General features: G+C 35.4%; 3 protein-coding genes and 1 long non-coding RNA gene across 4 annotated transcripts; 1 reads left to right on the forward strand and 3 right to left on the reverse strand.

Moving 5' to 3' along the window:
• Nucleotides 1-7,908: 7,908 nt before the first annotated feature.
• On the reverse strand, nucleotides 7,909-19,994 carry LOC104901411 (vacuolar cation/proton exchanger 2). The gene is made up of 12 exons (XM_010688984.4): nucleotides 19,594-19,994; nucleotides 17,816-18,082; nucleotides 17,304-17,371; nucleotides 17,184-17,212; nucleotides 16,768-16,964; nucleotides 16,439-16,651; nucleotides 15,438-15,575; nucleotides 11,328-11,444; nucleotides 11,105-11,158; nucleotides 10,222-10,338; nucleotides 8,892-8,985; nucleotides 7,909-8,268 (listed from the first exon to the last, which is right to left on the reverse strand). Exons 2-12 carry the CDS (start codon nucleotides 18,080-18,082, stop codon nucleotides 8,264-8,266), a joined length of 1,299 nt encoding a protein of 432 aa, XP_010687286.1. The 5' UTR covers nucleotides 19,594-19,994; the 3' UTR covers nucleotides 7,909-8,263.
• Nucleotides 14,110-15,430, reverse strand: LOC125492234 (uncharacterized). Its single transcript, XR_007268683.1, has 2 exons — nucleotides 14,900-15,430; nucleotides 14,110-14,821 (listed from the first exon to the last, which is right to left on the reverse strand). It is a non-coding gene; the product is annotated as an uncharacterized LOC125492234 (long non-coding RNA).
• Nucleotides 19,995-35,060: 15,066 nt separating the features above from the next.
• Nucleotides 35,061-36,209, forward strand: LOC104901503 (uncharacterized). The gene has a single exon (XM_010689091.1). The coding sequence runs from the start codon at nucleotides 35,061-35,063 to the stop codon at nucleotides 36,207-36,209; it is 1,149 nt and encodes a 382-aa protein (XP_010687393.1).
• Nucleotides 36,210-40,254: 4,045 nt separating this feature from the next.
• LOC104901412 (ribulose bisphosphate carboxylase/oxygenase activase, chloroplastic) lies at nucleotides 40,255-69,172 on the reverse strand. The gene is made up of 12 exons (XM_010688985.4): nucleotides 68,599-69,172; nucleotides 67,617-67,702; nucleotides 63,458-63,467; nucleotides 61,888-61,950; nucleotides 58,801-58,914; nucleotides 56,806-56,867; nucleotides 54,861-54,915; nucleotides 54,556-54,757; nucleotides 49,208-49,314; nucleotides 44,748-44,803; nucleotides 42,295-42,387; nucleotides 40,255-40,593 (listed from the first exon to the last, which is right to left on the reverse strand). The coding sequence occupies exons 1-12, from the start codon at nucleotides 68,999-69,001 to the stop codon at nucleotides 40,486-40,488; spliced, it is 1,359 nt and encodes a 452-aa protein (XP_010687287.1). The 5' UTR covers nucleotides 69,002-69,172; the 3' UTR covers nucleotides 40,255-40,485.
• Nucleotides 69,173-72,089: the final 2,917 nt, after the last annotated feature.

Raw genomic sequence — 72,089 nt, forward strand, 5'->3', positions numbered from 1 at the left:
CAAGTAATGAAGCTAGCATGTCCTAGACGCTTTTGCCAAAGAGTGAATCATCTTCAATTACACTAAGACACATTAGATTGATTTTAGGAACAAGATAAGATCCACAATAATGTGTTCCCTTTCCTTGTTCCTTCCAAGATAACTTTCTTATTTTAATGTTAATGATCAAGCATTTTTCTTATAAATTGACAAATTTCCCTTTTCACAGAATTGAGAAATACTCAATAGATTATGTTTTAGACCTTCAACTAAAAATACATTTTCAATGGAGTGTGATGGTGACTTACCAACCTTGCCCATGGCAACTATGTTACCTTTCTTATTGTCACCAAATGTCACACTTCCACCTTCGTAGGTTGAGTGAGAGAAACTTAGTTTTGTCTCCTGTCATTGCTTGGAACAACCACTATCAAGATACCATGTGTTGTTCCCCCTCACTCCAACCTGAAAAATCAACTAATTGTTAGTTGTAGGAACCCCTTCTTTCGTGGGTTCCTGTTCTTGACTAGGACTTGTTTTGACAACCCATTTCTTGTTACTTATCTTCACATTTTGCCAATCATTTCAGTTTTTGTTGACATTGATTATGTAATGACCTACCTTTCCACAATACATACAAAATTTATCACTAGGTAGTCAACATATTTCTTGTTCTTGTTCCTTTTCTTGTAGTTTTCAAAGCCAAGACCTTCTTTTGTTTTAGTCTGTGGTCTCTCAATCCACTTAGGAACAACCATCGTTTTGCCTCTGTTCCTTGCAAAAACTAGTTCCTTCTTAAGATTACAAATTTGTTCCTTCAAAACATTTTTTTCTTTATTCAAATTTTCGATCTCAGATCTGAGATCGAAAAAATGAAAATTATCTAATAAATTTAGAAATTTCACACTTAAAGGAATTTGTCCCTGTTCTAAGTGACCCTGCCAGCTGTTCTAAGTTGAACTTAGTGAAGTCTTTTGTTTCTTGTAGAGCAGTGACTTTAGCCATCCATCTGTCCTTAGGAAGACTCCTAAGAACCTTTCGAACCTGTTCCTCTGATGAAATAAACTTTCCAAGAGAAGCTAACTCATTAATAATGTTAGTAAAACGAGTAAACATCTCTTGAATGCTTTCCTTAGTCTTCATGGAGAACAGTTCATATTGATTCATCAGTAAATCAATTTTAGATCTTTTGACTTCATTAGTTCCTTCGTGAGTTACTTCTAGTAAATCTCATATTTGCTTTGCGGATTTGCATCTCATGATCCTATTATGTTCTTGGGGTCCAAGTCCACAATACAACAATTTAACAGCCATCACATTTACTTCCATTTTATCAAAATCAGCTTTGTCATATTCAGAGAAGGGTTTCAGAATTACCTCATTTTTGTCATTAGTAGTTGTGACCTCGAAATCACCAACTTCAATGACTCTCCATACCTGGTAGTTTTCAGCCTTGATGAATATCTCCATTCGGTTCTTCCAGTAGGAGTAAAACTTCCCATTGAACATGGGAGGCCTTTGCGTGGAGTAACCTTCCTCAAGTTTCTTGGTGGTATTCATTGTTCCTTGGATCTTTTTCTTAATAGGGTTTCCTATCTTTCGTGAGTTCTAGCTCTGATACCAATTGTTATTTCACTATGAACACTACAAGAGGGGGGTGAATTGTATGTGTAGAAATAAACGTACCTTTTGCGGAAATTCAAACTTAAACAAATAAACAAGCTAAAGGAACACAAGGGATTTTTATGAGGAAAAACTTCTTGGGCCCGACAAGAAGAAACAACCTCGACCACTAGGGATTTAAACTCAACTCTTTCACTAATTAGGCCAAACAACTTTGTTACAACCTAATTCTACTCACGAACCACACCTTGAGTTCCTAAACTCAAGTTCTTGAACCACTGTTCCCTTAACAGCAGTTCCTCTCAACTTGACTCGAAGTTTTCTCACTTTTACTTGCTTCACTCAAAGCTTCTCTCTTACAGAACTTCACACAAAGTCCCTTTACCCCAAAAACCAAAATACAAATGATCGAATAAGCTTAGTGTAATTAGAGTAAGAAAGCAAAGAACAAATGGCTTTTATGAGAGAATGAAGGCACGGACACTTTAATTAAATAAACTCACTAAATCACTTAGTCAGACACACTTTGGAACTTAATTAGACATTAATATTTATAGTGGTAGTAATTTAGAACGTGGGATTAAAACATGTATTTGTGAAAAACCATTATCCCATGATGTTCCTGACTTTGAGGAACACGTTCCTCAAACATCCCATAATCCCATGATCACTGTTAACCGTGGGAGTGTTTTTAGTTACTGCTCCTTAATTTTAGCAACCACTATAAGCATTACTCGAAAATCTGGCGGTTTAATTAAAAACATATTAATTATTAAATCTGAAATTAAATCATTTTGATAAAAATATTATCTTTATATTACTTCCATAAAAACCGAAAAATATTTTTATTATCTTTGGAAAAATAAAATCTTTTCCTTAAAAAGATTTTCCATAAAATCATATTTTTCCTTAAATAAAACGGTTACCTACATTCTAGGCATAATTTTCTCAACTGCCATCAATGTATCGTTGTAATGCTTCAACCTAAGTCTAGTTACTTTTAATTGTTAGTTCCTTTAACTTATAAGTTTAGCGCCAATTCGTCTGTTCCTTACAAAGGAACAAACTATCATTCTCAAACAAAACTGCCATAGTTCCTTACCATCTTTACTCGTTCCTTTACAATGGAACTAGAAATAAAAAGCCTCGCTTTAGTCTTCTTGCTCCAATGCTGCTCCAGTATCAAATAGAGAAACATCTTCACTTAGTCTTCAAAATCCAAACTTGATTTCTTCCTCGACTTAGTATTCTCTTTGTTCCTTTTAGTGATACCTTGAAACACTTAAACAACTTGTTAGTCCAGTACTTAGTTTGCATCTTTGTTCCTTTGTCATCATCAAAACTAGGGTTCAACATATTCTATCGGATGATAGGGAACGATTGTGATGGCTGAGATTGTTTGGTAACATGATTGTGATTGGAAATCGATATGTAGCATTGGTATTCGTAATTCTATCATATCATAAGCATGAAAGTATTGGATTTGTATTCTTTGCTTTATGGTGTAACAAGGATGTTACAAAAAGTAAAGATTTGAGTATTGTATCTAAGAAAGAACATTAAATGATTATATGTTTAATGTGGTCTGAGTGGACAATACTAAGAAAGGATTTTGGCAATAAACTTGTAGTTGGACTCCCTACAAGTGATGAACAATAGGGGGAGTATGGGACTTGTTCTACACTCCTACGCAGGCCTACTGTGACGACAGTAGTGTCCTTATAATTTTGATAACTCAAGTAGGCGGAAGGTTCTGTACAACCTTGGGGGTATGCATACTAAGGTGATGGATGTGGGATGGAATGAAACCGTATTTGCATTTCATCTAATAGACCAAGTTGTCTATTACGGATTAAGTAACTTGTATGATTCTAGTAAGATGATGGTTCCCATTCACTGCCAACTAAATAAAAAGTAAAGAATGTAATGCTATTGTAGTATCATGTCTAGGAATGATCCTTATTGCTTTGTTTATGCTTTGTATGCACTCAATTCTTTATTGTGTACTCAACATAGTTGATTATGTGTTATTGTGTTATTTGTTGACCTGTGATGAACCGTTGATGCTACAATGGGAGCAGACTAGGTGCAGTGGCGGATCCAGGAATTTATGAATAGTTGGTCACTACCGACTAGGTAGCACAGAGACGGATATCGGTACAAGTGTGGGTACGGGTGCGGTTTCGGATACGCGTACCATATAGGATAATCCATGAATTTTTTAAAAAAACTACTTCAAGTAAAACCACTTCATGACTAATAATAGTTCATATTATAATAAAATAGTAATAGTACAGTTTGAAGAGCTTAGCAGTGCCATAAAGTGTTACACTCAACACCACAAATTCTCAGCCCTCCTAAAGAACCGGCATAATATTGGAGTATGCATCCGTAATATCACAAACTACACTGATTTGTTTGGAAACAAGTTCCAGTCAAGGCTTTAACAGTCTATTTGAAGAGCTTCCTGTTTTATGATGTGTCAATAGAAAAGGCTTCCTCCACCGCAATCAAGAACAACATTATTAAGATTCAATCAACTTAGAAGAATCATAAGAAAGCAAAATCTTCATTTTTAGCGAAGTGCATTTCTGCTCAAAGAAAAATCTAGGAAGGCCAAAGTGACTTCTTCCTCCAAACCTCCTAAACAGAAGTACAGAACACAACAGGAAAAACCAAAACCAATAAACAACCAACTATCGACAGCAATGTTTCGCGAAGACAATGCAATAGGTCCTATTCAGCCTCTGAAACTGAAAGGGTGGAAGTTCACCCCTACCTCCTTGGAAGATATAAAATCACAGAGGCCAAAGTGCACAAAAACAATGGTATTAATTGGTTTTACAATAAAATCTATCTTCACTTTTACAATAAAAAAATTACATCATTTCTTCAACATTTCAATATCTATGAGTATTAATACTTTGCACCATAATATACTACTGAATATTACATAGATAAATTTCAAACACAAAGTAAAGTCTCTAAATTACACAATAAATTAAAAATGATCTTCTTCCAAAACGATATCATTAGCATGAATAATCAAAGCACCGAAAATCCAAAAAAAAAAAAAAGAATAGTGTACATGTGCAGAAAAAGAAAAGGAAAAAAGGAGTAAGAGAAATGGACCTCGGCAGAAAACAGAGAGCGTCAAAAAGAGAAGGCGTGGCGAAGAAGCTTCGCCATGGGAGATTGTTTGAGTTGTGAGGTTGAACCCTTGGAGAAATTTTGGGGAAAAGGGTTCAAAAATTGGAGAGAGAAAATGGAGATGAATAGTAAAATGTTATAGCATTTTTGTACGAGTAATTAAAGAATTTGAGAGAGAAGAACAGAACAACTGAAATTGACGAAATTAAAGCAAGAATATCTCGAAATTATAGGAAGACATAAAAGAACGGAGGAAGATCTTCGAGTGAATTGTCAGAAAACGAGGACGATTGGACGAAGATCTTCATATCTCAACGAGTGAACGACTCAACCGTCGAGGCGAGAGGATGACGAAGGATTGAAGATGACTGGACCGGCGAGTCGCGACCGGTGAGTCGGCGGAAGTGAACGCTCCTTCAGTTCTTCTGCTGACTGCTGGAGTTGAGAAGGAGAAAGTGAGAGAAAGAGTTAGGGTTTCAGTGTGTGTGCGAGAGAATGAGCGCTCAAATGATTTTTTTTTTTTTCAAAAATATTAGTTGGTCACATGACCAACAAGGACCACGTGTAGCTCCGCCACTGACTAGGTGTGCCGGTGTTGCTGCATGAGGTTGAGCATTCGGGGGATAGTTATTGGTCTTTAAAACTTTTAAGAGTTTTGGTTAAGCATTATAAGACTATTATGATTTACTTAGTTTGTGGTTTGAATGAAAAGGGGTTGTTGATGATTCCCGAGTTGTAGTTACATCTTTATTTCCGTTGCAGTTCAGTTTTTGTGGCAATGATTTAAGTTAACATTTCTTCCCAATAAGCCTTGCATTTCACAGCGGCGGTAACACTCCCAAAGTCGATGCGACGTAGTCATAGACGTGTATGGATTTTGGGGGTGTTACACAAGGCATACTATAGATGACAAGTTAGAATAATTACTCATACCGTTCGGGCGTCCCCGATTAGCATTGTTTTTGTTGTTGTTGTTATTACCAGATCCACGAGAAATGTTGTTACCACCATTACCACAGTTATTTTGATTTTGGCCATTATTACCCCCCTCGATTCCTATTATTCTGCCCTCTATTACGACCGCCTGAATTATTCTTAGTAGAGGAACCAAAACTAGGAGACTGAACAGCAACTAAAAACACGATGAGAAGATGAATCTAAACCATCTTTCGAATTTTTGATACGTTGTTCATGAAGCAGAAGCTTAGGGCCCAAGTCATTGGAAGTAAGAGGAAACGGGTAATGCAGTAAAGTAGTGACAATATGACCATAGTCAGAATCACGATCCAAACCAAACAAGTGTGCTGAACCAAGTCTTGATTAGAGACAGGACAGTGAATAGCAGCTAAAGAATCTGCAATAACCTTAATCTCACACCCATATTATGAGAATCACTCTTCTTAATACGAGTAAGGCGACCTTTCAATTCCATAGAACGAGCCATACTAGCATGCATAAATCTAGTCTGTAAACGATTTCAAATTTTCGCAGAGGTGGATAAATCATGCACATCAACAAAGACATCACGAGACAACGTGGCAAAAATCCAAGATTTGATTTGTTGATCAACATGCAAATATTCATAGAATTGAGCATTAGGAATCGAAACACCACGATCATCAAGAACACTAGCAGGAGGAATAGAAATAGTGCCTTCAACCATACCAAGCAGTTGATGGGAAAGAAACAAACAAGTAATTTGAGTTTTCCACAACAAATAATCCTCGGGAGAAGAGAGAGTTATAGTTACCAAATTATTGAGATTAGGAGCAGATATTTGTGGTAAGGCAAAAAACGGCGTCGATGGAGCCGATGTAAGCGGTTGAACGACGGTAGGGGTCGTCTACACGGTGGTCACAGCGAGAAGACCCGGTGGAAACCAAAGCGAGGTGCGCGACGAGGAAGAGGGTGAGGAGTCGTTGTGCAGCGCCGAGGAGAAGCCGCGAAAACCTGGCGAACTGATTCTGGCAGCAGACCATGGCTGCGAAAATAGGGAAGCAGTATAGGCATGCAACACGCAAGCAATGACGTGAGGATCTCACGCGTCGGCAGGTGCGGTGGAGCAACGGGCACATGCGCCGGCAACGACTATGTAATAGCAGTGCTGGTGGCGGAAGTGGTGGCCGAAAATTCCATGGTGGAAAAAGAGAGAATTTTTTTTTAAAAAACCTAGGCTGTGATACCATGTACAAGTGTCGTGAATAATTGTGTTAACCTGATTAGGTTAACTCTGACATTTAATATATATAGTGTTTACAATACAGGCCTACGATTAGTAAAAGACCATACTATCCTTTTACATACAATATTACTCTAATAATATTTTTAGATGAATTGTTTGTGTTGTTTTTAATGTGAAACAGTAGGATTTTGAACTTGAGAACCAATTAGTTACATATTCTAAACATTAGTAAGCAGGGTAATATGTCTGGATAACAATTACTTGGTATTGTGATTATGTTGGCTATATAAAAAATATTTCCGAAAAAATATTTTGAGAAAATACTTTCCATTAGAAAAGATGTCAGCCTTTCAAATTTTTATTCAGTATTCTCTTATTTGAAAGCTTGTGAATATCTTGAATAATATCCTTCCTTCGAGAAAGAATAATTTCAATCACATTGTTTTTGTAATATTATATAGATAACGCCATGTACCAAGGATCTTGGTCTAATGGTTAAGATTGAGGTACTGTAAACGATAAGTCACAGGTTCGAATCCCCCCTCCCCTTCTTTGTACTTTGTACCGCCTTCGTGGCTCATATGGATCAAAAAAATATATATTTAGATAACTCCAAGTATCTAAAAATTACAAATCACCAACTTAAACTCCTTCCCAAAATTCACGGGCTTCTATTTATGCAAAATTGGCTTCTATTTCATACAGTGATCCTGCCAAACAAATGATAACTTCTTTTAAAAAAACGCACTTTACGAGAGAAAACACACTTACACAAATGGTGTTTATTAGTTGAGATATGCATTTATTCTGAAATCACAAAAAAGAGAATAATCTAGTTTCCGTCTACATCATTGCCATTTGTGGCTCTCTATAAGTAGAAGTATAACTAAATAGACATGAAAAAAAAATCAAATAAAAAAAAAAACAAAATCCAGCATCAATTTTAGTAATTTCCCTGATGGATTCATCCAACATCCAGAAAAAAATATGCTTGCATTTGGTTAGTTCAGGTTCAAACAACACCACAACTAGACGCCGTCCAATGTGGCAATAAAAGAAAAGCTACTTGACCGCGGACGACCAGTTATGGACAATCCCATAAGCGCAAAGAAAATGACATCTTACAACAAAATTGGCTTTTCCACCAGAAAACAGCAGTAGAAGCATTTTCCTTTTATAGGTGACTTGGGACACCCAGATCATTTGCATCCAAGAGAAAATCCCACCATAAAAGACATAATGTTACAGGCCTGAACTTAATGTGGCATCTTTTCCCTGGCAATGTGAGATGTTCAATAATGTCGATGATCGGTGGTTAGCAATGAAGTTTTAATCTGCAGCATGAACCAAGGAAATAGTGTGAAAGCTTGAAGCCCAAACTTAAACCATGCATCTCGAGGAAGACAAGACATTTTATCTAATTCTCAAGCCTTGGGATTAAAAGCTCTTAACCTGTAACTTCACCCCCACCCCCACCCCCATCCCCAGTTTTCCTTCTCCCCAAACCACAGGTGAAAGGAAGGTAAAGAAAGCAACTAAACGCGGAGATCTTAAATTGTATAGTGTAAACAATATATGCACTCTTCTCAAAAGAAATATCAGTGATGGCTACTTTGAGTTTAGATGTCATTCTTCCATTTTTTTTTTTAAAGAAAAAAGAGAACAGACTTTTATATCTTTTATCCATTAACGTCTTCAGTTGCAGAAGAGAAGACAATAAGGAAATTTTGCAATCCCTTTCACTTTAGAACTTTCACAATTATGGAGTGGATTTTTGTGTCCTGTCTTAGACTGAACCTCATAATGGAACACTCCCTTCTCTCCTCACATTATCAATGCATATGCTCAATTATAAAACTAATCTCATCCCTGGTTGTTTGAGAAATGAAGCCGACTATCAATCATAAATGGATATGATGGGGACAAAAACTACTAAACGAATTATTTAAGCACACACCTTCCTTAACATCATTATGTACAAAGAAGCTGGCCGCAACAATAAGATAACACAGCACAAGCATCAAGCCTTTAAAATAATTTGATGTTCCTTCCTGCAACAGTTGACAATATAAAGATCAGCATGCAGCGTCAACAGTGCATTATGATTTCAGAATCTAGTTTGAGATGTACTTCTCATCCCCCGAAAATTTCACATGGTGACAAAAATTGCTGGGTTATTCATCTCAAACTCTTTGTGTGTTTATGTCTTGATATTTTAGGCTCATGTCATGGTGTATGCTGAGGAGTCTGTGTTTCTGATTACTTGCAGTGCCATTTGGCAGTCATGTCATAGTGAAATTGTGTGGACTTTCTTGAGCTTGTTGGATTAATCAAGTCATTTGATATATGCCAATTCCACGTAGAAAAATCTTTAGTTGCCAGTTCTCTCAATATAGAATGAGATTGACTTGGGTCTCAAATCGGTTTTTGTTTCGGTTTTCTGGGACATTATTTGACTGGAGGAATTTTTTTAAAATTTGAGAAAATTAAATACCAACAACTAAGCCAACTTATGAAGTTTTTTTGATCTTGTTTTATGAACACACATGGGTAAAGCTACCTATATCTAGATCTTTAGCTATCTTTGATAGAATCACATACTTTGGGTCTATAATTTGGCAAGTAACACATATCAGGAAGAATGTCAACTGGACCAATTGTTTTGAGGTGTTTGTTTCTTTGAAACCTAAGCTAAGTTATGTTGGGTTTGTTTATATACCAATAAACATCCCATATGCCTTTAGCCTCCATTACGGAATGTTCTATGACGACAATGACATACACACATTATTCTTACAGCGAGGTTCGGAGTGTTGGCCCCTTAGTAGATTATTAGTCATTTCTCATTTGCTATAGAGTTAAACTATCTTTTGAGAGTTTCTCCGCACCTCATGCACAATTTTCATATATATTTTGGAGAATTCGTCCCTTTGTGAAATTATTGGCCATTAGTTAGAGAATTGTCCTTCCTTTTGAGTTTTGAAAGCTTCTGGATTTGGAGTATTGAGCTTTTGTACTATCCTCTCATATTAATGTCATTGAGAATTTTTACCATGTTATAATATGCAAAAAAATATTTATAAGAGGCACGCCACACCAACATTGGTGGTATAACGCATTTACACTAAGATAAAGTAACCTTACTGAGTAACCCTTCATAATTTAACAAGTCAACAGTGCATGACTCATGATATGATGATTAACCTCTTCGTGATGAAGTTTCAACCATCTTTCATGTTAATTAAACTTATTAGAAAGCAATAAACAGATGAAAGCAAATGGCAAACCTGAAGCATAAATGCAACCACCAGAACTGTCACAAATAGAGTAGCAGTCTCGAAAAGTTGAAAGTTCAGATCCATGGGCTGGCCCATAAGCCAACCAACTATCACACAAAAGGGAATCTGCAAAATCAAGGGCAGTCATAAGTGATCCTCAATCCAGGGGTATGTAGCTGAGTAAAAGATACTCTTTTTAATAGATACTGATAGTTCTGCAGAAAAATAATTATAAACTAGAAGAGCCAGGGACAAAACAAAGCCACCACAGTAACACTCGATCCCAGAATAATCATAGTAGTGGGCCTAGTGGCACACCACTCCTGCAAACGATAGCAACCGGAAACACCAAAGAAAAACTTCATATAATTCCAAAACCAACAGAGAGTGACTTCATGGTAAATCATCAATTCTTTCGTTTAATAGCGGCATTTGACTAGATTGAGCAATCTCTATGAAATGCTTACTAATGTCCTAAGGGGAAAATTCTTGCAAATCAAGTGCCCTCATAATATGGTTTGCATAAACAATACAGATGTCAAATCAGCTGCAAAATTACACGTGAACATTGTCAAACGAGTATTCTTGAACTTCCAATCCCATAATTTTGTTAACAGCAAAGAAAAAACAACTCTCCAGGTCTTACATAACAATTCTATCAATCAAATAAACGACATTACAAGCTCAGAAATTGTGTTCGAAAATCAACAGTGCATAAAACCAGAAGAAAGTGGTGTCTTGAGAACCTCACAAGGTTGAACATAGTTGGACATAAACAACACTCAAGTTACAATTTAACCTTAAAGCCTACAAATTAACCTGTACAGCAGCCCAGAAAAGTAATTACCCCAATAAATCATATCAAATTTGCGGCATTAGTGATATCACTTACCACAAACATTGAGATTTGTGTAGATGAGCCAATTGCTACCCCAAGTGTGATATCCTACATAATCAATGAAGAAAACCAATCAATCACATTACTAAGAAACATGAAGCCATATATTTGGCATCATTACTATAGCAAATTACAAAGATGGCCCCTATTTAAAGAGCAGCCAATACAGAGTCTCATTGCTACCAAAATAAGTGCACATATAAGATGGAGCACTAACAAGCTTATCCTTAACGGCAAACATAATTGCACTAGCATGCTCAGCAGCATTCCCCACAATTGGAAGTAGAATCACACTAATAAAAGCAACGGGCATATTCCATGAGTCGGAGGCACCCTGCAAAAGATCAACAAAATGTAATATGTCATCTGCCAGCACATCCACAATAATCATTTCGCACCAAATGTAACTAATGAATTTCCTAGAATTCTGTGACGATCCTGCCCAAAAAATCAACCACAACAACAAATACAAGCAAGAAGCAAGCAAGCCCAAATCGAGCTAGCAGGATAAGTTGCATTAAGATAGTCACCACTGAGCTTTCGAGAGGTTCAGACTCTCCCAAGAACAAAATAACTAAATGGCAATTGTACTTCTGTATACCCTCCTTCTATTTACCCCTTCCCCTTATATACAACTGCTGAATTTCGCCCACTACCCAAAATTCCCTTTTCTCTAACAGCTTATGACACACCTGTCAGTAATTATTACATGCACTGAATTTCTGTTAAGAAAGATTGATTTACTGATTTGCCCCTGTCATCCTTGGTTCTGGACTGATTTATCCTTCTTCTTGCAGCGTGTGTATGTGAGCATAGGTGGAGGAACTGGATTCATTACAAATTCTTTATTCAGTACTCAGATGCATACATAGCAATTGGTTAGACCATGACATAGGCAGGAGGGCTCAGAAGCATGGAATAACTTCTGCAGATTTTCCTATGGAGTGACTAGGATCACAGACAAGAAAATAAAAAATAGTAACAATTAGCATATGTAAATTAGGTTATCGGTGTAGCATATGTGGACCTTAGATGTATGTAACTTAAAGAAAAAAATTATGTTCTTAACTTCATTTAAATGCTCAACAAATTTTGACGCTTCATGGGGTGCGTTAGATGAAATGAATGTATCATAATGAAGAAACTGGATATTTTAACAACTTTCACTACCCTTTTTGTTGGGCTGACCTTACTAGTTATTTGCCATGATTTCCCACAAACTGTCAAGATCTTATATACAACCCACGGAACCAGTAAGATGAACTACCTCATCCCATGGAAGGCTCAAGCATAAAATAACTAAAATCTTTGCTTGAAGCCCCTAAAAGAGTTTGTGAAATGTAATGTCTTCCTCTTCATATAAGAGTCTAGGTACTTTGATTTACAATCAATTAATTGATTAGATAATTAATCTAATAATTTTTTTGGAAAATAGAACACATAATATTCCATCCCTATTTGAAGTTTACCTAAGATTGCACCTAAACTGTGACCACCATAATCATCTCAATGGTTTTTCAACAATTTTCTTTTAATTTCACAAATTCAATTAAATTTTTACTGCTGTGCTCACTTTAGTTTTCCAGTCAGAAATAAGAGAATCAATTTGCAATTTCACCAAACATCAGTATAAAGAACTAATGCTAAGAGTTGGTTAAACAAATCAATACATTAAATATTTAATACTAACAGTCAGTCACTCCTCTCCATTTCATGTCAAAAGATAATGTCTGGAAACTGGACACTCTGACATGGGTATGCTATCTTGAAACATGAGACCTTTATTAAAAGAAATCCAAGTCTAATACTTTGCCACATACACGTGTCCAATATAAGTACTTGGGTCGGACGAACATGGGGATAAACAAGTCAAGTAACCCAACCAACTATCAAAAATTGATAGTCAAACAACACATTTCTCATTTTGTCAATTATAAATAAGTAATATCTGATTCAGTGTCCATAAAACTATTAAACTTGATAAGCATCTTCGCTGATGCTTTCAGGTGAACTCTCTCAATAATCAATGCAGGCTCTGCTCTCCTTATCTAATTTTTGCTAAACGTAACATAGTTTTACTTAATTAGCTGAACTTGATCTTGCTGAAACTTTATTTTGTTGAACTGAACTTATTTCTGCTAAATTCTTTTACTGACCTTAACTCATTTTTTAACCACTGAACTAAATTTTGGTACTCTTACTTATTCTAGTCAAACTTATTTATATAAGTTGAGAAGGATATTGCCAAAGTTGGAAGACTAGAAAGAAAGAAAATAATGGATAAAAATCAAACAATTTCCACTTTTTAGTTGTTGCCCTTGGGAATACATGTCACTGTGGGAGTAAAGCTATGTATATCTGATCTCTCCTTATCTTGCCTTCGACAAAAACCTCTGTGGGGCTGTTAGGATTATTTTATGTGATTACAAGTGAAGTTGACATTTCGAGAAATAGGCCAAGTAAATTGAAAAGGCTTCACCTTGAATTTAGCTTTAAGCATCATATATATAGAGCTGGAGAAACAATAAGCATCTTCAAGCTTTAGAGTCAGCACATAGCTTCATATTCAATGAGAAGATGACTTAAGAACCAACAGTTGGCATAATTACAATGTGAGACCACAACAAGGCGGTGTTTCCAGCTATAAAAGGATGGTACGATCAAATCAAGCTGTCAAAAGGCATGTTCACTGTATTATAAGTGTGTTCTTTTCCTATATTGCCCCGAGTCATGAGTACTAGAACTTTGGTGTCAAAACAAGGCCGTATCGTATTATATCGCCCGTGTCGTAAAGGTTCTCAAACCTACATCGCATCGTAAATGTAAAAAAACTGCGTTTAAGCGGGTTCAAGGGATATCTCATGCTCTGAGCTGATATTTGGCAGTCAACAGTCGCGTCATCTCTGTTTCCGCATCACCATGACAGTTACCGCGATCGTGACCGAAACCGCATATTCGAACTATGACTAGAACACAACCCAACAAGCAGATAAACGGGCTAGTGCCACTAATCTATGATTCTTTATACATATCACATATTTAAGTTATGACGATGTCATTCCACGTCGATACAAATATACCTAAGAACCAGAAATGAGGTCACACAAATATATAGTGGAAATTACCAGAAACTCCATTGAAGATAAGTTGCAGGAATTGAGATCTAAAGAAGAAACTATCATATCCATAATTCCAGATGGAGGTGCAAGAAGATCAGTATAGATCACATGAAGAGAGGTTGGCAAGCCCAATAAGAACTTTGTGGCTGTATGATTAGACATAGCTGTACTCAGTTATTTCTAATCACCTAACCGTTAATAGAACTCTGTTGTGCCCAAGGATTCTCAAGAAAGCCTTTAGTTATAGAGTCTCTGTGTTGCTTGCTCTTTATTGATTATGCTCGTCAAATGGGCTTTCGCTTGTCATCTTCCCACAACTTTCCTCAATCTACAATGTTTGACAGCTTATATGAAATGTTTTCCCCAATGATGTCTTTGACACACTGTTTCATCAGCAATAAGGTAGTGCATTGCAAACCATGATATGCTTGAAAAGATGCACATAAGATGTGCTGTCCAAGTGCTTAGATAGGCCTCCTACCATTGCTATCTTTTTCTTTTACTTTCTTCATGCTGAAATATTTTTCCTTCTCTCCATAGTCTCCACCACACTATACACTCCCTCAACACCAGATATGCTAAAATCGTTTGGCTGCATCAATTTCACCAGAGTCTACTGTCAGTAACCTATTTATACCCAGAATCTTTAACATTAAGAAGTACAACTCACTTCAAAGGCGCACACCACATGCCTGTGATTTATGCCCAGGCTCTATGACTTCTATGGTCTGAGTGTGCCTAGAACCTAGATCCTATTTAAACACTGACCACGGCCTTGTCAACTAAATCTTCTGCACATTTTCACTGGATTGCAGTTGTTGTCACTATAATCTTCTATATTGCCCTTAGATCCTGTAGCAGAAGGTGGTTGATGATGGTTGGTTGCTACAATTTTTCTCGACAGCAAGATAGCCAGATATAGCTAGCAAAAGGTGCTAGATTGGTAGACAATGATTGCTTAATCCTTTACACACACGAACAACAAAAAGAAAGAAGAAACAAAGACATTGGTTAAGCTTAAGTATCCCTTTCCCCAAAAGTGAAAACAAAATCACACGTTGGTTAAGCTTAATTATCTCCTTTCACCATCAAAATCATCAGGCCATACACATCAAAGCGATTCATCACCGGAAAAATTTACATATTGAGTAATACATACAACAAGAAGATATTTTTGATGAAATGTACAATGAGATGTGACGAAATACCTGTAAAGCATCAACAAGATATCCGGATAGTACTGATACCCATAAGGTCAATATAGCAAGCCACGCAATTGCTTCCCAGTAAGTTATCTCAGGAGTTTCATCATCATCAGAATCTTCTACAATATTATTGCTCGTTTCCTGAACCATTAACAAGAATTAGTACAACAAAGTTATCATGATAATTGATAATCATACTACCTTGAGTAAAGTAACTACTAGTAGAACTTTTCCAGCAATTATAAAGTTTAAGTTGTGCATGTCTAAGCCTACCTACCCCACCCTAGACACAGAAGCCTCAATAGTGGTATGACATGGCTTCAACTCGAAAACATGTTCATGATGGTCATAAAGACATAAGCATAACATTCTTGAGCCATACTGACATGGAAAACTTTTGGGCATCAAAGAAAAGTCCCACTGTGCATTGTGAAAATTCATACTAGTCAATTTCAATAGATTTTGCCTTCAGACACCAACTTCGACCAAGTACTCTCAATACACAAACAATATTGAACAATTGATTCCTTAGACACCAACTTCAACCACGTATTTTGATACAGAGACAGCATGCACACAGAGAAGAACATAAAATTTGAGAAATAGTAGGCCAGTATGCAGTATGGAGTACAATAATATCTCCTAATTCCTAACAAATGGTTGTTATTCGTAGCAAAAAGATACACTTCCTCTATTTGTTTTTAAAAGCAATACTTTTGACTTTTGCCGCACTCACACACCTCAGTTTGACGGCTTGTTTTTACTAATTTATAAAAAAAACATACAAAATGTTGATGGAATTGTTACAATAAATATATTCATAATCTCAACTTTTCATAATTTTTACGAATATATAATTAGAGATATTAATTGGCAAGTTGTGCATTGGCAATCGTAAAAGTCAAACTGATGCACTTATTAAGAAACAGAGGAAGTATCAAATATGAAGCATCCTCATCAGCAACAAAAATAAATAGAAACATGTATTCCATGGGCAAACGCACCCCATCAAGAGGATCATAAAGATTATGTTGACTTCTTAGCTGAAAGAACAGGTAGCTTGCGTACGCCACCAGCATGATGCCGCTACTAAATCTTGAAAGAGAGAGCTCTGACTTGCCAAAATGCACCTCAGTGTGTGTAAAATGGAGCACAGCTGGAAAAGTTATACCCATCACAGCCATTAGCAACAAGCCAGAGTTCATCAAGGCTGCAGACTGTCAAAAATTACATAGGTAAATATCACATCATCATGAAAGATGAGTTAGAAATGCTAAACCTATACATCAGATTCTGCATAGTAATGGTTGATCAAACAAAGACAACTGTTTACCTTGTCGAAACTCTGGATTTTTGGATGATGAACAACACCACCAGTGAAAAAGGCACATCCAAGAACTAAGAGCATATTTGACAATATAGAGCCCAATAAAGATTGTTGAACCACTCTAATCATTCCCATCTTCAGCGCATAGATCGAAATTATCATCTCTGTAGCATTGCCAAATGTGGCATTTAACAAACCTCCCACTGGATGCCAACAAATTTTGTTAGTTCGCCAAGTCTAATGCAAGCAGAAATGTACTAATACTATATTGCATAACCAAGCTCATTATGGTCTATGTATGCCTAGGTCGCAAATGTAATATCAAAAGACATCATTATACAAGTATGCACCAAAAACAACAAGCCACAAAAAAGAAAATGATATTAGTACATCTGACGGTGGGAAAAGTCAGTAGTTATTACCTGTAGGGCCTGTATAGAATGCAAGCTGCCTGCATCGTAAAGCACGGAGTAGCATACATTAGTAATTATTATTTGCATAACTGAGATATTAGAGAGCTTCATGAAACAGAGCAAGCTTACTCTGTTGCATAACCCAAGCGCTCTGCCAAAGGGGTGATTCCCAATAAGCTTAGAAAGAAGATCCATCCCTGGAATCCATACCAATTTGATAAGATGACAGAGAAGGAACAGAATACTTCCCATCTTTATTCAATAACATAGTTAGCCATGAGTGGATGCAATAAATTTAAGTTTGAAGACTCCCATTAATGGGGAAAGCACAAGCATGGACCATAACAACGAAAGTAACCTTTCGTGAAGTCCCTTTACTGAAAAATAGAAGTAACATGTCCTACAGTCACAAGCACAAGTCCCGAAAAATATCACTTAGAACAGGTAAAGGAAGATTCAAATTGAATTTCTCATACTTCCACTTTAGTTAAGTGACGGAGAGACCAATAGAAATGAAAAAAAAAATTATTTAAAAGGGAAAGTTGTGAAATCATGCTAAAACTAAGTTATTCATTGTCAGCAAACGACATAAGTGATTTTTAAATTTGGGTAGAGTATTATGGAAGTATAGTGCTGCTTACATGTTTGTGAGTCAAGTAGTGGAGCAATATGGCCAAAGGGCCAAATGGTAGTAGCACATTTATTTTAGCTTTTATTAAGACTGTGTATATACTGCTAAAAGGGCTGATACGCAGCTTCTTTATTAACTGTGAATCTGGAACTTCTCTTTGCATTGCTGAAGATGTTTCAAAAACTAGAGGATGCACCCCCTTTCTACTGGATATGGTTGAGCTAAGTGGAATGTCCTCTCCAAATTCAAGGTCCAACTTTCCATCAACTGGTTCCATCTGCAAACACCAAAAAACTGATGGGTCAAGGCCAGGTGCATAATAGAAAAAACTCAACATATAGCACTGTGCCAAAGGCAATCCATCTCTGAATCTCATGAGTAAACTGTTCTTACAATCAAAGAGTAATGAAGTTAAATCAACGCCTTTCCAGAAAAGATTTTGAACTTTCCATTCCACGAAATTTTATTCTATATAACATACGCAGTAGACTCTATTGTTTTTATCTGAAAGTATCATTCGATTTAGTAATGAAACTGAAGTAATTAAATTAACAAATTAAGATAAGGGAAGATTAGAACCTAAATTTAGTCTATAAAACTGTGCAATATGGCAGCTAGGAAAAAGTGTGTGCAAAGGTATGACTGGAACAAACGAGGAATCTGGAATAAGGTATTGAATTAAAAAACTGAAACAAAACATGGCAGAAAATATAAATTCATGCTCCCGAGAAATTGCTGAGCAGAAGTCAAGGCGAAGGAAAAAGAACCCCCACTAATATTTCAGGTGGAATATCAGGAAGTCTAGGCAGGATAACGAAGAGTGAGGAGCTCAGGCTAGAATGTTCCTTAAGTCAGAAATTTAAGTAGTGACGACATCATTATACCTATACTCAAAGATTCACTTTCAAGCACCAACATATAGAAATAAGATTATTACTATATAACCATTAAACAATTAGGCTCTCTGATTTTAAATGCTCCCAAACCCAACCATGGAATTAAAATAAATACCTTAACATAGCTAAAACCATTCATCAACAATAGGAAAAACATACATTTGTAACCTTCACATACTTCCCACAGACAAAGAAAGGAGAAATTGACTAGGAGTGGCAATTGAAAGAGATGCCAGTGCAATGCATAGGACAGCCAACATGTTAAAACTCATGGACATGGATTAGATAATTGCAACTAGTATATACCTAATTCACTAATCCCCCGCAAACTGCAGTTTAAAAAAAGCCGTGTTATTACACACAAGTGCCACACTTTAGGGATTTGGTTAACAAAATTAGGTAGTAAATTGCGTTCCCATACTCATTGTTGTATCACGAATTAGGTAAAACACACGGTTGCAACATTAAGAAGCAAATATTTAGCAATGTCCAAAATGAGAGCAAACAAGACTGAGCATCTCATAGTTATGACTTCAATATCAAAGCTATTGTGCTCAATAAACTTCCAATGTCAATCAAGATTGAAAATAAGACAAGTGCATAAGCAGCATATGAAGCCATGTTAAACCCTTAAATATTACAATTTACAAAGTGGGGGGACCAAGCAGTGAGCTACAAGCTTCATTACTAAAACACTGTTAACACTGTAACACTGAACAGAAACAAACAAAACACACATAAATCAAAAACACAAATAAGTCAATGATGATCAAATCCAGATATATAACATGCTAAATCAGATCCATTTTAACAACAAATTACAAACCAAAGTCAATAATAATCTGACCAAGTAAAACAAAAATCCAAACAATAAATGAGTAATTTGGATTACCTCTACAAAAACAGCTGAAGTAGTTAATAAATTTGATGGGTGCTTCAATTTGAATGTTTCTGAGATTCTTCCTTGAAAAACAAATAGTACCCAGCTTGAAGAAGTTGAAAATGAGAGCAGAAAAGGAAAGAAAAATGAAAGTTCCTGTCTTTTATATTAGTTGGTTGTGTTGTTTTATTGGAATCAGCTAAGAACAGCTATACTTCTCAGCTGAAGTTTCAAGATTTAAGAGAAATAGTCGTCGCAGATGGAGGGAGATGAAGATGAAACTTCCACGAAGTAACCCATTGAAATTCAAAGAATTTCTTAAACCAGACTAGTTTCCTTTTCTCAAGTTTAAAATTAATTTTCTGTGTTTAAATTATTAAATTGAGAAAGTGGGTTTTAATGTTTTGGTTGTCTTGTCAGTTTCACGTCGTTTCTCATCTAACATTGACGGTTATTAGAAATTTAGAACTAACTTAGGAGTTAGGACAAGATAGATATTTGGGCAACAAATAACGTGACTCAGGTCAGATAAGTACGCTATGTTTGGTAAGTGGTGCTAACATACGAGTGCTCAAATCTAGCCGACCCTATAAATATGAGTTGCTACTTGATTATGTTATCGACCTGCAAAATTAAGCGAAATATTTAAGTTGTGTTGTGAGAAATATGGAAATAAGATAATATAAGTAGAGAGAGTTTTGTATATTGAAGTATTTTGATCTGATGCGTATATGTAAATCTTACGCTTACATATTTATAGTGGTAAATTATACCACTGTTTACATAGAGTAGAGTAGTAGGGCGGTAGAAAAATGTTGCATTGCATTGAATGTTGATGGGCATTGTCAAAGTTGGTGTACTCCAAAGTCCAACCTGACAGTCACAACTATGTAACACTCCCCCTTGAATGTCAGTGTTGGTTCTATGTTTTATATGCTTTTGATATACTGCCTCATTAAAAACCTTGTTAGGAAAAACCCGGTGGGACAAAAACCTGATCGAAGGGAAAAAGAGTGCAGCGCATATAATACTCCCCCTCAATCTAGCATATATCACGAAGATGATGCATTCCAATTTTTCGGACTAATTCTTCAAATTTCTTCGCCGGAAGGATTTGGTGAATAAATCTGCAAGATTCTCACATGATTGGATTTGTCGATGTTGATCGTCCCTTCCTTTTGGAGGTCATGAGTGAAGAAGAGCTTTGGTGATAAATGTTTAGTTCTGTCTCCTTTGATGTACCCTTCGCTTACTTGGGTGATGCATGCAGTATTGTCTTCGTAGATGATAGTTGGATTTGTTGTTATTGTTTCCATCCCACATTCTTCTTGGATATTCTTGATCATTGACCTTAGCCATACACATTCCCTTCCAGCTTCATAAAGAGCAATTAATTCTGCATGATTTGATGATGTGGCCGTCAAAGTCTGCTTTGTAGATTTCCAAGATATTGCAGTACCTCCATAAGTGAATACATATCCGGATTGAGACTTAGCCTTTTGTGGGTCTGAAGGTAGCCAGCATCTGCATATCCAATGAGTGACGCATTGGTCTTGACTGATAGAATAATCCGAGATCTTGTGTTCCTCGAAGATAACGTAATAAGTGTCTGACTCCATTCCAATGTCTCTTTTGGTGCATTGCTGTATCTAGCTAAAGTTTACTGAAAAAGCTATGTCAGGTCGAGTATTGTTAGCCAAGTACATTAAGCACCAATTGCACTTAGATATGGTACTTCAGGACCAAGAATCTCCTCGTTTCTTCTCGTGGTCTGAATGGATCATCTTTCTCATTCAGGGAACGCACTACCATTGGAGAACTTATTGGGTGGGCTTTGTCCATGAAAAAACGTTTCAGGATTTTTTCTGTATAGTTTGATTGATGGACAAAAATCCCATTTCTTAGATGTTCCATTTGCAGGCCAAGGCAAAATTTTGTCTTCCCGAGATCTTTCATCTCAAATTCTTTCATCAAGTATTTTGCAGTCGCTTCAAGTTCTCTAGGAGTTCCGATAATGTTCAAATCATCGACATATACAGCAATGATCGCGAATCCTGATTTAGATCGCTTAATGAAAACACAGGGACTGATTTGATTATTTTTGAATCCTTCTTTCAATAGGTATTCACTAAGACGATTTACCACATTCTTCCAGATTGTTTTAACCCATAGAGTGATTTTCTCAATTTTATTGAGAACATCTCTTTGGGCATGCAATTTTCTGGTAGTTTTAGTCCTTCAGGAACTTTCATATAAATATCTGTGTCAAGTGAGCCATACAAATATGCGGTCACTACATCCATCAATCTCATTTGCAATCCTTTCGAAACTGATAAACTTACCAGAAATCTTAGTGTAGTTGCATCGACTACTGGAGAATATGTCTCATCATAATCAATCCCTGGCATTTGCGAAAAACCTTGGGCTACTAATCTTGCCTTATATCTAGTAACCTCATTTTTCTCATTTCGTTTTCTCACGAATACCCATTTGTACCCAACTGGTTTTACACCTTTTGGTATTTGGGTTATTTGACCGAATACTTCACGTTTTTCAAGTGATCTCAATTCTGCTTGAATTGCCTCTTTCCATTTTGGCCAATCTTTTCTACGGCGACATTCATCAACTGTATTTGGCTCTACATCATTTTCATCGTATGTCATTTCAACCGCTATCGAGTAAGCAAAAATTTCATTCAAGACAACATCTTTTCGATTCCATTGTCTCTTTGTAGAAACATAAATTAATTGAAGTTTCATTGTTGTCTAGCTTTCATGTTCCTTTTCTTCTGGAACACGTTTTCTTCATTTTTGTTTTCATCATGCTCTGTTGGGAGATTTATATTAATTTCGTTCGTTGTCTCCCCTTGCCTTTTCATTTTTCTCGGTTTTAAATCTTTAGAACCGGGTGGTCTGCCACGTTTTCGACGTGCTATTGACTCATTTTCAATTGCCTTATTGTCATTAGGAATTTCAATCCGTTCCGGAGCATTCGCAGCAGGTACATGTGACTTTGTCACTTTCTTAGAATCTGTGAATGCATCTGGCAATTGGTTTGCAATACTTTGCAGATGAACAATTTTCTTGACTTCTTGTTCACATGAATTTGTTCTCGGGTCCAGAAACGACATTTGCGATGCGTTCCATGTAATTTCCGATTTTATATTTTGTGGGTCCACTTTCTCTCCCCCTAAGGATGGGAATACCGACTCATTAAAATGACAGTCGGCAAATCGAGCCGTAAATAGATCACCAGTTGTTGGCTCTAAATATTTGATAATTGATGGAGATTCAAATCCAACTATATTCCCATCCTTCTTTGTGGACCCATTTTAGTACGTTGGGGCGGAGCAATAGGTACATGTACAGCGCACCCAAAAATTCTCAAATGTGAGATATTCGGTTCTCGACCAGATACTAATTGTAATGGTGAGAATTTGTGATAGGCTGTCGGCCTTAATCTTATCAATGTTGCCGCATGTAATATAGCATGACCCCAAGTAGTAGATGGAATTTTGACCTCATTATTAATGGTCTTGCAATTAATTGTAGTCTTTTGATTAATGATTCAGCAAGACCATTTTGTGTATGTACATGAGGTACAGGGTGCTCAACAATAATCCCAATAGACATGCAATAGTCATTAAATGTTTGGGATGTAAATTCCCCAGCATTGTCTAATCTTATTTTCTTTATTGTATGATCTGGGAATTCTTAATCGAATTATTTGAGCCAAAAGTTTTGCAAATGCAACATTTCTGCTTGACAGAAGGCTCACATGTGACCATCGAGTAGAGGCATCAATTAATACCATGAAATAACGAAATGGTCCACATGCAGGATGAATAGGCCCACAAATATCTCCTTGAATTCTTTCTAAAAACATTGGAGATTCAGTGGCAATCTTATTTATAGATGGTCTGATTATCAATTTGCCAAGTGAGCATGCAGAGCATGTTAATTCATTTGACCGAGGAATTTTGACATTCTTTATAGAGTGTCCATTTGAGTTTTCAATGATTCTATGCATCATTCCTGTGCCGGGATGGCCTAATCGGTCATGCCTAAGAGTAAATGATTTTCTATTATCTAACTTCTGGTTAGATATCATATTAATTTCAATCGGACGTATATCTATGCGATATAGTCCCGAGGAAATTGCTGGCAATTTTTCATAGATGTATTTCTTGCCGTTTTTTCTGCCGTTAGGCATATGAATTCCTCTTTGTTCACCGTCATTGTTTCCAAATGGTAACCATTCTGACGTACATCTTTGAAACTTATGAGGTTCCTTCGAGATTTACTCGAATATAATGCGTCATTAATTATCAATTTTGTCCCATTTGGAAATATAATGCAAGCTTTTCCAGAGCCTTCAATTAGCTTGGCTGTCCCAGAAATTGTACTAACATTTGCTTGGAATATTGTAAGTTTTGAAAAATACTCTTTATTTTTCAATATGGTGTGTGTTGTCCCACTGTCCAGGAGACATTGTTCTTTGTTCCAACTTCTGATGAATTCATATCTTCATAAATAATAAATACGATTGTATAATATATTTTAAAATAAATACATGAAAGTGGATATTGAAGCAGTTAAATAAACTAAGCACATTAATCGATTGTGATCTAAACAAATTATTTTCTTCAGCATCATCCATAAAAAAATCTGAAACATCAAGGCTGGGCATGGATGTAGTGGCTTCATTAACAAAGTTTGCTTCAGCATTTTTTCCTTTGTTTTTTATTGAAGCTTGATATAGATCTACCAAATGTTTGGCAGTACGACATGTGCGGCCCCAGTGCCCAGTCATGCCACATCTATGGCAAGTATCATTTCCTTTATAGGACGTCTGCCTCTGATTTCCAGATGATTGTCCCCAATTTTTATCAGAATGTTTAAAATTATTATTTCTTGGGGAAAATCGGCCTCTTCCACGTCCACGCCCTCGGCCACGGTAATTACCACGTCCTCTCCCACGACCGTTGTAATTACCGCTCCACCACTATGTATAGCATTTGCTTCTGGTGGATTAGAGCTTTCTATTGCATTTATCTCATGAGTGGCTGAAGACCCCGTAGGTCTAAGATTATGATTTTTCAGCAAAAGATCATTATTTTGTTCAGCCACAAGTAGTACTGAGATTAGCTCAGAGTACTTTTTGAAAGCTCTGAACCTGTATTGTTCTGCCAATATGATATTAGAGGCGTGGAAAGTGGAGAGCGTTTTGTTTATCATTTGCTCTTCTGTGATGGGATGATCACAATATCTTAACAATGATACAATTCTAAACAATGTTGAATTGTAATCACTGACTGTTTTAAAATCCTGGAACCTCAGATTGGTCCAGTCATAATGTGCCTTTGGGAGAAGCACATTTTTGTGATGCCCATATCTTTCATTTAGGCTATCCCATAGTTCTTTTGGATCATCCACAAGTAGATATTCACTTTTTAAACTTTCATGTAAATGATGTTCTTAGGAGGACTAAGGCTTTTGCCTTTTCTTGTACAGTCGCAATTTTAACTGATGCGGCTGTTGTAGTTGCATCCCCTTGTTGGGTTGTCACATCTTTAATTGTATGTTCCAGTCCTTGGGCCTTTAAATTCATTTGGGCGTCCACCGTCCATTCTAAAAACTTTTGCCCAGATAGATCTAGTATGTTAAATTGTCTTTTCACTAGATCTCCCATTCTTTTGACTACAAATAGGTAAATATTTGAAATTAGTAATGATGATAAATCACATATATATATTATCTCCCCCTGATTTATATCATTATTATTATAGATAAATAATACAAACAAAAAAAACTAAAAATAGCATACAACAATAATGAAGCTAAAAAAAACAAGAAAATAAAAAATAGAAACAAAATACAACAAGTGAATAAACAAAAAAAAACTTCCTAAAATGCACTTAAAGACAAAAAAAATTGATATTCATGTGCATTTTTCGCCATTCTTCCAGGGGAATTTTTTTTGTCTCCTATTATGTATTAGGAGATATATCATTAATGCCATGAGGAGGAAAAAGAAACCGGCTATAAGAAATAAGTAAGTTTTATTTTCCTAAAATCCTCTTCAAAAGAGGAAGATGAGGGTGAGGACGGTTGTTCGGCGTTAAACATGGTGGCCGGAAGGTTGAGGAAGAAGAAAAAAAATTTGTGGGTTTAGAGAAAAAAAATCGGAAGAAGATAAGGATATGTGGTGAAAATGGGGATGGTAATCCGCTTTTATAGAGGGTTATCCCTAACTGTGCATTCATATCAGTTAAAAAATATACAACGCAATAAAATTCTAATATTGACAAATATATTAGAGCATGCTAGTAAATTGGATATAATATATGTAACTATAAATGCAAAAAAATAGAAGATTAGAGACAATAATATATAATAATGTTCTAATGCTTGTTCCCTGCATATACATACAATTATTGCACATATAAGAGATAATAATTATCATTTCACTAGGCCGTCCATATACGGCAATAAAAAAAATTAACCTGTCCATATAGGCGGTTAAGAGCAAAAAATAAAATAACATAAATAAAAGTCCTTGCCCTCCATGAAGGGCGTTAAATTGTTCTGTCGTTAGAGTATGGTGACGTTTACTACTAGTTTCTTCCTGTTCATCTCTATCTCTTTTATTACTGGGCGGAGGTTGATTTTCAGCTGGTTGTATAGGAGGGTTATTATTGGTGTTGGGAACAGGGGTTTGTGGGTTTTCTCTGGTATGGGTATTTGTACCGTTGTTACGGTTACTGGGTCGGGGCTGTATTACAGTTCCCCTCGCTGGGTTGGTAGTAAATGGCACATTGTTTCGCTCTATCCAAAAATAAACACCCGAAACAGTGACATTATGTAAAATAATGTTAATCCCGTTACTTTGTTGGTCCATGTTTGGATAGTAAAGGGTTGAGCTTGGAAAAAAAATTTAAACTTAAAAACAAAATGGATGTAAAGATTTTAAGGATACCTTAAAAATTTTTGGTAGAACACTCGTGCTGATAACGTGTTGTGAGAAATATGGAAATAAGATAATACAAGTAGAGAGAGTTTTGTATATTGAAGTATTTTGATCTGATGCGTATATGTAAATCTTACGCTTACATATTTATAGTGGTAAATTATACCACTGTTTACATAGAGTAGAGTAGTAGGGCGGTAGAAAAATGTTGCATTGCATTGAATGTTGATGGGCATTGTCAAAGTTGGTGTACTCCAAAGTCCAACCTGACAGTCACAACTATTGTAACAAGTTGAAATAAGAGTGTTGGAAAATATATATTATCTATACTAATATATTAAAAGGCGTGCGTAATTGAGGAATGGTGCCACGTGGCGCTCTTCCTGGGAAGTTTTAGGGCCTGTTCTCTTCGGCATAAAACAGTTGAACTGAACTGAAAATAAGATGGGGAGAACAGACCCTTAGTTCATGTAATGAATATACAATAAAAAAAATTAGAAATTGCATAGTATAGGTTCTGATCCCGGCCCATGACCTCATGATTCATGTACTAAAGTTTTAACCACTAGACCAAGTTTTATTTAGTATTATCATATCAAAGTACAATATTAATAAATGAAAATTTTTCTTACCCGGGACATAGCCCGGGCCTTATAACTAGTTATTTTATAAAAAAGTTGGAATTTGGTAATACTAAAACTATTATTACATTATCCCTTCAAAAACTATTATTACATTAGCTTTTATGTTTTTAACGGAGCAACTAATTATTGGATTCAGGCAACATCACGGATAATTTAAGAAAACTTAATAGATATTGTTTGGGAGTGACACTTATCGCAAAAATAAGTCATAGCTTTGTGGTTTGATCAACTATATATCTATATATATCTATATAAAGTTGGGTACAGAAATCCTATGTGTCACCCTCACAATTAATTCGCCAAATGTCAAATTCTCATGCCTTCTCACAATCCATGTGCCACGCACGTGTAAATTGGAGGAAATCTATTGCTTATGTGTCGTTTGCATATTACTTCAAGGCGTGTGCCATAATATTTAAAGCTATGAAAGAATATTAAGTAAATAAATTACAATCCTCTTCATTAGGAAAGAGTATTATAATCATCCTTAAATCAAGCAAATAAACATATAAAAGATTTATGTACAAGAATTAAGGAAATTTGATTGGAAGAATTATTTGTTATCATCCTTAAATCATTTACTCCATCAATACAAAAATCATAATACTACATGTGTTGAGTTCATGTCCATCATTCTCAAATGATCATAAAATATTGTTATACCATTTGCTGAGTTCAATTCATTGCTCCATCAACACAAAAATCATAATACATTAATCCATTGCATCGATTAATATAACGTCACTTAAACAAAAGGGGGAAAATGGTATATTTTAAGTTGTAAATGATTGTTATCTACAAAATTATATAGTAGATGCGGGTAGAAAGACTTATATTTTAAAGAAAAAATAAGATTAACAACTTAGTTACATAAAATCAGGGTATAATTTTTGGACCATGTTTTTTAAAACATTTCATTAGGCAAATATATATAGATAATTTGACTAAACCAAATTTGTATGATGACCTAGAATGAAATTATGATATCTACCTATTTTTAAGGAAAGTTTAGAAAATATTTTCTCCAAGTATTGAAACAGTGAAGTGTCACTATTTCAAGCAAACATTATTTTAAAAGTATGAGTAATCTATATATTTATCTAAAAGCAAAAATTATTTTAGCCACGTGAAGAGAATAGAGATTTTTTTAAATAAAAATCTTTAACTTGAGCAAAGAAAAATGAAACTATTTCCAAAATTATATTACATCTTTAATTATTAGTTATTACCATAATATATGTTGTACGATATAACAAGGATATAACACTATTATATTACCTTTATGAGCAATAAATTTTTTTTTCATAAAACATTGTTAGGAAATACTCCAGGATCGTTGACATTGTACAATATAACATGGATATAACATGAATGTCATAAGTCATAGTTCAACACATGGGTTGCAAGCTAATTTTCGAGTATTCTAAATACAAGATCATAAAATTTAAATCACCAGCTAATATTTTTATGTTTATCTGTAATTTTTACAATTGTTGAAATTTGAAATTCAAAATTGAAAAAGGACTTTGAATTTTTTTTTTTTTTTTTGGAAATGATATCAGTTATCTATCTTTTTTTTCAAAAAATTGTTCAAAACGAAAATGATATGTCACCATTTATTTATTTTTCACGTTTTTCAATAAAACACTGTTAGAAAGTGCAATCAAATTACTACGATTTCTTGCTAAAAATTATCAATTACATCATATTATGCATAAATCTTTTAATAACTGAAAATTATATTATTATATGTTTATATCGGAACAACTTGCAATACTAGATAGTATATTTATATGAGTTATGAAAATCGTGTAGTTAATATTCATTGTATAATATAATCCATAAATCTTTAAACCATGACTGTATAATGTACCGGTCATAAGGCAATTTTAATTATTCTCAATACAAGAATATTGATTGAACACAAGCTAAGTAATCATTACAACAACAAACACTTCTCCCTAATATTGTAACTATTCAACGTACTAAGTTTTAATTATTCTTAACACAAGATCATAAAATTTAAATCACAAGTTATTAGTTTTACAATTTAGATAGAATTGTTCTAATGTAGTTCTCAAAGTCTAAATGCACGGACGGTATAGTCAATAACATTGATGGAAACATGTAAAAGTATTTTATATTGCCAGTTTAAGAGTATGAGCAAAATTTTCAGATATCAAGGCCATTTTACAAAAATCATAACTATATAACATACGGGTCATAGCCACATTTAATACTCTCGATACAAGATCATAAAATTTAAAACACATATTATTAGTTTTAAAATTTAGATAGAATTATCTCATGAGTTCTTAAAGTTTAATAGCATTGACTATAGTCATTGAAATTGATAACAATATGTCAAAAGTATTTCATACCAATTCAAAAGTATTGAACAACTTTTTTTTCTTTTATGTACGTAAATAATCATGAATTCAACCATTGATTTCCTATAGCTAACCACTCATACTTCAGAAAATGTGTATATGGGAATAGCAAATTAAAATCTACTTTTTCAAACTTATATGTATGTTTCATTTTTTACATTCCTAATTTTTATATTATCATTTTTATAGATTAACGGGTTAAATACTTCCACCATGATTTTAGGAGAGATAATATAAAATCTTTAATTTATTAAAACAAAAAATTCCCGTGCAAGTGGCACAAGTCTAAAACCGATTTTATAATGTATTCTTAATATACGATATTATTATCAAAAAACTTTAAATCACGAGCTAATATTCAAACTATAATTTTACGAGACCATCCTAAAATATTAAATTTATAAAACAAAAAACTTCTTGTGCATGTTGATGTGTTTTTTTGTTTCATAACGTATTTATCAATTTATATATCACAATTATAAGATTTTCAAACTATAAAATGTTGTAACAAATATCGTGATATATAATTTTACATTTTATAATCTTTCAACTTTAAATACTTGGATTCTAATAATTATGAATTAGATAAATTGGAATAAAAACACTACTTAATAAACAAAATGCAACACATAGATTATGCACGAGACCAAATCATATCTATATAAAACCTCCCGTGCATTTTGCATGGGTTAAAAGCTAGTATACTAATAAACCTTGATCACATTGTCCTATGTGTCAGCTATACTTTCTCTCGCCATTTGGCAATGAAAATCGCTTTCCCAAAAATTCGATTGCCACGTGCCACGTAGCATATTAAAAAATTCGTCAACTAATAGCTTTCGCCAAGTGTCATGATTTTAAACAATTGTGTTGGTCGAAATTTTTTCCATTCCTTCATAGAATACTAATGTAGAGAGTTAATAACAATAATTAAATACAACAAATGTATAAAGCACAAAATTCACAATAGTTGGCAGCTTAATATCATAATATTTTAAAAGAGACATAACCAAAAGATATGACTACTATCCAATATCCATCAAATAACATAACTAGCTAGAGAAAAAAAATAGTAGTTCAAATGTAATCTTACCATCAATGCCACTACACAACATCACCAAAACAAGGATAAGTGACAACAACAACAATAAACAAGCACAAGATAGAAGGAAGAAGAAGCAGTAGCAGAACAGAACCACCGGTGCTACATCTACGTCAATTGAAGAATCGCTCTCAAAACTAGCCATCATCCCCTTGACTCAGACTGAGAAATGTATATTTTGCAAAAATGGTGACTCTGCACAACAGATAACAAAAATCAGAGAATTATTTTGTGGACTCCAAACATATTGGAAGCATAGTATAAATAAGATATTTCTACATTCACACAAAAAGAAAATTATTGAAGACTAGAGAAATTTATTCAAGACTTAAGAGAAATTTACCTAATGGAAAAGGCTAGTATCATCATCCTCATCATCCTCTTCTTCATTTAAATCCTCGTCACAAGAATATGGGTCAGACTCCAAGTCTACAGAAATACCATGCTCATCACGGCGCCAATCTTGGACACACACTAGTGCTTGCACAGTCTTTGGCTTCAATGAACTAGATATAATTTTCCCTCCAAGGCTAAAAGTCGATTCAAAAGCTATTGTACTAACCGGAATTATTGTTAGTAGATCTCTTGCCATATTTGGAAGCTTCGGAAATCAAATTGCATTTAGATGCCAAAATTCCAATACATCCAATTCCGAGTTCATGTCAAGTGCCTCATCCTCCAAATATACATCAAGTTGTGACTTTCTAATTTGCATACTAATACTTCTTGGATTGCAGCTATTGTAATCCTCAAAATAGTTTTGGCCTAACCCACTACTAGGAGGAGAAGGAGCAACAATAGGAGAAATAAATGATTGCAATTTATATTCGTTATACAAAGTTTTCAAAGTAGTTGAGATTTCTCTAACTTGTATCATACCATCCTCTTCACCAAACAACTTTACCAAACAATATTCCACAAACTTTATTTTGAATCTAGGGTCAAGAACGGCCGCACAAGATATGATCACATTATACTCGGACCAATACTTGTCAAACTTCACTAATATAGGTTCCACTGCACTAGATAGAAAAATATGTGGGCCTTTTGTTGTCTCAATCAAGCAACGGTGAGCCATCCACGCCCCCTTGAAGTACAAATTGGAGGTCGGGGAATTAACAGCCGAAACATACAAGTGACATCATAGAAAATATTTAAGAACTGGTGAAAAACAAACAATTTTCCCATTTCGACTTTCGAGGCACATAAAACTTGAAATTAGAGTTCACCAACCCCAAATGAATAAACACATCCTTGTAATAGAGTATGTTATCAAGCATCTTAAAAGTGGAATTCCAACGAACTTTCATATCCAAATTAAGTTTCCTCTTAACATCCAAATCAAAATTCTTTTGAGCAGTGTCATAAAATTCTTTACTTCTCGATGAAGATCTTGTGACCATTTCACTAAGTTCCTAATGTTGTCTAAGATGCTTGCAATAACATCCAAACCAGATTGAACAATCAAGTTAATAATGTGTGCACAACATCTAATATGCAGAAAAGATCCATCACTAAACAACAATCCCCTTAATAAAAGGCGAGTTTTCAAATGACTAATCATTGTATCGTTATGAGTAGCATTATCCACTGTCACACTTAACACTTTGTGCTCTATTTTCCATTGAATTAAAAACATGAAAATCTCCTCAGAAATGCTTTGTCCATCATAGGGGGATGAGAGGCCTCTAAACCTAAGAATCAACTTGTGTAATTTCCAATTACAATCGAAAAAGTGAGCCGTAATGCAAATATAATGTTGCCAAGTATGTGATGACCTCCAATTGTCAGTAGTAAAGCAAATTCGGCCAGGAGCATTCACTAACATATTTTTTTACTTTCTCCCTATCACAGTAATATAATGAAAAATGATCTCTAGTGATGGTAGCTCGACTACATGTCTTAAAATGAGGGGTTGCTTTAGACATCATCCGTCTGAAACCTTTTTCTTCAACTGTTGAAAAAGGATGAGCCCCTTCCACAATATAGAGTAAAATTTCTTTTCTTAGCTCATTCATATCAAACACAAATTCACCCTCTTCTCTACTAGTACCCCCCTCCCCAAGTACAAGTCCAAGAGGTCTTAACAGACAACTTTCCAATAGATGACGCTTCAAATGAGATGTTCCACTATTAGGGCCAGCAGCTAAGCCAAGTTTGTAATGAATATAAGTAGCTATTCTCTCACCTTTTTCACTCATCCCTTCAACTAACTCAAGCCACACCTTAGATGTCTTCTTCCTCTTGGGTGCCGGACCGGAATACTCGTTATATCCATCATCTGTTGACCTTGACAATGGTTTACTGTCCATATCGATCTACAAATCCATAAAACATGAGTTAGTGCATATATACTATAACAAATACCACCAGGAGAGTAAGATTTATATTCAATTGTCAAATGCCTCCTAAGTCTTATCTTATCATCTGCTCTTATATACACAACAATTTATATTTATGCAAGAATTGCAGAAACTATAACAGCTTTTGCATAAATCCAATCACACTTAACTTTCAAACCATATAGGTCATGAAACCATAATCATGAAACCAAGAAGCAATGCATATAGGTCTAACAAACCATAATCATAATATATCAAGCTTAACATAAACTGCATTCTCACAGCAAACCAGGATCACATAATGCATCAATTATAGCAAAACACAGCCACATTACAAAACAAACTTTCCATAAATTTGCTTAAGATTCTGTTTCTTTATCAAACACAGTAGGATAATACTTCAAGCTATCAAATAAATCAAGCTTAACATAAACACCACAATTCCCAGCAAATTTGAAATTGTCCACAAAGTAGTGTAATTTCATCGAACATGTGGTAGGCATAATTACACGAAAAAAAATAAAGCTATCCCCTTTAAAGAAAACCCAAAACAATAAAAATTATTTGCAAAAAAAAAAGCTTAAGACGATAATTGATTAATTCAAACTCAAATTATAAACAAGAAATGAGATGTACGTACCCTTTGATGGCGAAAAACAAAAATTCAGCTTTTCTAAATCATTTTAATCTTCATAAGAAACAAAAATTTGTATTTTGTCGCAATCAAGGATTTTTTTTTTAAATTTCGATTCATCTATTCTCCAGCTTTGTTTCCCTCAAAATTTAAGCTTCTTATGGTTTTAATTTAGGATTAGAGTTACTGGAAAATGGAGGAACGAAAAACAAAATCGGAGAAAAGAAGATGAGAGAGAATTTTAGGGTTTATGATTTGGGAAAAAAATTGGGGGAAAATTTTTGTACGGTTTAATTTTGGGGAAAAAAAAGAACAGAACGCAGTAATAGGGAGGAGAGAGGAGAGAGGAGAGAGAATAACATCATTAAACCCAACCCTTTTATTTTTTAAAATAGCCCATTTATTTTTTATTACAGCCCATTTAAAACCCAACCCTTTTTATTTTTAATATAACCCATTTTCCACCCAACCCATTTTGAGCCCAGCCCTTTTGTGAACGGGCTGGGTGAGGGCTGAAAACGGGCCCCCAGCCCGTTGAACACCTCTAATAGCTATAGACTTTAGTCTTGTGCACGTCTAGAGTTTGACATTAGGAGTTGGAGTACATGGTGATAGCCCATGGCTTTTTCTATGAGATGGATTGATCACCATCTCTCTTATTATTTTTCAAAGGTTCCTCGATATCGCAGGTCATTCTGAAATACGGAGTCGCGCCCGTATTTCATCTTCTTAATGAAGGCATTGGTGGTAGGATAACTCAAGTCCAATAACTATTCCATTAAAGTAATAAAAAATGTTTAGAGTTTAGTTTAGTAAAAGTTGTTTGCAGAATGTTATATGATCATATTACTTCCTCCGTTCCAAATTACATGTTACACTTTTGAAAAGTTGGGTTCCCTAGGCAAAAATTGGAGTGATTAGGAGAGAATAAGAGTAGTGGATTAAGGATAGATGTGGGGACCATTACACATTGGGGGTTTAAGGGAAGGGAGGAGAGAGAAAAGAGGGACCACAACCTGGTTCCCTCCTTTTTTTTACACGGCCAAGGAGAGAGAAAATAGGGACCAACCAAATTTTTTGGCACCAATTGATTTTCCCTCCAAAAATTTCATAAAGTTGAAATTTTGCAAAAAAATTAAATTACCCATTTCAAACATAGTGTAAGCCAACATTATACATGCTCTATCCTCTATATAAAACCCCAACATTAAATGAGGGCTTATTTCACAAAATGAGGAGAGAAAAAATATTGCCAAGCACCATGGTTTAGCTTTTCTAAATCATTTTAAGCACACTGCACATGAATGTTCAAAATAATTATCCAAAAAATTAAGAACAGAAGTTTCCAACAAAAAACTTCAAACTTCAGTCCTTAAAAAAATTTCTCCAGCACTAAAGATGGGGTCAGCAGATGAGGGAGGGGCAATGACGATGTTTGGCCTTCAAGAGTTGCTGGAAATTGAAGGCATGGAGGATAACTTGCTGATGCATGAGATGTGGACGCATTATAACAGTGATGATGACCATTACATAGAGGATGATGAAGGAGGCACAACAGCAGATGGGAATGAAGCAGAGCAACAACATCAGCAAAGTCAGCCACACCAACCAAACACAGAAATACAAAACACTGTAAGTTCATCAACCCAAAAACCACATTTAACTCTAACAAAAAGGAGAATGTTGGTTGATGACCTTCTTACCTCTGAAATAAATGGTAAATTTCCATGGGGTGTAAAAAGAAAAATAGCGAGAAAGCATGGCATAAGCAGGATGATGCTAGATAGAATATGGAAAGATGCAAAAAAACAGAGAGAAACTGGGCATGCCATAGATGTGAGAAATAAAAAAGCAGGCAGATGTGGTAGGAAGCTTAAAATTTACGATGAACAATGGCTTCAGTCAGTCCCACTTCAACTAAGGACAAGTATTAGGGCATTTGCTGGTTCTCTTAGAGTCCTCCAATCTAATGTCTATAGACTACTAAAACAGGGGAAGCTGAGAAGTCATACAAGCAGCACCCACCCAAAACTGACAGAAGACCACAAGTTTCAAAGAATGAAGTGGGTGTTACAACACATTTTACCAGCAACAAGGACACAACCACCAAAATTTGTTGACATGCAAAATGTTCACATAGATGAGAAGTGGTGTTATTTGAGTCCAGACATGAGGATGTTTTACTTGCTCCCTGCTGAAGATGACCCTTATAGTTGTTGTCAATCCAAGAGATTTAAGATCAAAGCTATGTTCATGTGTGCCACATCTAGACCTATTAAGGACTGTAAAGGGAGGATGATACATGATGGGAAATTTGGTATCTACCCTTTTGTTGAGTATGTGAGAGCTAAATATTCAACTAAAAACAGAAGGGCAGGAACTTTGGTGACAAAAGCAATTGAAAGTGTTAACCTAGCAGTTATGAGGGACATGATAATCAACACTGTCATCCCTGCCATCATGAGGAATTGGCCTGAAGGTGTATCTAAAGATATTTACATACAGCAAGACAATGCTAGAGCTCACATTCATGCATCCAACCCCTGACTTAAATGTGTTAGACTTGAGATTTTTTAGAGCAATTCAAGCACTACAATATCAATCATTTCCTAAGAATCTAGATGAATTGATTTTAAGAGTGCAGGACTGTTATGATTTCTTTGACCCATAAGTATTGAAATACACTTGGTTGCAATTACAATATGTTATGGTAGAAATACTAAAGTGCAAAGGGGGAACAATTATAAGAACCCAGACCATTCAAAAAGAAAGCAAGAGAGACAGGGATTACTTCCAGAAGTTGTTGAACTTGAGCAAGCACTGATAGATGAGGCAGTTGCTTATTTGAATGAGAAGTTTGTGAATGTAGGTGAAGCACTTGACTACTTAGATGCACATGAAGCCTAGAATGGGCAGAAGATGTGGCTACTTTTTTGCACATAATGATGTTGTGTATGAAGGAGCAGAATGAGGAGCAACTTTTTGGTATATAACAAGTATATAAGAAGACAAATACACATGTATAGAAGTTACAACACTTTTGTTTAACCTTATGGACAAGATGAAGCAACACTTCTAAGCAAACCGGGAATTTTTTTTGGGGTTTTTGGTTTATTTATTAAACTGTTATCTACATGTTGAAGGACTAGTTTGTATAAGCAGTGATGCAACAATTATTGAAGTAAAGCATGTATGGTTATGTTTATTTTTTGCATGTCAACAAGTTTAAAGTGAGTTGTGTGTTTTATTAAATCCATCAGGGATAATTGCATGGCTCATTGAGGAAGCAATGGATGATTTCAAACCTCAACTTATTGGTTTAACACCAACAAGGAGCAAATCATCTAATGCTCCTCAAGCTCAAAGCATGAGTCCCTTCATCATCTGGATTATATTTTTTTTTTTAAAAAAAATAGGGACTCGGGTTACTACCAACAGGGACTCAATTGACATAGCAGTGAGGGACTGACATAACTCAAGCAAACCAGACATGAGTAATTACATCATTAGCCAATTGTTCACCCTCCAACCTCCAATCCAAAGCCAACCTCATACCCAATTCCAACATCTAATCCAGGTCCATCCTTTTTAAAACAGTAAAAACATAACAATATTAGGCAGCCAACCAACACCAACAGGCAACCAAGCATAATAAACAACCTAACAGTTTTAGGCAAGCATAAATTGTATCCAACTAACTCAATAGGCAACCCAAAATAGTAGGCAACATGAAGCTATATCCAACAATATCCCACATACCAACCACACAAAAAATAGGCATCATAACAATATTAGGCAGCCAACCAACACCAACAGCCAACCAAGCATAATAGACAACACATCAGTTTAAGGCAAGCATAAAATGTATCCAACCCACAACAACCAAATAATGAACAAGACTCAATTCACTAAGTAAACATGCACCAAAAGAATTTGCAATTAAATAGAGTTAGGATGATAGAACCTCAAGGACTCAAATCACTGGCTTTACGCCTGATTAGGAAGCAATGGCAATCAGGATCAAGTTCTGAGCTTGTGCAGGGGCTCAATGGTATTTCAAGCTCATCCTCATCAGCCTCCTCAGAATCCAACAGGTCTTCAACCACATCAAAAACCTTGAACCCCCCCCATCAGTCTCCACATACATCGCATACGTTGTACCTTCATCGTCGTAGACGTTGAAGGCCGTAGCACTGCAACCGAAACACTCACATTTCCCCTTCCTAGGGACCTCAGTCTCACCCAACTTCAACTTCCTCTTAGACCCCATAAGTTCCTTCTCCTTCCCCTTCACCTCTTGAAGCTTACCTTTCTTTGAAACACAGTAAAAAGCCGGAGCCCTTAAGGCGCAAACAATCTCATGTGTAGAACGCAGCATATCCTTACCTTTTTTCCCGTCCCCATCTTCCTCAACCCTCGATCCAGGCCTTAACCTTTGTGAAATTGGTCTGAGGTCGAGGAACTACTCATTTTGGGGACTCAGAATTTGAGGATTGGAAGAAGAGGGATGGAATTCCCTTGGTAACCCAGTAACCAGGTAAAATTCGTCAACCACCACACCCCAAAGCCTTGAAGGCGTAAGGGAGAAGCAATTGCTTTGCGTCTCGACTGTCAAAAAGCCTTCTTGGCCAAGGAAACCCCAACTCAAATGCATGCATCAACTCGCGGATGCTATCAGATTCATCAGCGTCATTACTTTGGAACAACGCATCAACAAGGGGTTGGAGATTAGGCACATACATCTTCACCATTTTTGTTTTAGGGTTTTTTTTCTGAAAACATGAAACAAGATCTAGGGTTTTTGAGCAGTTGAAGATGAATTATAGGGATGAGAGTGAGGATTTCAAGAGATGAAAGAAGAATTCGAAAGTTTGAGAGGGGATTTGAGGAGGAACTGAAGAATTTAGGAGAGAGAAAGCATAGATCAGAAGAGGGGAAATGAAAGTGGGGGGAGAGAAGATGAAGTTTTGAGAGGGGGTGGAAGTTCGTAGATTTAGGGTTGGGGAATTAGGGAAGAACATTAATGGGGGGATGAATTAGTGTGAATAAGGTGGGGGGTTGGATGTAATAAATGATGATGGGGAAGATGGAAAGGTAGTTGGGGGATTATATTGTGGTGGGAATTGTTAAAATCTGATTAGATTAGTTAATGTTTTAATAGGGTAGATTATGGGGGTTTCAATTTTTAAATTTGTAGTTAGTAAGGGTAAGTTGGACATTTCACTAGGCAAAACTTACTAAAATAGGAAAAAAAAAGTGTAACATCTATTTTGGAAACATGTAATTTAAGGAAAGTGTAACATCTAAAAAGAAACGGATGAAATATTATTATTTATCCCTGCATGTTATTTATTTATTGTCATGTTAGGAATGCTTATGTTTTAGTATGTAGTACTCAACTTTGCTGATTACGTGCTTTATTTGTGTTTGTGATCATGGATTTGCCATATTGATCCTGTGATGATCCATTCAGTAAAGCATTGACATTACAGGTTCGCAGATGTGCATCATTGGGAATTTGGAATGGAGAGAATGTGTAACTAGTATAATTTATTTTTCTGCATTTATAGGAACATAATTTATTAAGTTTGTTTGAATAAGACTTATTTAGAGTGTTGATTTCTAAATACTTGTTTATTTATATATTTATAATAAAAGGTTAAAGTTTAGTTATATGTTTTCTGCTGCAAAATTCTGAATAAGTCGTTACGTTATTATACGGGCGATAATACTTGGGTAATTCTCTACTTTTATATTATAAAGGTATGTCTTAAAGGGAGAATTATCGGAGTGTTATAGATTATACAAATTATGTATGATTTTAAGCTTATTTATTTGTTTAGCACCTCATCTTGTTCTCACCAACTCTAACCCTACCACATTAACTTAAACTCGTGCATCGCACATGCATAAACCTAGTTAGGGTGTAATTGCATGTGCTAGTATCATTAAGGTTAATCCATAGCCCATAGGTCGCTTGTAAGGTCAAACTTTTTCGACTGCACATTTACTTAAACTCACCTCTAATGGCGTCACAACGGAGGTGTGTGAGAGAAGATATGAGAAGAGAGAGAGATAGAAGTATAGAGAGAGAGGGAAAGAGTTTTGATTCTGCAATGATTGATGGATTTTACGGCTTAATCGCATTATTTATACAAGTCAATTAGGAAAATAATTAATCTACCCATCGAGTAATATATCCACCACTAATAAAGAGTCATGATAAGTAATGACAGTGGAATCCAACTCACATGATTAATAATATTTTAATGCTTCTATTTATAGTGGGTAAATTATCCACCTGGTAAATGTAGCAATGTCCAGTCGATTAACAACTTCTCAACAACTTATAACAAATGTAGTTTCCCGCCAAAAGTCAAACCAACTCAACTACCTCATAACTCATATCATTAAGTGTGATTTGTAGCGAGAGCGTAAAAACGTAGGGCTGTTACACAATTACTCTCCAACCTTTCACCACTCCTCAAAACACACGCCATCAAATAACAAGCAACTGTTAGGATGTCTTTGTCTTGCCCTATACATTGATTGATAAGGTACGAGGTATTTTTTTTTTATCCTCAAACAATAGTTGTTCCAAAAACTGTCAAAATCTTCTCGTTATATATCTAGAAGCTGAGAAACAACTTTGCCTATTTACAACGGACCCTCAATATGAAGTGATCCAACATGTCCAAGAATCAAGTCTTAATTATGTCTCAACTCTCATGCATGTATATGTAGATCAAGTAACAAATACAAGGAAGTTTTGCAGACAAATAGTGAGACAAAGATCATCTCACAAAAGAAAGTATCATGAATTCTACTCATCGATATTTTTCATATACTCTTTTGAAAGCCTTGTCTCCATGACTAGCTGTTGTTCTTTGACGAGAGAGTAGCCTGATTCAAGAAGAGCCTCAACATTTTGCTATTAAGAAAGATTGCAGTTAGTATATTTATCTTCACACAATAAGATAATATGTAACATATAATGATATATATAGTTAGGATACGAACTAAAAAGATCTAATTAAATTCGAAGTTTACAAGACCAAACACCAACAGCCAAGTGTCATGTATGGAATAAATGCACTACTTAAAAAATAACTAGTAATCACGTCGCCTATACGGAAAAATAACCATGAACCATGGAACTCTGACTTGCTAATCAAATAGTAAAATGAACTTCACAGTATCAAGCCATAAAAGATCGTACGTGCATATGAATGTATGTAGGTAAATTTGAAAAGACTTTCATCGTCCACCTTATGGATGTCAAAATTTGAAGGCCCATGAAGATAAATGAATATTGCACATATATCAGAACACATAATATATCATCTATATCATCTTGGACCATGTATCTAAGGAAGCAAATTTAGATATGTCTAATCGAATCTGTTTTAAATGCCTCCCTTCTAGTGCACATTTTCTATGGCCTATAAGGGTAAACAGTTGCCGGTAAATAGCCAAGACAATATAATGAAAAGACCATCAAGTCTAACTCCCCAGTTTCTGCAAGAGATCTTTTATTCCAACTATGTCAATGGTACGGCTGATCTCTCCTAACCTTCATCATTTCCGAATAACAATAAAATGCCTTTTGTTTGTTGATAAATCCAAAAGTAATATTTTATTTACAACTATGTCAATGGTAAGGCTGATCTCTCCTAACGCTTATCATTTCAGAATAACAATAGAATGCCTTTTGTTTGTTGATGAATCCAACCTCTAGAACAGCAATCTCCATTATAAAGTTGTTCCTAGTTTGTCTGAGACCATGTACCTTTACAATGAAGAAAAGAAAAATGCCTTTCCATTTCTGTCTCAGATAACCGGAAAAAAGAAGGAATATCCATAACATATTCCATGATTGTTCATCTCGTGCTGATTTGCCTCTCATTCACAATCAGCACCTGTACATGGCTATATTATCCTTCTTTATATAACTTAGATGGCAGAATAGCTAGCTAGAACAGTGACTTATCAAACATGTTAATTGCTAACCTATCCGCTGTGCAACCGAATACTCTCTTGCTCTTGCCGTGTTCCTTCGACATACAGAGTCTTGTAAGGATAATCTAATATGCACTAGTCACTGCTAAGGAATCTTCATGATCCACTGTAAATTATTTCAATAACAATTGGGATGTAGTGTCTCTATTACAAGCTGGTTACTCTTACCACACATTTGTGCAAATCTAAAATTTAATTTATATCGAAATGATTTGGGAATGGATTTCAAAGACCGAAATGAGTAGAAGGCATAAACAACTCAATAACGGAATTAATTAACAACAGAAAATGGTGGGTTCATACACTTCTAAAACCACAATGGTACTAGGAGAGTTTTAAAACGGTGAGGATACCATGTAGATTTCTGAAAATTACCATAGAAAAACCAAAATTATCTGAATTTAAACTTGTACTATTTCTTTGTAGAATAATAAAGCCTTGTCTAATTAGTGTTGTGGATCTTTGGCGCAGAAACATCACCCATGAGTTACTACTGTATGATGCTTGTCAAACTACAAGAAACTTTATGCAACATTATTGACACCCAGGACTCAGGCAATCGATACTGAAGACAAACAGAACCAATAGAGAATTGTTTGTTAATTGATTCTACCTCAGGAGGCACAAAGACCGGAAGTTTGTCGCCTTTCTTTCGCTTCAAAAGTGTGGCTCCTAAATTCTCAACACCTCCACAATCATCAACCCACTAACAGGAAAGAAGGAGAAACCAATTAGCTTTTAAGCACTTTAAAAATAAAGAAGATAAACTTCAGCATTAGAAACCATCTTATTGCAGGGCACAAATAAACAGTATGATTTTCAAAAATGCATGAATATCTATCTAGAAGGCCAGATTACTATTGCTGGCAAAATTACCACCTGGAATGGAGAGCACAAAATAGATAATTCGGTTGGATGATATGCACCCATGTTCTGCTTTATATAGTGCATCATAGATCAAATTTTATGTCAAAAGATTTAGGCAGCTAGAATTCAGTAAAGCCTGAGAAAGGTCCAGTAAAATTTCTGTTATATACCCAAGAGGATGATTTCCCTAAGAAATTTCAAATGGAAGTACAGCTCTCTGATCCAAATATAAATCTACTGCCTTGGTTTCAAGTAATACTTGATAAATTATAAGTGAGTCCCATGTAATGTTTGGGAAAAAAATGGTCCAAACATGTGTCGCTTTACACATATCATTTCCATAATACTGTCATATTGAAAAGGACATGTTGATCCAATAAGTTTCCTGATCTCCATTTCTTTTTCTTTCTTTCTTTTTTAATGGGGATTATTCACCAGGTGATGCTCCTTTGGTTTTATAAAATTCACCCACAATAATCCAAGACGTGCATTTTATTTAGTCTAGTTCTTTCGCCCTATGATGCATCAGATACCTTTTTGGTTTCGAACAAACCACTTAAGTAACCGTTTGGTAAGCGTAACTAAATGGCGGTAATGGCAATTTAATCATACTTCTTCCGTTGTAATGAAGTATGAAATACTTACATTTTAGGCCGTTTCAAAATAAATGAAACGTTACTTTATTTGGTATTTACTTTTTCTATCTTTCTTCTCATCACATGGGTCCCTCTCCTTTTTTCCTCTCTATCTCTCTTCTCTCTTAATCCCTATGCATGCCAAGGTCCTACATTTCATTTACAAAAGAACGGATGAAGTATGTAACTTGCAAGGAAATCCCTTGATTGATTACTCTGGCAATGAATTTTCATTCCTGAATAAGTCATTTTCTTCACAAATTTCTATTGCCACCTAATACCACCTCTAAAGTCGTAATAGAAGGTAACGAAAATTTATGAAGATTAACATATATTTTGGGATAAATTCTCTCATTACCGTGGACATTAAGATGAGCTTTTTCTTAGAAGTTTACACATAATTTTATTACTATTACCGCCTACCAAACGGACTGTCAAAGTTTTAACTCTCTCTCTCCCTCTCTCTCTTGAAGTCTCTTCTTACACAAAAGAGCTTGAATGGACCGGGTTCACGATAACTTATTGTGCATTGGAAAACATATGATATAGTATGTTTTCATTTGATATAGTTTTTTGTATGATATAATCACCTTTTATATAGTCAATTTTGTATGATATAGTCAATTTTCTGATATAGACAGTTTTCATTTGACATAGTCGGTTTTTTTCTAATATAGTCTGTTTTAGTGTGATAAAGTCTGTTTAAGTGCATAATAAATCATTGTGAACCATGTCCACTCAACACGTTAAACCCTGCCATACACTCTCCACTGCTCAACAGAAATCCACCCTGCCATTGTTCAATACTCACCAGGCGTTCCAACCAACCCATGATAAGCAGTCATTATTTAGAAATGAAAGATGCTGAGTGGTGACCAATGGCAGCGTCAATTCGAAACTCCCAAGTGCAATTGTGCATGGGCATCGGGGATTTTCAGATAATTTTGAAGATTATTAAGAAACGGGAGATGGAGATTTTAAAAAAAATGCATGCCAAAGGACTAATCATATTCCTTAATCTTGTTAGAACATAGGTTATTATCCTTCCGTCAGAGTGAAATGTGCTTTCTGAACAAAAGCCTCTCCTTTAGATGCTACGCTATCCCAAACTAGAAATGCCACAATTATAGCTACAAACTTCTTCTGGAAATATTTTTACACCAAAAGAATGCAATTCTATCCTTAATTAATGTTAAAGTATGTGATGGGGACCATGGTTTTTGGGTTCAAGGGAGGATTAGCTTCATTTATTATGGTCCCCTTCTTTCTCTCTATGCCTTTCTTAAAATGTGTGTTGTTTCTTTATATACCATGCAATAAAAATCGTACGAAGTATTATTCTAGCTGTTTCTGTCTTATGGAAAAGATATAAAAGTGGTGCTGCACTGCTGTCCTGGTTGCGACTATGGTGACATATGCCGTAGTGGTCATTAATCTGTCAAACATCCATGAATCTTGGAATTTTTCCGTTACAGATATAATCTCAATAGCAAATTCTTAACATTACGAAATATTTCTGTAGATGGCATGCAAATTTAATGTTTCCGAGCAGAGAGGAGCATACCTTCAGAAGAGATCGGTCATATGTACGAGATCTCAAAGCCCCGTAGAAATCTAAAGCTGCACATTTAGGGAGGGACGTGTTTGCATTTGTAAGTAAAATGTCTAGCCAGTAGAAGAAGATATATCGATTATGATAGAAGAACAAAAAGATAAAAGTAAATTAATTACTATCTGAATCCACTCAGAAATCAGATCATTGCTAAGAGAGAACAACAAAGGAATAGAAGGTAAGTTGAGTATTTAGCCATGATAAGCAGTCCTGTTTCTGTCCTACGAGGACAAACAAGAAAACTTCAACGCCGCAGAGTGATATACGCCAAGATTCAATTCAACCACTGGATATGCCAAGTTTTGACCATTAAGGTTGTGTGCTACATTGCTCAGATATCAAACCTCGACAGATCTATGTTGAAAAACTAGTAAGGGAGTGTAAATGAACAATATCATACATTATGGTGAAGTAACTAAAGCTATGACCTCTCTGTGAAGGACAATGTTGGGACATCTCACGTAAAAGAGACCCAAGAATATGATGTGACGGGGGAACATGCTATAGGAGATTGGGGAATTTCACGACTAAATGAGCCTAGGATGTTAACATTAATTACTAGAATCGAAGATAAAATTGTCTTGATTGCATTATCCTTATTCCTAACTCCTCCTCTTCCTCCTCCTCCTCCTCCTCCTCCTCCTACTACTACTACTACTACAACTGCTACTCAGCTACTTCTGTGCCTAGGACGTCATCGTTAGTAACTACAATTCAAGATAAGACTATCTAAATTGCATTATTCTTATTCGTTACTCCTCATACTCCTCCTTCTCCTCCTCCTACTCCTGTTCCTACTAAAGAGAAATTTCAGCTCAAATTGTGATGGAAACACATAAAAGAGGACAATTCAGAAGAAAATGTCACGTGAGCCACCTCATACCATCAATTAAACCGAGAAGAAGCCCTCCATGGAGTAGCACGATGGGAGGAAAGGCACTTATTCTCTAGCCATAAAGTTCAAGGAATAGACAAGCAAACATCACAAGAAGCTTCCTCCCTAGTGGCTCCTAGATCTGGCATATGTAACCTGGAGCAAACCCATTGAGCACCCGCAAACCCAAATTGATCATCCAGTGAAACAAATTCCCACCTAAAAAAATAAAGATGATCCCTCTCTCCTTCGTAACTAAAGTACACATATGCCAGGAGAGATACTTAGTAGTCACTGAATGTACAAGCTATCAATAATATTGAGCCTTTCTTAGTATGATGTCCAAGCAAAGAATCTTAGCTTTTCCCTCAGAACTGAGGTGGAAAGGAATAGGACATGAATGAGGATAGGTATGCAGGCATTCATCGGGAGAGAAAGTACATGTGAAAAGGCAAATGAATTTTTCCAAACACACCTGACTATCCAGAGAATCATACAGCACCATTCTACATGGTCACTAAATTAGTTTATTTCCGTAACTCCTAGGCTTAGAGACTTTTCTTATAGTGAAAGTTCCACAAAAAGTTACTGCCATCACAAACAAGTAACTCCAAAAATGGGGCATCATCCATAAGGGAAGGCTAGTGAAGGCATGGTAAATAAATTGTGTGGAGGGGAGCAATGGGGATATGATCTCTTGCATAATTTCACCTCTTAAAACATGATTTAATCATCTATCCCACCAATACATGACATTATAAAAAAGATATAGAGGATATATGCAAAATGAACTTCAAATGAGTCCAATAGGATGCTTTTATGGCTATACCCTTCCAACTATAACTCAAACATTTTGGAGGACTCCAAACATATTGTTCATCATATGGTGCCATAAAGAATCCAATCAATATAATAAAATTATAATTATTTCTCTGGAGTGTCACCTAAACGACACTCTAAACTCCTCGCAAGGACATGAGGATCTTCTAAAAGGAGACGAAAAATACAAGGGATGCATGAAATACAAGATTGAATTGAGTGATGTGTTGAAACTCCTCTAACGAATTAATACCTTTTCTAACCACCAATTTCTTAGAAAGTTCCCTACTATCGTGTCACAAAATGAAATACCGGATACGAATACCGCAATTTGTTCGTTCAAAAATGAGGCCAATGGTAGTTACCACTGACTTAGCACCTTTCATCGCAAACCTTTCAATAAGCCCGCTCAATGTAGCCTTTCTGGCTTAAGAACAATTTTTGGTTTGAACCCTCTCTTCTAATCTCCATACCCAGTATTTTGTTTGCAGCGCCCGCATCTTTTGTCTCAAACTCTTCACCAAGTTGAACTTTTAAAATATTTATCTCCACATTGCTTTTTGAAGCAATAAGCATGTCGTCCACATACAATAAAAGATAAATATAATCATCTCCATGAAGTTTACACATGTATACATAACAATCATAATTACTTCTAGAAAACCCTTGCTTTAACATAAAGGAATCAAATCGTTTGTACCATTGCCAAGGAGATTGCTTCAATCCATAAAGTGATTTCCTCAAGCGACATACCTGACTCTCTTTACCCTCAATATCGTATCCCTCTAGTTGATACATATAGATTACCTCATCCAAATCACCGAGTAAAAAGGTTTTCTTCACATCAAGTTGTTCCAGCTCAAGATCAGCATGAGCAACAAAACTTAATAGCACCCGAATGGAATTAAAGAAGTTTTACCACCGGAGAAAATATTTCATTGTAATCAACACGCTCTGTCTATGCAAATCTCTTGGCCACTAGCCTAGCCTTATATCTTATACCATCGGTCTTGGAAGGATCTTCTTTTCTTTTATACACCGACTTACATCCAATAGCAGTTTTTCCTATGGGTAATTGGACTACCTCCATGTCTTGTTAATAGGAAGAGATCGCATCTCATCCTCCATATCAACCAACCAACTCTCTCTATCCTTGTCTTTGGTAGCATGTTTGAAGGTGACCGGCTCATCATCCTCCACGGAGAGTGCATACCGCCTGTTATGCCTCAGAGGTTTGTGTGACACGAACTTCTTAATCGATTTATAATTCCACTTGGGTCTAGTGGTCGCCAAAGATTCTTGCTGCTGTTGTTGTTGTAACACCTGTACATTTTCCCACCGAATCCCCTCATGTTTAAGATCATCCTCCTCATCCATTTTGATTAACACCAGGATGCTTTGCACATGATTAGAATTTGGTTGGTCTCTAGATTCTATCTCCACCACTTGAGTATTTGAAATAGTCCCAACATCACCATCATTTGGAAGCAAAGCTTTAGACAAAGGTGCTATGGATCTTTCAACAACAGTCGCATCCATACTAACTACAAATTTAGGATCATTTACGCTCCAAAGACGATAGCCATCAATGCCTTTGGGATATACCAAGAATATTGCTTTCTTGGCTCTTTTATCAAGCTAACTACGTAGTGCCCTTTTATTTAACAAAATTTTTAAACATTACACAAAATACCCTTATACAAGATAACAAGCAGTAGATTTTGGGCATGGATTAGGATTTTTGAGCCTTTTTAGTTGACTGAGGTTTGGGATATGATATCAGAAATTGAAGGCTAAGTGAGATGTGGAGTAGGATTTTCTATTAGTAAGGGTATTTAGTGTGAAATTTAGAAAGTTTAGGGGTACAATGTAAAAAGTTTAAAAAGATTGGGTACAACATAGAATTTCATAACACACAGGGACACTATGTAGAAAAACCCTAAATTTTTTCAATAAGATTTTAGTTTAACATCCAACTTTGTGGGTTTTCGTCCATTTATAAGTCATTCCACATGAAGTATTCACATATATCGTTATTAGGATAGACAACGTTCTCTTTGGAGAGACCAGAAGCTTGTTCGTATCTGAACCAATGTGGAAGAAATGCATATAAAGATGTTAAAAAGAAAAATGACCGAACATGAAGCAAACTTGGAACAAGAAGGGTGCCGATTAAGAGTTAATGTCCAAAAATGCAAACTTGATCGAGGAGGAGAAGTCACTTTCTGGATTCTATTAACGAAGTGTGTAATTTTTAAATAGAGCTGTCCTCTAGTTTAAGAAAGCCTTATCAGCTTTGTTGCTAAAAATAGCCATTTCTTCCTTGTAAACACAAGTTTGATTGAGTAAAAGTATTCTCCAGGATTCTTGGAAAACTATTTTCTATATTGCCGGTTTCTTTATAATTAAGCTTAGGCATTATGGTATGGTCAAGAGCCAGGGAGGCATCTAGAAGAGTTATCCACTTGGTTTAAGTCTTTTAGATCTTATGATTTATGCAAGATTAGTTGTCTTAGTGTTTACTGATTTTACTAGAGTAGCGTCATAAATTTTGGTTTACCTAAAGGGTACTATCCTTGAATTCTTAGTCTCTATCTTTTCTATATTTAGTGCATTAGGGTTCTGCGTTCATATCTATATTTAGTGCATCAGGGTTCTGTGTTGATATCTATGAAGTGAAGCAAAGTGTTCTTCCAGAAGAGGTAGGTACATTTGTTACCTTGATTGGGAAATGTATTCACAATACCGACCACCTCCTCCCTTGATATACCATCTTTCTCATACATCCGATTCACAATGTTGACAATATCCTCATGATTCGGCCGCCTGATATAACAAAATACACGAAGTTACAATAGTGATGCAGTATTCAAAAAAAAAAAAAACACCAGTGGTAGGTAGGTGACTATTTTACTCAAACTCTTCATTCATCCCAGAGTGCCCATCTTAGACACCTTGATAGAAGAGACAATTAGGCACTTCAAATAGACAAGAACAGATAGAACACAGTCCATGATCCACACCCCTAAACATTTTTACCTCTAGCTTGAGTGATATAGCCATTTAAAAACTGAGAGCAACTCCATAGACTCGTTTTCAGGTTTCATTAATATCCAGGGGATACAAAAGATCCTCTTGTAACATTATAAGATTTCAGTTTGGATTTTTCTGAAAACAAAAATGACACTTTTTGAAACATAACTGGTTTCCAGGTTTTATTGTCAATTTAGAGCATCAAGACCTTAAGATGACTTACAACAAGTGATGATAATTAAACTTAACATGGCCACCTTGATAATAAAAATAATAACAAATCTAGCACGCACAATCAATTTATTGAAAGACCATTTGACTTTTAGCCCAAAAGGGTCACTTATTGAGTTAGAAGGGGTCGCTTTTAGGAAAAAAAAAAGGCAAACTTTTTACCTTAAAGGGGTCGATTCTGTATAAGTGACCGACCCCTTTAGAAAAAGAAAGTTAACCCTGTCTTACGATAGTTTATTTATGTTATGTTTCATAAATCATACTCCATATCTATGTAATTTTTCCATGTAAAACTAGGATTTTGTTTCCTTGTACTAATATCACTATGAATATACTAAGGAATACTCCCTCTGTTTTTTTTTGTCCTTTCTACTTGGAATCTTGACACTATTTACAATTAGAGATTCTAAATTCGTTTCAATAGATATACAAAAATATAGTCATTTGGGGTCTTGTTTGATTCGTCTTAATGACTACTTTATTAATATTCAATCGTTATAATTTTATACTAATATGTAATGGAAGATATTTAAGGTCAAAGAAGTGCATTGTCAAACGTGCACAGTTAAAGAAGGAAGAACAGGAAAAAACAGAGGGAGTACAATACACTGTTTTTAGGGATTTAAATATTCTAGCACGGTAATCATAGCCATGCATTCCTACAATTACCGTTGCCTATTGTTATTTCTATTGAGTGCCTTAAGACCCACCCCCTCCCATGGCCCACGAGAACCTCGAAGAGTCTGAGGTTCCACCACCGGCATCGACCCTGCCACCCTCTGAGCAAAATTCAGAATCTAATACCTCTCACTTCCCATTCACATAATTCTAAATATTAGACTTTTTTTGTTTTTGTTTTGTTCGATAAGAAGTCTAAATTTACTCTTGAAGAACTTTTTAAGGTAAATTCTTAGACTTTGTGTGTCAAAGATCCCTTCTATGGCATTACCCCTGATCCTACCCTCACTAAAGCTGAGCGGGGTCAATAAGAGGCTATTGACTTGTCTTTTATTCATGGCACTATCATTATGGATCTCCTCCTCAACATCCTCAAACCTTCAACTACACAGACACTTGGCTCTGAAAAATCTATCCCATGGCAACAAAAGTGCATGGAGTGATGGAACACAGAGTTGGACATCCAGTCCGATCATGCACGAGTAAAAAGTTTTCATCTCTTGCCTCCTATTGTCAACATCTAAAGATGCTATTCGATCAATTGCATTATGTGGATAACTCGATAAGTGATCGACGACTTGTGCTTCAGTTCACTAATCTTTCCTTGAACAACTAGGATTTCTTTTCTTGTACTAATATATATATGATGGGTGTACACCCTTTTCAGGAATTCACGTAAATTGTAGAGTACCTATCTGTACATTTTAACAACTGAAAATCCAGAAACTGGAAACCTAAAGTATAAAACAATTCCATAAGTTGTCATTTCGACTTATCAAAAGAACATTCATGACATGCAGTGCAATTATTACTCGAGCTAATCTTCAAACTACAATGGATCTAGGAATAGCAGCTGAAGCTTTTAATCTTACAGAACTTTTGACTAAAAAGGTTCTACAAACTTTTGAATTTGACTAAATAGGACATGTCATGCATTTCGTGCTGCATTTATGGATATCCCTCAAGGTTTGGAAGTATCAAGAGATATGGGTGTTCAAATGCTTCTTGTGCAAATGGATGATAGTGTCTGTATTGGCATCCTTTGTCTGAATATCATAGTTCCTGAGAATTGGATAGTGGAGTTCAAGCACTGCTACCTTGACGGCAATAGAGCATCTGATCGGGTGGCTAAATAAGGTGTAGGACAGCCTAATAAGTTTACTATTCTGCAGTATCCCTTGCTGAAAACTACGTCGTATCATGGATGAAGATATAATAGGAGTGGCCTTGCCACGTTTAGTTATTAATAAGTTTGTTAATTATGACTCGAAATCTTGTGAATGGCATAAGGCTGACTTTGAATGCACATATATCCCAATCTATAAATGGTTTTGATGTGATTCAAATTGGAGGTGATAGCTTGTTCAAAGAGCTTTCCAATGATAGGTCATATGCCAAATTCCGATAAGAAACGAGAAAGTTACTCCCGTTTTACGAATGACTGACAAAGCTGTTTCGTACCGGGCTCGAAAACCCGCGGGCAGGCAGAACATCTGTGAGAATGGGGATGACTGGCCGCGCGGGCGCGGGGTACACCCTGCGGGTCGGGCGCTGAACGCGTATGTTGATATTTTTTCGTTCTTAAGTTATCTTTTAGGGTTTGTGCAGGTTCCTTATGATTATAAAAGGGCTCTTAGTGTTCATTATTATTAACACAACTTATGAAACACTTTTAGCCTCTAGATTTAGGACTCTTGTATTATTCTCTCTGATTTTCTCCATTATAGTGAAGAAGCTCTAATCCCCCACCTGTGGATGTAGGTCAAATTTGACTGAACCACGTAAATCCTTGTGTTATTTGTTTGTTCATCTTTATAGTTTTCTCACCTTCATTATTTCATTGATTTTCTGTTCCGCATTAATCAAACTACAACACCTATTTCCTAACAAATAGGTATCAAGAGCTTGGTTGTTTTAAGATCTTAAGTGTTTATAGAAAAAGTTTGATTTTTTCATTATGTCAATGAAATACAATATTGAGAAATTTGATAGGCAAGTAAATTTTGGCCTATGACAATTAAAGATGAAAGCCATCCTGGTTCAAAGTGGTTGTTACAAGGCTTTGATAGGTGCATCCAAAAAGCCTTCGGATATGACGGATGATCAGTGGGAGGATATGGATTTGAAGGCACTCTCAGCAATTCATTTAAGTCTATCTAATGAAGTTTTGAGAGAGGTTGCCAAAGAGACGACTGCTGCGACTTTGTGGTTGAAGTTGGAGTCACTTTATATGACAAAATCTGTGACCAACCGTCTACTACTAAAATCTAGACTTCATGATCTCAGTCTAGAAGAAGGTAAACCGCTTGAGTCTCATTTAGATGAATTCTTCTCTATAATTATGGATTTGCAAAATATCGATGTTGAGATCGATGATGAGGATATGGCTTAGGTTGTTGTGTTCTTTACCACCTTCGTATAAGCACTTTCGAGATACCTTATTATATGGTAAAGATGATTTGAGTTTGTAGGATGTTAAGGAGGCCTTAACTCAGAGAGATTTAATTGACAATAAATTAGTTAATAAATCTAATAATTCTGCTAACACAAATGCTTTGGCTGCTCATGGTGGAAAGAATTCAGGCAAAATCTGTAACTATTGTCATGCGAAGGGTCATATTAAATCTGAGAGTTGGAAATTAAAGAAGAAAAATGGAGAAAGGTCCAATGAGGGTCAATCTACAAATATTGCCGATGCTGTTTTTGATGATGATCTTGCATTTTAGGGTTACAATATTTGGGGCTGCGGTTTCTACGATCTCTTTATGTTTGGTGCCCTTTTTTTGAGATCTCTTGGTAAAACGAGAAACCGTGTGGATTTTGCTATGGAGTCTATGATAGATTGTTTTTGAGTTTCCAATAAAGTAACAATCTTGGTTATGCATTAGATTTTGTTCCAGTTATGCTATTTCTTATCTCAAATTTGGTACTTTTATGTTTATTAAGTACTATTGCAATTTAGAAATTATTGTTGTCATTCAGTTTCCAGAATTGCTTTTGAATTTGTTGTTGAGATGAAGAAGTGTTTGAAGAGAGTTTGGTCAATTTGAGGAAGCATGCTTGGTGTTGGTGACTTTATACTCTCGATCTAGGCCATGTGATGGTTTTGTATACAGATTTTGTGTTCGAAGACGCATCGGTACACAAGTTATAGAAGATGTCCGTTCTGGATTGCCTACAATGGGTAGGTTTATGGAATTTTGTTTAAGGTGGAGGTTCTATGGTGTTTTTTTGTTTGTTGAGCATCACTTCTTGTTCAAGGTGGAGTTACCTTCTTTGATCGGTTTCAAGTCAAGGTGGAGATTTGTTAATTATGACTTGAAATCTTGTGAATGGCGTAAGGCTGACTTTGAATGCACATATATCCCAATCTATAAATGGTTTTGATGTGATTCAAATTGGAGGTGATAGCTTGTTCAAAGAGCTTTCCAATGATAGGTCATATGCCAAATTCCGATAAGAAACGAGAAAGTTACGCCTGTTTTACGAATGACTGACGAAGCTGTTTCGTACCGGGCTCGAGAACCCGCGGGCGGGCAGAACATCTGTGAGAATGGGGATGACTGGCCGCGCGGCGCGGGTCACCCTGCGGGTCGGGCGCTGAACGCGTATCTTGATATTTTTTCGTTCTTAAGTTATCTTTTAGGGTTTGTACGGGTTCCTTATGATTATAAAAGGGCTCTTAGTATTCATTATTATTAACACAACTTATGAAACACTTTTAGCCTCTAGATTTAGGACTCTTGTATTATTCTCTCTGATTTTCTCCATTATAGTGAAGAAGCTCTAATCCCCCACCTGTGGATGTAGGTCAAATTTGACTAAACCACGTAAATCCTTGTGTTTTTGTTTGTTCATCTTTATAGTTTTCTCACCTTCATTATTTCATTGATTTTCTGTTCCGCATTAATCAAACTACAACACCTATTTCCTAACAAAGTTCATTGTCTTGTCGGGGCCTAGCTCCTATTTAGAACCAAAATAAAAGAAGAAAAAAGAGCTTCAACGACCACAAAAATCAATAATGATGGGCCTGATGGCAGGTTGCAAGGCTTACAGCCATATCAATTGACTAAAGGTGGTCGTGTTGTCAAAGCCCTTTGAGATAATGGACATCATACATACCAGTAGAACTTCTCCATCCTCCCATCACGGATTAGAGGAGCATAGATTGTTGAAAAGTCATTTCCTGTGACAATAATAGGAATTCTATGTGTAACGTCTGATTCACGCCAGTTCTGTCCGATGCTAACTCTGGTGGGGTTATCAGCCAGGTTCATCAGTGTTCCAGAAACAATTTGATTGTTAACTGTCACTTGAGTATCTCCTGCAAAAAGGAGAACATTGCAATAAAAATGTCACTTATGTCAACAGTATAGTCATACTATCTAGCTTGTATCTGTATCTATCTTGAGAAGATAGGAGCTCACCGAATCTACCGATGCCAGCGTCAATATCATTGACCACCAAACAACTCAGTTTCCCCTGTATAGATCAAGGAGAACAAGGAAAAATTATGGACGTATGCCTTGGGGATCAGTGTCTTTGAATTGGAAGCTACGATACTTATTTCGTAGCAGTAGAGTTTACAGATGAAGATTCTGTTTTTTAAAATAAGACAATAATAAAAGGATTTTTAATGAAATACAGTACCAGAATACTAGGCATGGAAAACAAACAAACTTCCACATCCCATGCAACTTGTGATAAGTTACTGCCACTAGCATCACGTATATAACATACTGCTTAAAATTTTCTGAATTATCCTTTTATTCTATTAGAATTTACAAATTATGTAAAATTTACATGTGCATTAGTAAAAGGACAATAAAAGCATGATATATTTACAAGTCGAATCCACAAAGGCAGTGATCAGAGTAAAAAAAAAGGCATAGTTCTTCTTGTTCTTGTCCCCAAGCTGAATATTTTATTCTCGTTGATGGTTAAGACTATTGAGAGCTTTTCTCATATTTTTACCGTATGGAGGATTCATTTCTTTTATATAATTTCTGTGGATTTTGGGGATTTGTGGAGGTCGGCCTAAGCAAAGGTGTACTGGAAGTTGGAGCAGACAATGCAAGAGTGGAACTGATTCAAGTTAGCAAAAAACTGAACTGAATGAATTATATTTGCTTAATATAGTTGTGAGTTCACATTTCTTAGATGTGCTGGAGAACATACAAAACTACAGCAGAGTTGAGAAGAGTTTGAAAGGGGGGGGTGGGGGTGGGGGGGAATGTCTTCTCTCTGACAACTTTTTAAGCATGATTAGACTTAAATTCTCAATGGATCATAATCAGATACACCGATCAATTAGATGCACAAACAATAGAAGGGATCCACTTATGTTATTTGTATATCACTCACCAAATCTCTACCTCACCTCCAATATTAATCTCTCATAAGTGGAAATTGCAAGTGGAACTATCTTTTCAAAAGAGTAATAAAAGATGATTTCCACATTTTTAGTTATTTATTTATTTTGTAACATGTGTGAGTAGTCTCTTTTGCTTAGGTATAATATGACTGAAACCACATCATTAGAAATTGACACAGCAAACTTTTTACCAATGTTTATTCGATTGGCTCTTTTGACTAGTCTCGAATAAGTTTCTTCTTAATGTTATATGAATGAGGGTTTGCTATAAGCCGGCCACAACTATTTATATGAGCTTAATTTATTGCTGGCTATATGAGTTTGAGGTATGTATATGTGCAAAAAGTTAATGTTTTTGCACGGGGGTATTAAACTTAGTAGTGTTCCAATATATAGGTTATATGAATTGCACTAGGCACGTTAGTTATTTGGATTGATGATGGATTTCTAATTCTTGGGGCATGGACAAGCTAATAACATTCATCAGCTAAGGTTTAGATCTAAGGCTAACTGGTTTGAATACAGATAAGGAAACGCAGGAAATATAATTCTACAATCATTTTTATTCAAAGAACTAACTAAAATTTAATAATTAATCTACTTTTCACGACGGGTATGTGTTTATTCACCAAGTATTCTACCATTAATGGAATTTTATTGAAGGTAATAGATCCTTAAGTAGATCAATAACATTAGTAGATATTAGTCCTTTTCCTCGTGTATATGGGTGACACAGACTTCTTTGGTGTCTTTCTAATATATATCTCTATTGCTTGTCAGAAAAAGAAAATAAAACTATTACGACAGCTTCACAGTTGACTCGAATACACAAGGTAATGTGCTGATATAAAAGTTGCTCCTTTTGTTTAGAATCATCTTGTTTCCAATGGACTATTGGTTATCGTAAAATTATCCGGTGCCAGATAAGCAGTTATTTTGGTACACAAATGAAATCCCAACATACGTAGATCAGTAGAGAAAGAGAAAAAGCTTCTGACTTGGTTCTGGACCACTTGAGAGGCTGTTCTGTATCGCTCCCGTATAAGTCTACCGGGTTCGCCTGTTAAGTAAATCAGACAATAAGTAACATCGTACAAGCCTGACTGGCTGACTGTATCAGTCTCTTAGGCCTCTACTATTGCTTCGGCAAAATAGTATGGGGTTCCTCTTTTTGATAAGTGACAAAATGAAGCACACAAGGGAATTACTCTGGCATATAAAAGCATTGAAAATTTATACATAAAATACTTTCTTGTAACAATACCAAACAACAGACTACTATGAATCCTGTTGTTAAGGTCCAAGGAGATCTAGATATCTGTAATTTTACTTCTAAACACTAATTTATACTTAGTAGAGGCATTTTTAAAGCAGCTGCATTTCACGGTGGCTATTTATCCCATTTCAGATGAAAAAACGGATTAGGTGCCAATAAGGATGACTTGAAAATGAATTGCCCAAAATTCTAATGATGGGGGTGGATACCACACAATACAAGGATAATTGACTGTTCACGCTGAGAGTGAGGGATAGTTCAATTGATTAAAGCTTTCCTCCCAATTCCAGAAGATCCTGGGATCGATTCTCATCATCCGCCCTAGTGGCTCTCTAGCACCAAAAATCAAATTTGACTGTTCATGCTCATTTTTGCAACTTTTTTTTTTCAGGGTGGGCATTCATTTTCTTTGAGGTAACTTCACCATGTTTTGTATATTTTCTCCCAATTTGAAATCATTAGTAGAAACATCAAGGTGACTTCTAATTAGGATGGATTTCGATCAATCTTAAAGGAGTGTTGAAAACTGAAACTAATATGGGTGACTTCTGAAGTGACCCACAATAAGTTTAAATGATTATGGGGAATAGGACAGTCGTAATATGCTCAAGGTGTGATTGTTGGACAACTAACATTATATCAAGGTGGCTAGAAATGTTTCTAGTCAATTCCTACCATATATAAATAAAGCATAGACATCACTCAACCACTTTGAACAACTCTTATAAGGATTCACACTATACATTCTACAATATCAATTTCCAAATGATATGAACTTGTTTTATGATAAACTGTCTTAGGATCACTATCAAAAGGCTTTGATTTAATGGAGGTTGAATCTTTTTTTTTATGTCTCCTACCTTTAGCAAGCCATAGCTATCAGTCAATTACTACCGGAACAATGGCTAAAACCACTCCTAATTAGGACAGTTAATTACTATCAAGTTATGCATTCCTTAAAAAAGCTTTGTACTACAGTTTTTAAACAAAGGGTTTTCCTCCCCGTAAACCGACATAGAAAAAAGGTTTAAGTGCTATAGTTCAAGTTAGATTTGACAATTTATAGTCCAAAAACAAGGTCATACCAATGATTCCATTGATGCATAAAGACCAAAGATACCATATTGATTAGTGATTTAACATATCATGGACCACAGTTAGAATACAGTAATAATTGAGAATGCAATTGTTTGGTAACATATGAATCCTATTGTAGAGTCTAATATGTGAGTAAATGTTCAAAAAAGGTATCAAATTTAAACATTCATTGTTATTTGAAAAATCAATTGGCTTGAAGTTGCACCATCTGTACATTTGAGATAGGCTAAGAGCGGCAAGACATACCCAAAGAAACAGAGTAAACAAACTTCAGAAAAGAAAACAGACAGTTCATGGTAAATAATTAAATATAAACTCAAGGTCTGGTTCTTTGACCTTGAAAATATTTGTAGGAGAGAAAGTTCAAATAATTTCCAATAACTTCAAACAAAATTAACATATATATGTTAGGATAAGTTATAATAATTCCAATCAAGTTCATATAAAAGCTAAAAACTGAGTTCAATCAATGCTAGAAGAAGCCAATAAGTTCCGATAAGTTAGGATTAGTTCGGGTAAGGGTTTTCAACTTAACACAACATGACATAATAATTACAAAAGAAGCAATTTGATACTATAATATATGTGATGATTATAAAGAAAGAGGTATCTTTCTAACCAGCCTTTTCAGATTCCAGTTCTCCAGCAGATATTATAACTGGCTCTACGCCCATAGCCTGGAAAATAAGTTCAGTTTGGAATGTCTTCCCTTGGCCTTTTCCTCCCCAAATTCCTGTCAATAGAGATATTTTGTTTTAAATAATATGTATGCTCCCATGCCACAGCACATAAGGTAAAAAAGATCCATTACAGAACACAAGTAATGTGATTATTTAGTTGCAAAGATTGAGACTTCAAAATTATATGTACACATGCCTATGATATTATGTTTTTGCACAAAGATTTAGGAGAGGAGAGAGATAAAGAGATTAAAAAAAAATAAGGACCTCATGTGCTAGGACAGATAAATAGAGAATATATTGCCAAAAAGGTCAATGTTGCAAGTAAGATGCAACTTCTTATAATGAGAAGTGTTGCAAGTAAAAAAACACGGAAGAAGTATGTTTTAACTAGTGAGCCCCTATCCAAGTCCAATAAGTTCCAATCCGAGCTAATAAGATCCTGTCAAGGCTGGTCAGATCCATAAAAGTGTAAGAAGTTCAAAGCAAAATTCATGTTAAGAGGACACATCCTAAATGTGCACATGTTTTTCTAACAAAGGGTGCGGCTCTTCACCTTAAAAAGTTAAGTTACCAAGTGAAAAAGAATAAGTTCCGATAAGTTTCAAATATAAATTCCAACTAGTTGTTGACCCGGACAACGCCCCCGTAGGCCCGGATCATTTTATTTACTAATGTGCGAAACTAGATCTTAGACCATTATAAAATAATCTTGAAATATCATATTTTATTATAATGCTTGTAGTAGTGTAATAACCAATTAGTCATCTTACATACTAAGAAAAATCGGATCCTAATTTTATGGGACAATCACTAAACTAAATCCTTTATGTATATATTTTTGGTTAAAGACTAAAACTTTTCAACAACAAAGAAATGACTATAAGTCAATTTGATACACACTTGTAGAATTGTAGTTAAAAAGCACCTATAGCTTAGATTGTATTTTTGGTTTTGTAATTGATCTAGGAAATACAGTCAAAATTTCTATTAAACATGATGATGAAAGCTAAACATACGATTGATGGTCATTTAATTAAAAGAACAGTTGTCATGCAAGAGATCAAAGGAGTCATCATACTTTTATAAAAAAAAAAAGGATTCATCATAAATTTATTCTATTCAAATTATTTGGTTTGTGTTTAAGATATGAAATTGTCATTTGGGATTATGGGATGTAATTGTGAGTTTGCTATTTGCTTATCAGATATTGAATGCAATAATTGTGGGGTGTATGTTATCGTGGTTTTCCCAAAAACTAATATAAGATTGTAGATTTGTTGGTTAATGTCTTTGTATTTCAAATGAGAGGTTGTGTGTTTGAGTCTTTCCACAAATATTTTTATTGTTTACTTTGTGTCATTTGTTTGGGAGGGAGAGCACATGTGGTAGCATGACAATTCATTGCCTTGGGTTTTAGATATAGATATATATAGATAAGTTCAAATAAGTTATCCAAAATTCAAGTGAAAAAGAATGCATCCTAATTTCAAATTAGTCTTTTGTCTTTGTCCCACACATTGTGATAGGCCCTTAAAAGAGGTTTTACTCTTACTAAGGCTTGCCTTCTTGGATAATGATGCACTTTGATATATATGGAGAGCTAAATCTCAGTACTTATAATAGTTATAAGAAATGTTTGTGGGAAAGCTTCGAGCACATTTGATGTGATTCTGTGGATGCTTTGCAACAAAAACGTTGCAAATATACTAATGATCGAAACTTTGAATGGATAGACTCTATATGTTCCCTCGAGAACTAGAGGATCTCTACCTAACCTTGATTAGGAGATGCACATAAACCACGATTTATATGTTCTTTGTATGACAACCAAAATCAATGCACAAGCACTTGACAATTCTCAAAATCATTCATCTATACTGTTTTATTGATATGAACGTGTATAAATAAGTACACGCTAAAACACTTCTAAACAAGCTTAACTACTAAAAAGATAAATATATAATAACAAGATAAATATTAAAGACTCCTAACTAAACTTAAGTAAGCATCACACATGCCTAAGATAAGTAAAAACATGCCTAGGATAAGAATTTAGCAATCCTATCTAGCCTAGACTCCTAACAAGACTCTATGATAAAGGAATTAGACTACTAAACATAATAGGATTCCCTTATCACTAAAACACCTAAAATAAAGACTTATAAAGCAACTAAAATACAAAATCTCCCAACAGAACTAGGAGTTCTAATCTTACTAGGATTAGGATTTTAAGAGTCATATTCCTACAAATGCTAGTTCTATTGGGATTGGTGTGTTTTTCTAGTTCTAGTAGGAATATGACTCTTAAAATCCTAAACCTAGTAGGAGTAGAACTCCTAATTCTGTTAGGAGACTTTGTATTTTAGTTGATTTATAAGTCTTTATTTTAGGTGTTTGAGTGATAAGGGAATCCTATTATGTTTAGTAGTCTAATTCCTTTATCATAGAGTCTTGTTAGGAGTCTAGGTTAGATAGGATTGCTGAATTCTTATCCTAGGCATGTTTTTACTTATCTTAGGCATGTATGATGCTTACTTAAGTTTAGTTAAGAGTCTTTAATATCTTGTTAGTATAATATTTATCTTTTTAGTAGTTAAGCTTGTTTAGAAGTATTTAAGCGTGTACTTATATATACACGTTCATATCAATAAAACAGTAGAGATAAATGATTTTAAGAATTGTCAAGTGCTTCTACGTTGATTTTGGTTGTCATACCAAGAACACATAAATCGTGGTTTATGTGCATCTCCTAATCGAGGTTAGGTAGAGATCCTCTAGTTCTCGAGGGAACATATAGAGTCTTTCCATTCAAAGTTTCAATCATTAGTATTATTTGCAACGTTTTTGTTGCAAAGCATCCACGGGGAGCTTGGGTGTTTAAGTAGGAGGGGCATATATCTTCCAGACTAATCATTCCACACATAAATCCTCCAATGGGGAGCTTGGGTGTTAGACTTGTACTATCCTTTGTCTTTTCTTTTTCAGTAGCCAATTGAAGCAACTTAGCAGAAAAATAAGCTTACCTAGGATCAGAGGAACTTTAACGTTCAGAAGATGAGCGATGTAGTTCTTTACAATGTGGCAAACTGCAATAACAGAACAAAAAACATCAGCATAAAGCCCTATGTCAAGACCAGACATGAAAGGAATTTATGATCGTATAATTAGAAATTGAAAGAATCATAAATATCAACTTCTATTAATATAGTTAACGAACAGAAAGGTAAATAAAAGCATGACCCTTAGATTTTAGTCTTTCTTTGAAGTTTCCCTTAACCCAAAAAGGAATAGCATAAAAGAATGTTAGTCTAAAAAACAAATATGATTTTGCAAAGATATCGAAAGATCACAAACATAAATAGATAATCTGGTTCTAGAACATGATGTAAAGATAAGCTAGAGAAACATATAATTACATAATATCTTACAAGACATAAGAAGATCAGAGTTTACTGTTGATACTATAATAATTTTCTAGAATGTGGAAGACAAAAGAGCAGGCCCTGTAACTAAAACCAAAAAAAAGGAGAGAAAAAGAGTATAACAAGATGAACATCCATGGAGAATGTACTTATATGAACTGATTTAGTCTGCTCTTTTATTGTAACGTAACTCTTGATATCTACCACATAAAATAGTTTCTTAAGATAAAAGTCACTACCAACAACTCATCATTTTTTTCCTTCTTCTCTTTTCCTTTTATTTCTTATTTCTACATTCTTGACATCATATTATGCAAACTGATTTCTGTAAGCAGATGAGGAAATTCAAGAAGGCGACAGCTGATCAGCAGATTGTGATGCAAGTCTCGATGCAGATATGTATCAAGTGATTCCACTAGATTAGCATTCCTCTAGCAAATACTCCGTCTATTTTTAAAAAGATGCTCCATTTTGCCTTTTGCACTATCACATACACTACTGTGACCATATTTGCATACAGATGTATAAATACCCATGCTAGCATACAAGATGTCGTTGAATTTGTCTCAAATATATTATTAAAATATCATTTCTTTATAGATTTTAACTAAAAAATAATTAGATATATTAATGGTCAAAGTTGTGCATTGGCAAGTGTACAAGTCAAAATGGAGCATCTATCTAAAAATGGAGGGAGTAATATATACTGACTAATAAGCTATGTGCATTCCAGTTTTCTATCTCTAGCAATGTTGAACAATACGGAATGCTACCGAAGCACTAGGCAGATAGTATTTTTCATTAGTTGGGGTGTTGCACATGTTTAAGGTCTAGTCTGATTCAAGAATTTTTGGATTTTTAGTCTGGCAGAACCTGGGTTGTCCTGATGAATACAGTTTCTGCACCTAGAATTGTTTGTTTTCATAATTTCTGGTGGAAATGAAATATGCTAATATTTTCAGGAAGTAAATGAGAAACCAAGATCACACCACACATGTAATATTTATCTCACTGACTCTATGCATGTAGAAGACAGATGAAAAAGGAAAAACAAAAGTGCGATGATATATTATAATTATAACAAAAATACAGTAGCTTGAGATACAGATTACCCTCACAAACATGACTGAAGGAATAAACTTCCATCTTTAGATGATTCCCGGCAACTTACCAACTTTATCCTGTCACATGGGAAATGAGATGCATTGTGGATAAACTTTGTGAAACCCAAACCAGAAATTTAGACAGAAAAGTGGTAGCATAAAGGGATATACAAAAAAGAACAGATTATTTTTAACTTGCCACATATAAAACCAACAAAATAAGCATGAATCTTGGTCATGTCACATGTGCAACCACATCTAAAAATAACTTTTGAGAGCAGATAAAAACATAACCTCAACAATCAGATATACATTTTCCAGGTAACGTATGATGCGGTAGCATTAAGTTAATTAAATTTACACGGTTTTACTTGCCCCTTAATGGTGCAGTTTCACATGTGACCAAAATTATGTCTTCATTTCAGCAGAATTAGTTTTAGAGTTAAGGTTATCATTTTTCTAACTCAGTTAGGAGTCCAATTTTGTAGCCTACAAAAGCGCATATGCTTGCAATGCTATCTCAGACTTGGGGTAATGAAAATTGATGATCGTTTTGCTTGGTTTTTTGATTTTGTCAAAGCCAAAAAAAGTACGTATTCAGGTTTGCATCTATTTTATTGACTCTAATTGATAAAAACCCTCATAACCAGTGAATTTTGAGTACGTTTCCTACTATTTCTTCTACGTATTCATTTAGATCCATACCAATTGGTATCAAGAGCCTAGGTTATACTTCCTTTTCTAAATACATGCAACATTTGCATAGTAACCACTACTCATCTACCAACCTTATCCCATGTTCTTTCACAAATGTATAAGAAAATAACATAGTCAAATTTGATCTTTTTTTTTTTTTTTTTTTTTTTTTGACGGGGAAGTGTTATCTTATTTGATTCGCCTTAATGCATAATTTCATAATATCACCCTTCTATAGTTTTCACTTAGTAGTGCATTGGATAGGGTGTAGGTGGGAAATGTCGCATTAATTTTAGAAACGGAGGAAGTATATGTTATTACGACACTCACACGATCTTGATATAAAACACAAATTTGTTGCTTTGGTTCATTGCTTTGAGTGAACAAGGGGCCACAAGTAACACAACATATTCCTGATATTACAGTACTCTGGCGATTTCTGCTTCAAATTGGGTGTTGGCGAAACAGACTGTTACTGCTTAGGTGTAAATTGATTGGAAGATTTGTTGATCATAAAGAAAGGCCAAACCTGTAGGCTGTAGCTATGTTCACGTACTTGCAGGTGCGAGGTTGTCAAGCATATTTGTGAAGTCTGGGCACTCATATTCATAATTTGTTGCTGAAAGTATTTGCTTGGTAATTGCTTTGGTGCATAGCAAAAAGAAAATCAGATTTGCTTTAGTGCTTTATTAAATTGTGTTGGAGAATTCTCGAATTAATACTGCACATATTTTTGTTGCGTGAAATTATCTAATACATACGAACTATTTTTTTTCACCGAGGCTTAGTTGAATTGGTTGTTTGTTTTGACATGTTTGTTGCATGAGACTATTATTGTTGCATAGTTGTGGCCAATATTTGTATTGATGATCAACTCAAAATTATTGTGGACCAGCTTGGAACTATGGAAAGATTGAGGTCTATGAAAAACCTATTCATAATACTACTAAGCCAAGCGAAGGAAAAAGTGGGTTCACTTAAGAGTGTTCGATCTAATATTCGTAATCTTGATGAAGGTAGAAGGTACAATCTTGATCTTCTAGAGTTTGGTGGTATATTTGGATCGAGAATATTACCTTGATTGGTGAGGAACATAGAACAAGTCTTTGATTAGTAGAGTCGTGATAAACACAAAAGATATAAAATTCTACTTTAAATCTGATAAAGATCTCACAGGGAGACAAAACAAATATTGATACTTGGAAGAGCTCAAAACACATGAAGAGATGTTTTGTTCCTAAAGATTTTGTTAAAGAGCAATACTGAAGTTGACTTGTCTTCGACAAGTTTTAACTTGGTGTTGTTGAATACCAAACAATGTGCGACTTACATGAAAGGGAAGAACTTAAAATTGCTTATTTTGTTCGAGAGTTTATCTTTTCCATTGCTTAGAGGGTGGTAAAGTTCAAAGGGTAAGGTTGTGAAAATAGCTAACAGGTTCCAAAAACAGGAAAAGTAGGAAGATAAACCTTAAACTTCTTACTGTAGTTCGACTAATTTTAAGGGGTTTATTCCTGATTCTTTGACTCAAGCAAGGAAGAGAAGAGAAGCAAAGTAGCTCTTACTCCCACACACATGGCTTTAAAAGACAAGATGTAACTTAAGTGTCATGGAACTTGATTGCTTCTCAACGCCCAAATAGGATCATGCTAAGTCTTCTTGGTCATGATACACTATTAATGCATCACATACTAGAAAGAGTTGAGGAAAATTGTTTCCTGATGTCGAAGGATCAACAAGAGGGAAATAGTGCGAAATATAAAAATTTCAAAGCTTTCGAGGTACCTATATTTGAAGCTGCCCATACCATAACAATCTTGTTCGTCAAATAATGATCATATTCATATTATTCATATGGTGAAGTTGGTCTTTGGGTAAAGAGACAAACATTGATTACTTTCATTATTAGGAATTTCAAGGACGAGCGATGGTGCAATGTCATACCTATGACAATTTGGTTCTTTACTTTTGGGTCGTCCATGACAATGGGATAGATTATGAGATTCATATTTGCATCCAATATATATATATATATATATATATATATATATTATATATATATTATAATATATAATATATATATATATAAGTTTCTTATGGGGATAAAGTCATCTAGTTGGAGCTGGTACCTCAAAATTTTGAGCGGCCTAAGGAAGTGGAAAACATGTAAATGAGCTTAGTTTTGTTATTCTTTTGGATCATGATAGAAGGCTATGACCAGGAAGGAAAAAGGGGAACAATAGCAACAACATCTTCTAGATACTTGGCACAAACTTCCTTTTGAAATAGGTGACTATATTTGCCTTTAACTTAGGAGTCAAAAGTTGCAGAACAGTTCAAAGGGAAAAATTGAGCTAATTGAAGGAGGACCATTCAAGATTGTGCACAAGGAGGTGCGATGAATTAACATAGCTTGAACAGATTGTAGTGCTAAAATGGAGAAATTAAGGAAAGGAGATGAACTTAGATTGATTAATAAAAGAACATATAGCAAATTGTAAGAATATTCAAGCTTTGGAGAGGGTTGATCCGTCCCATTTGAACTCTTAAAAGCTCACCCAATTTCTCATCTATTTTCAACATGCCTTTGGCATTCTATGTTACTCTATATTTATACATTATACTACTTTCCTAACAAACAATCCAACTTATTCCCCAAGTACACTAATTAAAGAAGATAATATCTAAAATACCCTCCCGTCCTAATATTTAGTTCTTAGCATGAGGACTATGATACTTCAAGTTTGGAAGAAGGAACTCGAGGACAAGTCTGTTTTAGAGGGGGGAGATCGATGCAGGAGTACTCCCTAATTTATCTTCAATATTTTATTTAGTTTGTTACATGGTTTTACTTGCTCCTTACAGGAAGGTTTTACACGTAACCAAATATATATTTTAATTTAATAAATTTAATTTTGTTAAAGTTAGTTTCCTATTCCAATTAGGAGAGTTAAGGAAGGGTAATGATTTTCCTAAGTCACGTATGAGTCTGATTTTGTAGCCTATAAAGGACATATACTTTGAAATGGTATCTCAGTTTCAGGTTAATGAGAAATGATGAGTGTTTTGCTGTGTTTAATCCGTTCTGTAAAGCCAAGACCACTTAGTAAGATTTGTGTTTATCTTATTGACTGTGAATCTGTGACTATGAAAGATTTCATAGCCAAGACCACTTAGTAAGATTTCCAAAGTCACTTCATATTCCAAGACAAACATTGATTACTTTCATGATTTACTGCTAAATGACACAGCACAGATCCTACTGTTGGCAGGATGCAGAGGTCAATAGTTTACACACTACACCATCCTACCATAACCAGCTAACGTTTGTGGAGAAGCAAGAAGATGTTTTTGCCATGTACTAGAAATCTTAGAAGTATAAAAGTCGGTATTTAATCTCATTCAGTATTCAACAAGTTATAAGCAAAGCAAGACGAGTAATCAGATATACTATGAGATTCCCAGCACTCAGAATGCAAGTAAACAATTATACAAAAAACAGGAGATAGATATAAGAAAAAAAAAACTAACCAAGAACAAAGGAGCGATGTAATAATCGCCTTGCAAATATTCAAAAGACCTCGTGACCTTCTGCCTATAGTCAAATACAATGTCCGCTGCATAAAAAAGAAACATATTAGAAATTAGATTTCACTAGTAGATAAAGGTAAGAGAAATCATCACATGATCCATAACTAGAATGACCATCTTATACATTATTTGAATCGAATACAAAATGACCTATAAACCATTACATCTTGATGGATAGTTTGGTACAGAAAATTTTTCCTCAAACCATATACTACTTTGTTGCTGTGATGTTACCAGATAAATCATTGTTTTTCTCCAATTATCTTTGATCACCTAAATTTCTTTGCAGTGTATTTGAATAAGTTTGGAGAGAAGGGAATGTGAAGGTTCATTTTCCTCATTTGGACATGGAAGTGAGGAAGGCAAGACAATTGATGAATTCTTTTTCCTTCCCCTAAACCAAATTCTCTCAATGCTTCCTCATGATCGCTAACCAAACACAGTGCAAGTGTTGTTTCGAATATTTCTTTTCAAGATGTGCTGTCATACATGATTCTCTTTGCACATATCTATCATCTTCTTTCCATGAATAAAACTTTCATAGCCATTACAAAAGGTCAAGAAACCCCGGGTCTCTAACAATTATTTCTTTCATTTAGAATTAGTAGTCACATTGTCTCAAGTCAACCTCTTATAATTAAGAATATGACATTATTTCACAAAAACACCCTTAATAATTATTAAAATCTTACATATTGGCATATCAGAAAACTCAATCATAAACCATACCTACATAAGGAAAATCGACAATTTTCCGAGAAATTATATGTGATTAACTCCTGACAGATAGACTTGTTGAAATTTCAAACATCCAATAAACCCTAAATGATGTTAATATATGTGATAACTACTAATTCCATATGTTGTTTAAAATATAATTGAGATTTTAGCAACACAAAAAAATGCGACTAAAAAGCATTACAGTCTTTGCCGAGGAAATTGCCAGCGAAGAGGTCATCAATGACTCCAGACCTAGCACCAACAGTAATGTTGATATTATCAGCCTCAGCACCAAGCCTATAGAGATAATCATTCCCCTTGGCATCCTTTGCTTCCCACGATGATTGCTCCGATAATCGCTTCTTTCGTTGAGGAATTGAGGGACTTTCTGAACTCTTGTTGGAGTTATTGTCTTCAATTTCGTTTCCATTGTTTAATTCCTGAAAGATGGTGAACTTTTTAAAAGACACACGAAATCGAACAGGTTTTCTCGTTGATTGAGAGAGTTTTGGAGGAAAGGAGCTGAGGAATGAAAGAGATTGGAGATTGAAGAGTGATGATGTTGTTGTTGTTGTTGTGTTTATGGTGTTGATTAGGAGAGCCATGACTGATGAGAGTAGAACAGTGGGAATTTTCAGTGGAGCTCAGCAAACGAAAAAAAAGTGGCCTAATCTCATAATAAGGTAAGGGGTCGTTTTTTTTGGTGATTTTGGCGCCACATATGTTAGCGAGAAAGCTATCTGCAACAACATATTGAAATACAGGAGTATTGTTTTTGGATTTTGCTATGGGTTTCTTTCCACTTGTTTTGAAATATTTTGTTGTCACCCTGAAACTTGCAGAGGCGGGATTTTTATAACGGTGTCAAACTGTCTATGTTTTTTTTAACACAAAGTAGGGGTTATATAAATAAAGCATGTAGGAGTTAAGGCTTGGAAAAGCCTTGGCTCATTTTCTTGTTTGTCCCACATTGCTTGTGGGAGGGAGTTTTCTCATGTTTATATACTTCCTCTCTCCTTCCATCTATTGAGTTGTGACTAGAGATGCTTTTGTGGTTGGATGATATGTTGGGTTTGGGCTTGCTATCACACACGCGCGCGCCGCCCGCCCGGACCGGGCCAGGGCCTTGGGCTTTGGGGACTTAACTTAACTAAAGTTTTGGACCCGGGAGCTACGCGCCCATTGATTTCTGTCTTGATTACTATCCGTTTTTTGGCTTGATTCTTCCCTATAAAATCAGAGCCATTCTGTTCAGAGACACAAAACAACAAACACTCTTCTCTCTTCCTGGGTTTTCGTGCTATTCTCTAAAGCTTAGTTTGCTAGTGGTGGCATTCTGAGCTACTGTGTTAACCTTGGGGAGCATTCCGGCCAAGATCGATAACCACCAGTGTCGGGCCGTAATCGCTTTCAAGTCAGTGATCTCCTATCACGGCACAGTATTTGAAAGCTTATTTTTCTGCCTTTGCGAACCGATTATTCCAACAATTTGAAAGCGATTATTAATATTTGCAATGGCAGAAAGTTCAACCAAATCAATGGCTCACCTGTCCAAACTTGAGTCCCTTGATGGAAATAACTACAAACGCTGGGCTCAAAAACTTCTTATGTTTTTCGAGCAACTGGATATTGACTATGTCTTGTTCAGTGACTGTCCCACTGCCATTACGGCTACTGCTGATTCAAATTCTCCTTCTGCTGCTGTCATTAAACAGAATGAGGATAAAATTCTGAAATATGAAAAAGATAATAAAACAGTTCGTTTCCATCTCCTTAATCTGATGACTAATAATTTGTTTGATTTGTTCATGGTTCATAAGTCATCCAAACTGATTTGGGAGGCCCTTGAGAAAAAATTGTTTTTGAGGCTGACAAGGTTGTAATGACTCGTGGAGGGGAATTTGTGGGGAAAGGGTATCTGAGTGGGGGTTTGTTTATTTTAAATGTTGCTTCTTCTGTATCTGCTATTAATAAAACTGTTTGTGGTTCTGCTTATATTGCTGAGTCTTTAAATTTATGGCACGGTAGATTAGGACATGTGAATGTTGCTTCTATTAAGAGACTAAGAACCTTAGAATTGATTCCTAATCTGTCCTCAACCGAGTTTTCTAAGTGTCCTATTTGTGTTGAAGCAAAATTTACCAAGAAACCTTGCAAAACTGTGACTCAAAGGACCACCCAACTTCTAGAATTGGTTCATACAGACTTAGCTGACTTTCAGAACACTAGAAGTAGAGGAGGAAAATTCTGGTATATTTCCTTTGTTGATGATTACTCGAGGTTCACTAAGTTATACCTTCTTAAGACCAAAAGTGAGGCAGGGGAAGCTTTTTTGAAGTATAAAGCCGAGGTAGAAAACCAACTTGATAGGAAAATCAAGAGGGTTAGGTCTGATAGGGGTAGAGAATATGAGAACTTCTCTTGGAATGACCATTGTGAGAAATTGGGAATCATTCATGAACTTAGTGCTCCTTATGTACCCCAACAAAATGGTATAGCTGAAAGGAAAAATAGGTCCTTGAAAAATATGATGAATGCTATGCTTGTAAGTTCTAGGTTGCCTGATGAAATGTGGGGGAAGCTGTTCTTTCAGCCTGTCATGTTCTTAACCGAGTTCCTCACAAAAGATTAGATAAGACCCCTTATGAGCTATGGAAGGGTTATCCTCCAAACTTGAGTTTTCTAAGAGTGTGGGGGTGTCTAGCCAAAGTTGGGCTTCCTGACTATAAAAAGTCAAACATAGGACCTAAGACTTTTGATGCTGTATTCATTGGTTATGCTCATGCTGCATATAGATTCATGTCTTTGAGTGATAGGTCTATCTGTGAGTACAGAGATGCTGATTTTTTGAACATGTTTTCCTTTGAAAAAAGGTGATGTTGCATCTGTGCCTTCTTGTTCTTCTCCTGCTGTTGATTTATCTACTTGTTCTACGCATGATGTTCTACCTACTTGTGATACTCCTGCTGATTTGACTTTGAGTAGTAGTTCAGTTGACATGCATGCTAGTAGTTCCTCTGTCGTAGATGAGCCTAGGAGAAGTAAGAGACCTAGAGTAGCAAAAGACTTTGGTTCTGATTTTGTTACTGCTTTTCTATCTGAAAGTTCTTGTGTTGACTTGTTGAGTGATGAACTAGTTTATGCTTTCATGATAGAAGAGGACCCAAAGACCTTTGATGAGGCAATGAGATCTGTGGATGCAGTTTTTGGAAAGAGGCCATTAAGAGCGAGTTAGATTCCATAGTGTCTAACTCTACTTGGGAGTTGACTGACTTACCTAAGGGATCAAAGACCATAGATAGTAAATGGATCTTTAAAAAGAAATTGAGACCTGATGGAACTATCGAGAGGTTTAAAGCTAGGCTTGTCATCAGGGGCTTCACTCAGAGGAAAGGACTAGATCACTTGAACTTATTCTCCTGTGACTAAGATAGCCACTATTAGGACCCTGCTTGCTCTTGCTGCTATTCATGACTTAGTTATACATCAGATGGATGTTAAGACTGCTTTCCTGAATGGTGACTTAGAGGAGGAGATTTACATGTCTCAACCTGAGGGTTTCGTGGTGTTAGGTCAAGAAGATAAAGTGTGCAAATTGAGGAAGTCCTTATATGGTCTCAAACAAGCACCAAAACAATGGTATGAAAAATTTGATAGTACTGTGGTCAAATGGTTTCATTGTAAACAATTCTG

The sequence above is a fragment of the Beta vulgaris genome, chromosome 8 (genome assembly GCF_026745355.1).
Source record: "Beta vulgaris subsp. vulgaris cultivar EL10 chromosome 8, EL10.2, whole genome shotgun sequence".
Taxonomy (NCBI): domain Eukaryota; kingdom Viridiplantae; phylum Streptophyta; class Magnoliopsida; order Caryophyllales; family Amaranthaceae; genus Beta; species Beta vulgaris.

Excerpts from the sequence above, each read along its gene's own strand:
- LOC104901411 (XM_010688984.4), bottom strand. The coding sequence starts at position 18,082 with ATGGAACCAGTTGATGGAAAGTTGGACCTTGAATTTGGAGAGGACATT. Across the intron at positions 17,213-17,303 it reads CGCTTGGGTTATGCAACAGA|GCAGCTTGCATTCTATACAG; the intron begins GTAAGCTTGCTC and ends TTTACGATGCAG. Across the intron at positions 11,159-11,327 it reads TTGCCGTTAAGGATAAGCTT|GATATCACACTTGGGGTAGC; the intron begins GTTAGTGCTCCA and ends TTGATTATGTAG.
- LOC104901503 (XM_010689091.1), top strand. The coding sequence starts at position 35,061 with ATGGGGTCAGCAGATGAGGGAGGGGCAATGACGATGTTTGGCCTTCAA.
- LOC104901412 (XM_010688985.4), bottom strand. The coding sequence starts at position 69,001 with ATGGCTCTCCTAATCAACACCATAAACACAACAACAACAACAACATCA. Across the intron at positions 58,915-61,887 it reads TAAAGTTCCTCTGATCCTAG|GAATTTGGGGAGGAAAAGGC; the intron begins GTAAGCTTATTT and ends CTCTATTGACAG. Across the intron at positions 40,594-42,294 it reads CGGTCTTTGTGCCTCCTGAG|CAAAATGTTGAGGCTCTTCT; the intron begins GTAGAATCAATT and ends CTTTCTTAATAG.